The 72,089-nt window shown below is 41.9% G+C and overlaps 2 protein-coding genes across 5 annotated transcripts; both read left to right on the top strand.

The window, feature by feature from the left end:
* Window positions 1–14,553: 14,553 nt before the first annotated feature.
* Window positions 14,554–27,786, top strand: LOC119899186 (putative GPI-anchored protein pfl2). Its single transcript, XM_038713658.1, has 5 exons — window positions 14,554–14,699; window positions 23,619–23,670; window positions 23,761–23,796; window positions 25,306–27,629; window positions 27,742–27,786. Exons 2-5 carry the CDS (start codon window positions 23,637–23,639, stop codon window positions 27,784–27,786), a joined length of 2,439 nt encoding a protein of 812 aa, XP_038569586.1. The 5' UTR covers window positions 14,554–14,699; window positions 23,619–23,636.
* Window positions 27,720–48,673, top strand: LOC119899018 (mucin-2-like). Of its 4 annotated transcripts, none has more exons than XM_038713398.1 (12): window positions 27,720–28,653; window positions 28,761–29,068; window positions 34,360–34,424; window positions 34,517–34,656; window positions 34,776–35,195; window positions 35,634–37,075; window positions 45,705–45,769; window positions 45,862–46,001; window positions 46,197–46,471; window positions 47,159–47,223; window positions 47,321–47,466; window positions 47,625–48,673. In XM_038713398.1, exons 1-12 carry the CDS (start codon window positions 28,089–28,091, stop codon window positions 47,720–47,722), a joined length of 3,729 nt encoding a protein of 1,242 aa, XP_038569326.1. In that variant the 5' UTR covers window positions 27,720–28,088; the 3' UTR covers window positions 47,723–48,673. The 4 variants fall into 4 exon arrangements, with proteins under 4 accessions (XP_038569326.1, XP_038569325.1, XP_038569324.1 ...); XM_038713397.1 differs by having other exon boundaries at window positions 35,514–37,075; XM_038713396.1 differs by having other exon boundaries at window positions 34,776–36,329; window positions 36,450–37,075.
* The last annotated feature ends 23,416 nt before the right edge of the window (window positions 48,674–72,089 follow it).

The raw sequence follows: 72,089 nt of genomic DNA, 5'->3' as shown, positions 1-72,089 counted from the left end.
TAGAAGGCACAGCACAAATTTGAGGTCGGTCGGACTAAATCCCTAGGAGGAGTTCGTTAAAGTACGAAGTGTGTAAATCATCCAAAATTTGACGTAAAATTCAAAATGGCCGACTTCCTGTTGATTTAGGGCATCGCTCCAAGAGGCTTTTTTGTGCGTCTGGACAAGATACACGTACCACAGAAAATTCGTGCACGTAGGTGAAACGTGCGGCGGGGGCTGCTTCGTTAAAAGTCACTTCCTGTTGCCAGCAGGTGGCGCTATGACTGTCTGTGAATGTCAGCATGTACATGTGTTCAGGGCGGGACTCTCATCCTACATGTACAGTTTGGTCCAGATGTGAGCATGTACACTGAAGTTACGACAACTTCCGTGTCATGGCGAAGAGCTGATCTTTGACGCCACGCCACGGACACGCCCATTGACGAAAACTTGCAAATAGCACAACTTTTCATCTTCAATGCCTTTAGAAGGCACAGCACAAATTTGAGGTCGGTCGGACTAAATCCCTAGGAGGAGTTCGTTAAAGTACGAAGTGTGTAAATCATCCAAAATTTGACGTAAAATTCAAAATGGCCGACTTCCTGTTGTGGTTTAGGCTATGGCTCCAAGAGCTTTTTGTGCGTCTGGACAAGATACACGTACCACAGAAAATTCGTGCACGTAGGTGAAACGTGCGGCGGGGGCTGCTTCGTTAAAGGTCACTTTCTGTTGCCAGCAGGTGGCGCTATGACTGTGGGTGAATGTCGGCATGTACATGTGTTCAGGGCGGGACTCTCATCCTACATGTACAGTTTGGTCCAGATGTGAGCATGTACACTGAAGTTACAACACTTCTGTTTCATGCGAATCATCGACGCCACGGACACGCCCATTGACGAAAACTCGCAAATAGCACAACTTTTCATCGTCAATGCCTTTAGAAGGCACAGCAGAAATTTGACGTCGATCCGACTAAATCCCTAGGAGGAGTTCGTTAAAGTACGAAGTGTGTAAATCATCCAAAAATGGCCATAAAATTCAAAATGGCCGACTTCCTGTTGACTTTAGGCTATGGGTTCTTGAGGCTTTTTTGTGCGTCTTGATACGATACATGTCCCCAGAAAATTTCGTACATGTAGGTTGAACGTGAACGAGGGGCTAATCATTTCCAATTTTCTAGGTGGCGCTAGCGAGTCATTTTGCCACGCCCATGTGCGAAACTTGTAGAATACGAAATTTTTCACCGGTTCTGACATGTTTGCAAATTTTGGTGAGTTTTCGAGTATGTTTAGGCCATGTCATTTGGGCCTACTTTGCAGAAAAAAAAAAAAAAAAAAAAAAAAAAAAAATAATCCGAGCAATTCAATAGGGACCTCGCACGGTCGTGCTGGGCCCTATATAATCCGAGCAATTCAATAGGGACCTCGCACGGTCGTGCTCGGGCCTAATTAAAGCTGCAAGCAGCGTTGGGCGGGCCCTCGCACTTGTAGCGCGTCCGCGCGTGAGCCGGCCGAGTTGCATATTCTGGAGCTCTGCCGGTGCGGCTGTGAATTTCCTACGCGGTTCCGACGCCGCATGAAGGTGCTATATGTCACTTCCTGTGTCCCCTATGTGGAGCTACATAGCACTTGCCGCTATGAATATAAATCGGTATTGACGTGTAGATGTCTGCGGGGTGGGAGAGTTATCAAGCACGTAAAGTTTGTTTCAGATGTGAGCATGTACACTGAACAATAATGTACCCAAACAATAAAATAAATTCCTTTTATATTTCCCTGCCTTGTTGTTTATGTGTACATACAGAGGAAGAATGTGAGAACAGCACACATTTCATCGTTACTGTGTGTTAGAGCATGGGAGAACAGTGGATACTTTTAATACAGCCCACACCCTAATACTGTGTAACTATAACAAGTAGAGAACAGAAGAAAAAGATGTTCTTTCTTTACAACTGTCTGCATAGCTTATTCATATTGTGTAATGAATGAAAATAAATAGGCCTACTAGGCTCCTCTCTACTTTGACATTTAAGATTAGCTTGTTTGATCCACCTTCATACACATGTGACATTACTGTACAACTTGAGAAAGGTGAGTTGTTTTCTGCTCCAGCCTGCCTAAAAGAAAAGCGTTTTGGGGATTAAATGGACTTTATTAGCTGCTGCAGTGCAGGATGAACTCAGAATAGACCCATTTCTCACCTTATTATTCTAAATCATGCAACGAAGAAGAAGAAATGCATAAGAAATCCTGGGACAAAATCTGTCCACAAATACTGTACAGCATGTAGTCTGATGATCAAGACTTGTGTTATAGCTGACTTGGGCAGTGAAATGTTTTTTTAATTCATGTGGTCATAGTTGTCCACAACTCAAATCAGAATATAAGAAGAAATGTTTTATACCACCTCAAGAAGGCTTCCTATCAGAAAGGTAGGAAGGTATTTCAAATGTACAACTGCAGTACTTAAATCTAAGTAAAGTAATTTCCCTGACATTTTGTGTTACTTTACTTTTAATAGACCATGTAAGAGGTTTTATACTTCCTGTGAGTATAATCCAATCAATCTTATTTTCATACTGTATATCCGTTGTGTAATTTGATAAATTGTGTTGTATGTCGTGCTCGCATCTCAGAGAAGACTCTGACTGCAACATGCGTCTTTGTAAAGAGAGAAACGACAGAAAAAGTCTCTAACTCTGCCTGTCAGCTCGCTCTGCTCCGTTAAAACTGAATTTACCATACAGAATTGAATACGAGTGCACTCCAGATTTAGCTGCAGCCAGCTGACCGTGTGCTTCTCCTATACCGCAGTTCTGTGTCCATGCATGCAGCAAACTGAAAGCACTGTCTGTCGGAGCGTCTACGTGAAAAGAGAAGGAAGACATTGCTGGTAGTATTGTCTTCAGAGTTGTTAAACACCTCAGCGCACTGAAGGAAGCCATCTGACTGTGTGAGGGGCAAGATCGTTGATGTCTGCAGGCAGAGTAGGAGCTCTCCTGTCTGACTGGTCCACCAATAGCAGAGAAGATGACCCCTTGAGACACAGCCCCTCCTCATTTGCATAATGAGGCAGAAATGCATACAAAAATTTAAAAAAGACAGGCAGAAATAAATACCATGGGTGAAAATAAATAAGGTAAATAAATACAAAGGAAGAATAAAACAGACAAAAATATTAAAACACACACATAAATAAATACATTAAAAAATTAGTAATAAATAAAGTTGAATAAACAAATAAGGTAATTATAACAAAGGTGAATAAGTAAAGGCACTAATTAAATATATACATTTATGTCTCCTTGTATAATTTAATTACTACCTACATTTATTTATTTACTTATTTTTTGTGTATTTAATTGGATGCTTATTTATTTATTGAGCACTTATTTATTTCTGTATTTATTTCTGACTGTGTCAGGATCGGTCCTCCATAGCGGGGTGGGAGAGTTATCAAGCACGTAAAGTTTGGTTCAGATGTGAGCATGTACACTGAAGTTACAACAACTTCCTGTGTCATGGCGAAGACTTGATCTCTGACGCCACGCCACGGACACACCCATTGACGAAAACTCGCAAATAGCACAACTTTTCATCTTCAATGCCTTTAGAAGGCACAGCACAAATTTGAAGTCGGTCGGACTAAATCCCTAGGAGGAGTTCGTTAAAGTACGAAGTGTGTAAATCATCCAAAATTTGACGTAAAATTCAAAATGGCCGACTTCCTGTTGATTTTAGGGCATCGCTCCAAGAGGCTTTTTTGTGCGTCTGGACAAGATACACGTACCACAGAAAATTCGTGCACGTAGGTAAAACGTGCGGCGGGGGCTGCTTCGTTAAAAGTCACTTCCTGTTGCCAGCAGGTGGCGCTATGACTGTCTGTGAATGTCAGCATGTACATGTGTTCAGGGCGGGACTCTCATCCTACATGTACAGTTTGGTCCAGATGTGAGCATGTACACTGAAGTTACGACAACTTCCGTGTCATGGCGAAGAGCTGATCTTTGACGCCACGCCACGGACACGCCCATTGACGAAAACTTGCAAATAGCACAACTTTTCATCTTCAATGCCTTTAGAAGGCACAGCACAAATTTGAGGTCGGTCGGACTAAATCCCTAGGAGGAGTTCGTTAAAGTACGAAGTGTGTAAATCATCCAAAATTTGACGTAAAATTCAAAATGGCCGACTTCCTGTTGATTTTAGGCATCGCTCCAAGAGGCTTTTTTGTGCGTCTGGACAAGATACACGTACCACAGAAAATTCGTGCACGTAGGTAAAACGTGCGGCGGGGGCTGCTTCGTTAAAAGTCACTTCCTGTTGCCAGCAGGTGGCGCTATGACTGTCTGTGAATGTCAGCATGTACATGTGTTCAGGGCGGGACTCTCATCCTACATGTACAGTTTGGTCCAGATGTGAGCATGTACACTGAAGTTACGACAACTTCCGTGTCATGGCGAAGAGCTGATCTTTGACGCCACGCCACGGACACGCCCATTGACGAAAACTTGCAAATAGCACAACTTTTCATCTTCAATGCCTTTAGAAGGCACAGCACAAATTTGAGGTCGGTCGGACTAAATCCCTAGGAGGAGTTCGTTAAAGTACGAAGTGTGTAAATCATCCAAAATTTGACGTAAAATTCAAAATGGCCGACTTCCTGTTGATTTTAGGCTATGGCTCCAAGAGGCTTTTTTGTGCGTCTGGACAAGATACACGTACCACAGAAAATTCGTGCACGTAGGTGAAACGTGCGGCGGGGGCTGCTTCTTAAAGGTCACTTTCTGTTGCCAGCAGGTGGCGCTATGACTGTGGGTGAATGTCGGCATGTACATGTGTTCAGGGCGGGACTCTCATCCTACATGTACAGTTTGGTCCGGATGTGAGCATGTACACTGAAGTTACAACAACTTCCTGTTTCATTGTGAATCAACGACGCCACGGACACGCCCATTGACGAAAACTCGCAAATAGCACAACTTTTCATCGTCAATGACTTTAGAAGGCACAGCAGAAATTTGACGTCGATCCGACTAAATCCCTAGGAGGAGTTCGTTAAAGTATGAAGTGTGTAAATCATCCAAAAATGGCCATAAAATTCAAAATGGCCGACTTCCTGTTGACTTTAGGCTATGGGTTCTTGAGGCTTTTTTGTGCGTCTTGATACGATACATGTCCCCAGAAAATTTCGTACATGTAGGTTGAACGTGAACGAGGGGCTAATCATTTCCAATTTTCAAGGTGGCGCTAGCGAGTCATTTTGCCACGCCCATGTGCGAAACTTGTAGAATACGAAATTTTTCACCGGTTCTGACATGTTTGCAAATTTTGGTGAGTTTTCGAGTATGTTTAGGCCATGTCATTTGGGCCTACTTTGCAGAAAAAAAAAAAAAAAAAAAAAAAATATATATATAATCCGAGCAGATTCAATAGGGACCTCGCACGGTCGTGCTCGGGCCCTAATAAAGTTGAATAAACAAATAAGGTAATTATAACAAAGGTGAATAAGTAAAGGCACTAATTAAAATATAAACATTTATGTCTCCTTGTATAATTTAATTACTACCTACATTTATTTATTTACTTAATTTTTTTGTGTATTTAATTGGATGCTTATTTATTTATTGAGCATTTATTTATTTCTGTATTTATTTCTGACTGTGTCAGGATCGGTCCTCCATAGCGGGGTGGGAGAGTTATCAAGCACGTAAAGTTTGGTTCAGATGTGAGCATGTACACTGAAGTTACAACAACTTCCTGTGTCATGGCGAAGACTTGATCTCTGACGCCACGCCACGGACACACCCATTGACGAAAACTCGCAAATAGCACAACTTTTCATCTTCAATGCCTTTAGAAGGCACAGCACAAATTTGAAGTCGGTCGGACTAAATCCCTAGGAGGAGTTCGTTAAAGTACGAAGTGTGTAAATCATCCAAAATTTGATGTAAAATTCAAAATGGCCGACTTCCTGTTGATTTTAGGGCATCGCTCCAAGAGGCTTTTTTGTGCGTCTGGACAAGATACACGTACCACAGAAAATTCGTGCACGTAGGTAAAACGTGCGGCGGGGGCTGCTTCGTTAAAAGTCACTTCCTGTTGCCAGCAGGTGGCGCTATGACTGTCTGTGAATGTCAGCATGTACATGTGTTCAGGGCGGGACTCTCATCCTACATGTACAGTTTGGTCCAGATGTGAGCATGTACACTGAAGTTACGACAACTTCCGTGTCATGGCGAAGAGCTGATCTTTGACGCCACGCCACGGACACGCCCATTGACGAAAACTTGCAAATAGCACAACTTTTCATCTTCAATGCCTTTAGAAGGCACAGCACAAATTTGAGGTCGGTCGGACTAAATCCCTAGGAGGAGTTCGTTAAAGTACGAAGTGTGTAAATCATCCAAAATTTGACGTAAAATTCAAAATGGCCGACTTCCTGTTGGGTTTAGGCTATGGCTCCAAGAGGCTTTTTTGTGCGTCTGGACAAGATACACGTACCACAGAAAATTCGTGCACGTAGGTAAAACGTGCGGCGGGGGCTGCTTCGTTAAAAGTCACTTCCTGTTGCCAGCAGGTGGCGCTATGACTGTCTGTGAATGTTTGGTCCAGATGTGAGCATGTACACTGAAGTTACGACAACTTCCGGTTTCATTGCGAATCATCGACGCCACAGACACGCCCATTGACGAAAACTCTTCAACAACTTTTCATCTTCAATGCCTTTAGAAGGCACAGCACAAATTTGACGTCGATCCGACTAAATCCCTAGGAGGAGTTCGTTAAAGTACAAAGTGTGTAAATCATCCGAAAATGGCCGTAAAATTCAAAATGGCCGACTTCCTGTTGACTTTAGGCTATGGGTTCTTGAGGCTTTTTTGTGCGTCTTGATATGATACATGTCCCCAGAAAATTTCGTACATGTAGGTTGAACGTGAACGAGGGGCTAATTTTTTCCAATTTTCTAGGTGGCGCTAGCGAGTCATTTTGCCACGCCCATGTGCGAAACTTGTAGAATACGAAATTTTTCACCGGTTCTGACATGTTTGCAAATTTTGGTGAGTATGTTTAGGCCATGTCAGTTGAGCCTACTTTGCAGAAAAAAAAAAAAAAAAAAAAAAAAAAAAAAAAATATATATATATATATATATATATATATATATATATATATATATATATATATATATAATCTGAGCAAATTCAATAGGGACCTCGCACGGTCGTGCTCGGGCCCTAATAATCTTAGCAAATTCAATAGGGACCTCACATGGTCGTGCTCGGGCCCTAAAAAATATAATCTTAGCAAATTCAATAGGGACCTCACACGGTCGTGCTCGGGCCCTAAATATAATCTTAGCAAATTCAATAGGGACCTCACACGGTCGTGCTCGGGCCCTAACAAGGGATACTGGAAACTCAATGCCAGCTTGTTACAGTCCCAAATGTATTGCCAAGGGATTAAAGACATAATTTATGAAATTACTCAAGACCCCAAGCTTCTGTCTTACAGCTCTAAATGGGAATACTTAAAATTCAAAATAATAAACTTTTCAATCTCTTTCAGTAAACAATTGCAACAATCTGCCCTTTTAGAAGAGACCAATTTGACAAGAGAGATAAGTCTCTGCTGTAATAAACCCACACTTACGGATACTGACAAAAGGAAACTACTTACACTACAAACCAAATTAGATAATATTTATACAAGAAAAGCAAATAGAGCCTTCATCAGATCCAGAGCAAAGTGGATCGAAGAAGGAGAGAGTGTTATGGGTTGGCTTCGCCCTCTCCTCCCTTCCTTGTGTTCTCAGTTTTCCCTTCCTATTTAACAACCGCTCACTTCCACAGACGTTGAGGCAAGGTGTACTTGTAATTGTGTCTAATTCCAAAACCAAACAAAGATCCCAAATTCTTAGACAATTGGAGACCGATTACACTATTAAAAAATGATTATAAATTACTAACACACATATTTTCAAATAGTCTTAAAAAGGGTCTTCCTCAAATAATAAGTGACACTCAATCAGGATTTATGATAGGTAGATCAATACACAATAATGTTCGCCTTGTCCTTGATTTACTTGAATATAATGAGCATATAAAGGACGACAGCTTTATTCTCTTTTTGGATTTTTATAAGGCGTTTGACACGGTAGAACACCCCTTTATTTTTAAGGCTCTGGAACTCCGCAGTTTGGGGGAAAATTTTTTAAACACTATCAAATGTTTTTATAACGACACCAACAGCTCAATATCTCTCCCAGGTGGCACTACGCCTCGCTTCAATATCAACAGAGGTATAAACAAGGCTGCCCCATCTCACCCTCACTCTTCATAATTGCAGCTGAAATGTTGTCAATCCTCATCAAAAATTCAGATATTGAACAGTTAAATGTCTTTGATAGCCGAATAGTTATAAGTCACCTGGATGACGACACAACTATGTTTCTTAAAAATGTTGAACAGGTCCCAAAGGCTACTGAAACTATAGACTCATTCTCAAAGGCATCCAGGTTACAACTGAACCTGAAAAAGTGTGAGCTGTTGTCTATACATGACTGCCACCTTGAGACAGCATATGGTATCCCTATTAAAACTGCAGTGAAATACTTGTGCATACATATAACGAAAGATATTAAGTTAAGTGAATCATTAAATGTATGGAACAAATTGGATGAATGTAAAGCAAGATTAGACAGATGGTTAAACAGAGATCTTTCTCTCTTTGGTCGCATTTATATTACCAAAATGGAAAGCCTTTCAAGATGTATTTACCCAGCCTACTCTCTGTCCTTCCCCAGCAAAGCTGTCAAAACCATCAATACATTAAACTTTGACTACATCTGGAAAAGAAAACCCCATTATCTGAAAAAAGCGACTATAGTGAAAGACTATGAAGATGGTGGGCTACAAGCCATAGACTTTGATTGTATAAATGGAACCTTAAAGATTAAATGGTTAAGATGCCTTCTAGCAAACAGTGGAAGCTTCTGGTATTGTGTCCAGGGAATTGTTTAAATTCCCTGGACATTCCCTGGTCGATGATTCGCCATGAAACAGGAAGTTATTATAATTTCAGGGTACATGCTCACATCTACACCAAACTGTACATGTAGGATGAGTCCCACCCCGATCACATGTACATGCCGACATCCACCCACAGTCATAGCGCCACCTGCTGGCAACAGGAAGTGACCTTTAACGAAGCAGCCCCCGCCGCACGTTTCACCTACGTGCACAAATTTTCTGTGGCACATGTATCAAGTCCAGAAGTACCAAAAAGCCTCTTGGAGCTATGCTCCAAACAGGAAGTTGGCCATTTTTAATTTTATGGTCATTTTTGGATGATTTACACACTCCGTACTTTAACGAACTCCTCCTAGGGATTTAATCCGATCAACTTCAAATTTCTGCTGTGTCTTCGAAAGGCATTAAAAGTTGTGCTATCTGTGAGTTTTTGTCAATGGGCGTGTCCGTGGCGTCCAAAATCTGCGATTTGCCATGAATCAGGAAGTTGTTATAACTTCAGTGTGCATGCTCAGATCTGCTACAAATGTTAGGATGTAGGATGAGAGTCCCGCCCTGAACACATGTACATGCCAATAAACACACAATGTCATAGCGCCACTAACATAACACCTTCATGCAGCGTCCGCAGCGCGTAGAAAATTCACAGCCGCACCGTCAGAGCTCCAGAATATGCAACACGGCGGCCTCACAACCCGATGCGCTACACGTGCGAAGGCCCACCCAACGCTGCTTGCAGCTTTAATTTACTAAATTTTTTGTGCATTTAATCGGATGCTTAATTATTTACCGAGCATTTATTTATTTCTGTATTTATTTCCCTTTATGTCAGAATCTGTCCTCCATAATTCGCAACCCTCTCCACTAGATGTTACTAAAACTTACACTCTGAACCTTTAAATGGAAACACTAAATAAAACTGTCCAGATGTGCTGACTTAATTAGACATCATTACATAATCTTCACAATATGTACTTTTTAAATAGAGGCAAGACGTGTACATATAGGTGGATAAAGAAATGTGATGGTTCAGCTACAGTATTTATTTAGATATAGTACCAGCAACATCAAATATATCCACAATCAACACAACTTTAGAAACAGGAACAACACCTTCATCAACAGGCAGTACCACTTCAGGACCTATCAGTGAGACCTGGCCAACAATCAACAGAACTTTAGTGCCACAGAAGACATCACCACTAGTCAGTAAGACCTCACCTTCGAAATCACACCACAGCTTCACCACCTGTCAACAATCCGGTAACACAGCTCTACTTCACAATCAGTCAAGACAACTTCACCAGTGTATGAACATATACTTCACCATGTCACCTGTGGTCAAGATGACCATGAAAATGGATTCAGGAATGGATTCAATGGGATTGCTAAATCAAGAACAGGTGGCTGGATAGTTGACTCAGGAAAGGCGGGCTGCAGGCTCACAAACCCTAGCCAAATAAACTGGAATGCAGGTTGATTGCTAAACAGTGTTGGGGTAGTTACTCAAAAAAGGTAATTGATTACACATTACTATTTACTTTTTTTAATACCTTACTTAACTAGATTACTCAATGCTGAAAGTAACTAGTTACACTACTAGTTACATTGCTTTTGGATTACTGCGTAATATAACTTGTGATGCACAATAACAATAAGGTTACACCTCATGTATGCCCAGATCAAAAAAAATCCTTATTATAATGAGAACATACACATGATCTGTCTTTTATGCTCTTTAATACTACAAAGCTGAAGTTGTGAACATCAGCCCAACATTTGTCAAGAGAAGAACAAGGCCAGAGTACGGTAGCCTACTACTATGCTTAAAACTTTATTTGGACATTTCATTGGAAACATTTCTTTCTTTTCTCCGTGAGAGGGAAGAATTTAGAAAGTTGCGTGGCGCTGTGGAGACCCCCCAGCTGCCGTAGTGCATGGATATTGTAATATTAATTCAGCCAGAAGGAACGATCACGAACCATTCATAGCGTGTCCGTCGTACTAGCGACACAACCTGTACCGGAGATGGAGTGGGGTGGTGGAGCATACAGGGCCAGAAGATCGCGGAGAGACCGGCCCGCTGCGGACAATCAGTGATTGTTCCCTCTGGCTGGATGAAGTCTGACGCTCTGTGTGATCCATGATGATAAGAGAAATATAGAGATTAATGGCAATAAAGCATGCTGTCAATATTTTAGAGACCCCCCAAAATATCACAAGTCATGCTTTTAGACTGGAGCAAAGGTTGGTGGCTAGTAGGATGAGGCGCAAAGTCGTGTGCAGGCTGAGGTGCAGCCTGGCTGCAAACAGGCTGGTTGCTGGCTGGTGATAGAGGGCCACGATGAATGCTGGTGGCAGGCAGGTAACTAGCATGCTGCAGGTTAGCTGGCTGGGAAGCAGAGGAGGCTGGAGTGACAGACTCATGAGAAACAGGATGCAGAATGCTACCAACTGGTCAGAACTCAGGGTCCTACTTCCAGTGGGCTGCGATAATCTCCAAAAAATCCTGGCTTGTCCCCAAACAAAACATCTTGTGTCACTCCTGTTCTGCAGGGAAATGGGGATTTAATTTTTTCTGCTCAATTATGTTGCTGTAAAGCACTTTGGCACAAAACTGGGTTGTTTTAAACAGGTGCTATAAATAAATCCGAGTTTGACCTTGACTTATGAGCAAACTATGACAACAAGAAAACACTGCTCACAAAAGATCATGTAACCTGATTGTAGACACCTGTTTGACCACTTTTACCTTTGTTAACAGCATTGAACATGATTTCCACAGAAACAAGGTAAGGCAAAGCAAGTGTTATTTATATAACACCCTTCACATACAAGGAAATACAGAGTGCTTTTAAGGGACATAGATATACAGTAAAAACTACATTCAAATAACAACAACAATAATAAAAACAAAATGAAATACAAACAAAAACAACAGAAAAAGACATTTACTAAAATAGCCTGATTTAAATGAGATGACAATTAACATGACATTGACAATTAATATTTTTATACATTATGCTATTATGTATTTGCAACATTATTGTGCATGTGACACCTGTAGTTATCGGTGGTAACAGCAAATGCAGGTTAATAGACCTATCACAGAAGTCTGCGGCAGCTAAAGAAACCATTGTCAGGCAATAATTGGTCTTTTTCCATAATTATGTGAGCAGCCATGAACTGACTTTATTCTGCATAAGACGCAAGTCCGGGCACAGTGAAAATGTTAGTAAATGTTACCTGGCTGAAAAGGTGGAGGTGTGCAGCTCTTCACCTATCAGTTTGTAATACTGCAAATACTTTAATCAGTGGCCATTCTGTGGGCCTGATGGAAAGCTTTTGTGGGCCGGATGTGGCCCATGACCTTTTGAGCAGTATCTTATTGTCAGCCGTGTCAAATGCATCACTGAGGTCCAGTTATACCAAAACCATGAAATGAATAAAAGGAGATGCTGAAAAACAACCTTTTCAACCTTTCCAAAAAAAGGGAAGATTTCATATGGGCCTGTAGTTATTTATTACTGAGGCATCCAACTTTGTTTGGGTTCCTATAGTCTTGCATAGCAGACACCGGACAGATCATATTACATTTATAAAAATGTGTATCTTTTTACAGTAAAAAAAATAGGTAATTTAAATTCTTATAAAAGTTTTAACATAAGAAACAGTTCAGTCTGTAGTTCCATAACTGAGTAACGTAATCTTACTGGCAAACTATAGATGTGTAAAGTATGCTCTATGTTGTTTGGGCACGCTATTGTTTCAGCAATGTAAAAGAGTGTCCAAAATAGACACAGGCATTTGTTTGCCATTGGCTGTCAGCGATATGACAATGTAGTGGAACCTGCTCACTGTGAGTGAAATATAAATAACACCCTCACAAAAGAAACACTCCCACATTCTGCAATGATGCTCAGAAGTGCCCATGCTAACGTGACATTTCATTAATGCAGGAAAAATGTTGCCAACTTCCTCCTTCAAACAATAGAGGCTGTAGACTCCTACCCAACACTCCTTTTCCTGGAAACCGGTGATTTTTGTTTCCCAGATTCACGACTACTAATTGATTCAAAGAAGTCCCTGTCTTGTAAAAAGTAAAGTTGCAAAATTAAAGTAAAATCCTATTTAAAATAAACACAAAAACAATAAATATACAGACACTTTGATTTAATTTTACAGATTTTTCCGAAACTATTACGATCAAACACCTTCAATATAATGTTAACATATGCTGGTTGCAATCAGTTTTATTTTAGAAGACAAAATATCCAAAGAAGGTTAAAGTCAAGGGCAACTGGACTTGGTTTAAGATACTAGAAGACATTTCGTCCCTCATCAGAGAGACTTCTTCAGTTCTGACTGACTAGTAGGGAAACTCAGTTATTTAACTTCTGTGGGATCGTTTGCCAGGATCAGGAACGAACGGCTGGTTTGTTAGTGCTCCTGGCTGTTGTAACAACAGTCGTTATGGTCGTTAGAACCACCCAAGGCCAAGTCCGAATGACCATCATTGCCATCTTCACCTGAGGCCCAGAGGATACATTTGTTAAGTTTCCTGGGGAGTGATGAAAGGACAGCATTGTAAGTGAGGGACAAGTGGTGGCGTAGACCCCTTCCTCTGTTAAACGACGGGTTCTCAACCTGTGTTACTGGCTTCCTGGACACCCCTTTCAAACCGTCCATCCTCTCTGTCTACAATGTGTACCTGGTGATCCTCAAATGAGTGCCACTATTGATTCTCGTTTTTAATGTGTTCAGATGTAAATGTACAATATCAAAAAATAACTATTCAGTATATATTAACATATCTTATATCTTCAGAGCCCTAGGATAAATGGGACAATTTCAGTTTCCCTTCCTGACAATCGCAGGGGTGTTCCCGATCCGAGGTGTGTCAGACCAGATTATCAGCCCAAATAATCCTGTAGTGTGAAGGTTTTATAGACATAATCTTAAAGTTATCGACTCGATTGGAGGCACCCCAATATCATGTGTAAATACAATTCAAAATTGGGTTGTTCATATACAGATAAATTAATGTCTATAATTATAACTACTTTAAAACGTTTTCTGTAATATTACTACAGCGTAGGTCCTTTCTTGCAGTGGCTTCACTGCCTTCATACAATCTAATCTGTTATTCTTATGACGCCTGGGGAGGCTTTATCTCAAATATCTTGTGAGGCAGCAGCAGTCTGAATTCCATATCTGCAACTTTCCCACCAGTTGAACATAGTGTATTTCCATTATAACATATTTTTGTTTCTGTTGTCATGTTTTCTACAGGTTGATTTACCCTCATTTCCTAATTTCCCTTCATCAAATGTGTATGCTGTTGGTAATTTAAAAACAATTTAATGGACCCGAGGAAGAAAAAACAATGCTAATTGGATTAATATAGAAAGAAAGAAAGAATGTTTGAAATAACAAAGTTGATTCCCTCACTCAAACTGCATCATCCTACTCCACCTTGGAGGAAATGATGCACAGCAGAACAAGTCCTGCAAGTTATGTTAGACATCTGAAAAAACCCACACAAACCTCGCTCAATGACAAGCCTTTACTTCGACATGTTGATTCGAGAGGATAAAGTGTCTGAAGCCTTTTTAGTGTCAGCTTGAACCATTTATTGAACAATTGCTGTGAATTTAACAATATTGCTACACAGTTGGACAGTTGAAGGTAAGAAATCAAATATTTATATTGACATGGCTGTATACAACTTAACATTTTAATATTAACCACAAGGAATCACTTTGTATCACCAATATCTACTTTATGTCTACTAATTTACTTTTGAAAAGGCTGTTAATAAGCCACACATTTTGCAATTTTTTAAACAATGTTTAATATTCTTTTTGTGACTTTAAATTCAATACTGTGATTTTGAATGAAGGATTTCTATTTGGGTTTAAGGGAAATCTATCAAAGAAATTCTAATCCTAATTTATGCAATTTATGCTTTTCCATTGATTAGTGATGTGCGATACCACTTAATTCCTATACGATCCAATACCAATACCCAGGCTGGTATTGCCGATACTGATACAGAGATATTTCTAGTTTAATGTGACCTCCCTCCTCCCATTTCTGTATTTATGAGGGAAATACAGTGTAGGCTGTAGGCTTACCAATTGCAAATAATAGCTGCATAATGACAAGACATCAAACCACTTTCATATTCTTTAATTATAATAGACATATCCTGCTCAGAACCGCCACTTCGTAACATTGTCAAATTATTTTCACTTAATCTCAGCTTTTTAGCAAAGTGTGTGGTGTTGTCAAAGTATTTCACTGTCTTTGCACGCACATCATACACAGCATCATTATTAGCTTCACAATTAAAATACAGCCACATGTGACTGCTTTTAGAGTCATTCATAGTCAGTATTCAATCACGGGAAATATAAAGGGCTGCAGTGGCTCACTTCAAAGAAGCTGTCACAAAGCCATAGCGCTAGCATGACTTTGACAGTCAGAAGGAGAAGTAATTCGTATCAAGTATAACTAGACCATCCAGGTGACAGTAAGATACTTATGATAAAACAAACACTCACTCTAAATTACTGACTTTAGATATCAATCCTTTTATATTAGTATCGATCCTAGAGCAAGAAATGTTGGATTCAGAAATATTGATGTTTTATTATGGATCCACACATCACTACAATTGATATGTGTTCTGCTTTTAGGTCACATATTTTTATTGAGTCTTCCTTTTTTCATGTATTTGCTCAGACACACTTTTAACTTCCATCATGAAATTATACCACATCTTGTTAAATTACACTAAATATTAATAAAAGGCAATGCATATATTTCTGAAGGCTGTAATGGCTAAACAGATAGGGTATGAGCACCTTTGTGCTTTGTGTGTGTGTTCTGGATATAATGAATATAATGACCAAAAGTTATTCTGCTGTAGCAGCTAAGATTATCAAATAAGAACTGCCATGAATTTTACCATTGCAAAGGAAATTTCTTTGTTTGATAAATATATACCAATATTGATTCCATGAAAAAGGATAAAAACAAATAAAGCATGGAAATATATTTTGGTACAAATTACATAAAATATATATATTAAATTTATAACAAACATGTGAATCTCAAACTGAAAGTCTGATACATTCATGGCTTAGACAGAAACTGCGTCAGGAGTTTTAGAGAGGCTAAGAGAGTTTTAGAGAGTCTAGCTCTCACCTCTGCCAAGAGGTTGAGTGAGCTGCGCGCCCTGTCGGTTCATCCCAGCTCGATGCTGCTTTGTGATGACCACAGCGCAACGGTATTAAGACCGAACCCCTCCTTTGTCGTTCAGGTCGAGAACGATACATTTGGATGCCTTCCACCCCATCACACCCTGGGCCTAGGGAGGCAAGGCTGCATCTGTTGGGTCTGGCATGCACCCTTACCCATTATATAGAGCTCTCATTTGAGCTTCGAGGAGTGATCTCTGAGGAGCTATGAGCGAGCATACACCAGTATATCCTTCGCGGAAGTCTTTTAATGACTGACACGCCCCCTTAATGGGTGGCTATTGTATTGATTCGACGCTGTAGCTGATCGGACTGATCTGATGCATCATGACAGAACATTAAACTCTAGTGCAACACTGCAAAGTGGTTAAATTTGATTTCACTGTCTAGTTAAAATCTTCATTGTAGGTCTGAACAACAAAAGCCCCACACGCAACTTTATTTATTTTGGGCTATTAGAATGATTTTGTTTTTCTCTTATTTCTCCCATCAACTTTTGTTATGGAGACAATTAAAGTGAGAGAGTCTGTCAGCAAGAAACATTTTTTACATAATTTATCGTCATTTCTATTCAGTCACATGTGAGGCTGGTCATTCCTGTGTTTAGTCCAAATAGAAACAATAAAACATAGTAAACAAGTTAGGAGTCGGACAAGTCACTCAAGTCTCTACTGAAGCAAGCAAAGGAAAATAAATCCGCTCATTCAGCCGATCTCACCTACTGCATCTGATGAAAGTAGCCGGAGGTTCCTCAATTAAAATCAGCTGATGAAAGTGTGAATGAAAGCTGCTGTGCTAAAAAAACAAAAATGATCGATCCATTATGAGGGATGTTACTTGCATAAATTAAATATATTAGTGTTAAAGGATATCAGAAGAGGAAATAAATGGAAAGCCTAAAACTGAGCGTCAACTTTGATACATGTTACATCATTTCAATTTCCCTGAAAAATTTAGCCTAATAAATCCCAAGACACCATGATCATATTCTGGGTTTACAGTCAGAATCAATAAATATAAATACAGATAATATCAGCATTGTGCCAGTAGAAATTATCCTCTGAGCAGGACATACAGCAGGCCCCTAACCTATAATTTTTCATGTGCAGGTGTTTGTTAAACAGGTAACAGAGAATCATGCTGCTCTGAGCACTTTTCAAAAACAAGTTACAAAGTGCTTTAACAAGTGTAAAGAATAATACAAAATAACAAGATAAGAGCATGAAAAATTAATATAAAATTAGTAAAATACAATAAAATAAAAGGGATAAAATAAAGTCAAATAAGATCGGGAAAGGCTCTCCTATAAAAGTATGTTTTAAGAAGGGACTTAAAAGAGTTCACTGACTCAGCCGACCCGATTTCCTCGGGCAGGCTGTTCCAGAGCCTCGGGGCCCTGACAGCAAACGCTCTGTCCTCTTTAGTTTTCAGTCGAGACTCTGGAACAGACAACAGACCTCTTCCCGAGGATCTCAAGGTACGTGCTGGTGCGTATGGGACTAAAAGGTCAGAAATATAACAAGGCGAGAGGCCATGAAGAGCTTTAAAAGTGATCAATAGAATTTTAATGGGAGCCAGTGTAATGAAGCTAAAATAGGAGTAATGTGGTCATATTTCTTTGTTCTGGTTAAAAGCCTGGCAGCTGAGTTCTGGACAGTCTGGAGTCGATCAATAGATTTTTGGGTTAAACAGGTGAAAAGGCTGTTGCAATAATCCAGGCGTGATGAGATGAAGGCGTGTAAAATGGTCTCGGTGTCCTTAAAAGTTAACATAGATCGAATTTTTGCTATATTTCTAAGTTGATAAAAACATGATTGAACAAGCTTTGTGGTGTGCTGCTCGAAATCTAAATTACTATCAAACCAAACACCAAGGATAAATTATAACAAATATGATAGGTTGCAGCCCTCCAACTTTAAGAGTGAGAACTTCAAAGGAGTTAAATTCATCACAGCGTACTTGATGACATTTAAAATTTTTCCTATACACGCTCACTAGCCCACCACCACGACCACTGACCCTCGGTTGACTAAAACAATCATATTGAGGCGGACACAGTTCAGCTAGCTGGTTATAGTCATTCATCTGCAACCAGGATTCAGTTAAAAACATAAAATCTAGATTTGCAGACAAGATAAAATCATTTAAGATAAAGGTCTTACTTGAAAGTGATCTCACATTGAAGACAGCCATTTTAAATGAGTTTGTTCTGGGTGCTGGAGTTGGTGCAGTTGTCCTAATCCTTAAGAGATTACTATTATTTCTGTGTGGATGTGCACATTTCGGTTTACTGGTCTATGCGTGATGATGACAGCAATAGAAGTCTGTGGAACAGCGCTGGGAGCAGACGGCTTTACATGCCAGCAGGTGGAGACAGTTGTTTGTGGCAGTGAGGCAGAGATCTGTTCAGTGAGCGGTGGTGTGTCCAGGTGTGCTGCATGAATGATTAGTCATTCACGTAAATCATGTGTGGACTGCACCACATGCTGTATGTGCGCATCTAACATTTCTGAGCCCCATTTGTTTGGGTGAAGTCCGTCTGTCTTAAAAAGAGACATTCTTTGCCAGAAAATATTAAAATTATCCACATAACACGAACAATGAGCCCTGCAGGCGGACTGGAGCCAGTCGTGGAGGCCAAGGAGTCTACTGAAGCGGCCAGCACCGCGACCAACTGTGGGAATGGGACCAGAGATAAAAACGGACTTTCCACACTGCTTTAAAAAGTTAAAAAGACGGTTAAAATCTGATTTTGTCAGCTCAGACTGCCGAAGAGCTGTGTCATTTGTTCCGACATGGACTATCACTCTTGTGATGGAGGACGGGAGCGACGGCATCAGGTCCTGGAGTTTTTTTAAAATGTCCTTTGGTGGTGGCACCGGGGAAGCAGTGAGTGGTAGCGTTAAAGAAACGGAGGTTTCTGGTTATGGAGTCACCAATTATTAGTGTGGTTGGGGAGAAAAGAGGACAAGGAGATGCTGGTTGTTGGGATCCAGAGCAGGACTGAGCAGAATCTGCTTCAACACTGCGTGCGGACTGAGGATGTATGAGCTGCCGAGTGTTGTGTTGGAGTAGCAGTAACAGACCTGAGAGAAGGGCTACCCGACGGTGCAGGGTAGAGACGGCCTCCGGAGCGTCTGAGCACAGCCTCCTTCAGGATCCTACGTCGGGAAGCGGAGGTTTTTGACCGGGATGACGGCCGCCGATCAGGCCCGGCGGCAGACCGGCGGCCCAGTGCAGGAGATGTAGCCGGTGAAGGAGATGCAACAGTGTCGGCAGGCACTGTGCGCCGAAAGAGATCCGTATCAGGGAGACTCGAAGCCGCAGGTGCATCCGCTGGATGGACCGGAGTGTCGTTAGACAAGGCTGCATAGCGGTTGGAGAGGCCGATGTGCGGAGGAGAGGCAGCCCCATCCGAGCCTCTCTTGCAGCCACGGACCACCACTTCAGCCCCGGTTGACTGATGCTTTGGAGTCGAGCAGGATGAATGCCTGGGAAGGTTAGAGGGGTCCCAAAACACAGTGTCCTGGATGTTAGCGGTTGCGCTAAGAGAAACAATCTGTTTGGCTTGTACTGAAGCCACATCCATAAAGCCAGTCAGCAGGGAATCTTTCTCTTTGAGTTCCTCTGAAAGTCGTCGGATGTCTTCCATAAGGTCAGCAATCTTCTTGTTCGCTTTCTTAAGGAGTGAGCAGTCCTCATGGGGCAGAGTTATCTCGGCTAGCATAGTCACCGGAGCTTTGTTGCGATCAGTAGCGTTGATCGCGTTTTTACGGTCATCTAGCTTAAAATCCATGTCGGATGGCTAAAATCCTTAACCCACGTAAAACTTAAGTTAAAAACTTAAGTTAAATAAAAAGGATATAAAAAATATAACGAAAAAGATGGATTAAAACTGGATAAGAGTTTGGTTTAAGACGGAGCTTCCGACAGGTGGCTACAGACACCAACGCATGCGCAGAGTGCAGATTACGTCAGCAATTACGTCAGAGATCTTGTGACCTTGTTGTGACCTTGATCTAATAAGATCTTGTGATCTTATTAGTACCAACACAGAGCACATGTGTGCAGACACAAACTCCATCAAAAGTCTCTACAGCTGTTAGAGCGAAACGGACGTCACTTTATGTGACGCTTCGGAGGAAAGGACATCTCTTGTCTCTAAAAACATATTTTCTTGGTCCTTCTCTCCTCGCTTGGTGGACGGGACTAAGACATAAGGAAAAGACGCAAGTGAGGGAAACGTGGATGCAATTAAGAGACTTGAGAAGCACCCTATCTCTCACAAGCCAATGCGCGGGTGGTGAAAGACCCACCCTCAGTGTGTCTTGGCTGTGTGTCATTGGCCCTCTTCAGCGGGGTGAGTGATTTGCACAACGGAGTAGTGGTGTTCTGTCCTCACAGGTGAGACTCAGAATCTGTGAAAAGACAGACCGGTATCTACCATAGGCAACCGGTTGTTGGGGAGGACATTGCACACTGACTGGGCCGGACTTCCCTGTGAGGGGTCAGAATAGTCCAGGTGTTTGGATGAGGCTGGTGGCCTGTGGCCGATTGTGTTGGTGAGGTGAGCTGTGGCTTGTTGCGACTGTGCGGACAGTCAGCCTGTGTGAGATAGAACGAAGATTACGACACAGGCGGAGCCTTCTCCAATGGAGCCTTGCCGCTCTGCCGTTGTCTGCTGAAGGGGTGGGCAGATGCTGAGCAGTGAGGACACTGCTATTTATACGGTACGCATGTACTATATGCGATAGGAGGAGAAGTAGTACCCATAGAGTCTGGTAGAAGTCTCCGCATGTGCCACTAGAGCTAGGGTTACCATATCGTAACCTTTGATAAGACAATTATAAAATGTTGAAGTGGCAGAGTCAGAGACCAAATCACAAGCCAATTGAGCGATCATTTTCTTGGCTCTTCATAATTATCTTGATTGTTTTCATGGTCATAATTTTTATTGCCATTCTCTATTTAGCTGAAAATAAGCATGGCATCAGAAATCAGGTGTTTGACAGATACCTAACAGAATCTTCTTTCTGATTATAAATGTATATTAAAAGCAGTCAATATTTGTTAAGCATGGACTCACCTGGTAGTGGGGAGGACGATCGATTTTCATACATTTCAAATTTAGATGTCTGATCCTAGTATTTTGTCACCCCATGCATGCCACTCACCTCCATGAAACCAGGAGGCTCAACTGGAACGCCAAACCAACCATTTTTATCCATCCTAAACATACATCAAACACCAAGCATCTAAATGAGCTCATATCATAAATACATTTTTCTATAATCACTATACATGGCTGCTTTTATTGCCATCCAGATATCTCTCATCTCATCCTACACTGCAGTCCGACCACAAGAAAGCTCAGCTCCAGCTCTGATCAGCTGTGTAACTGATATCACAAAACTCACAGACTTATTATCTGGATAATAATAACAATAACAACAGACGCACCAATATACATATGCAGTCACAACCATTTTCAGTCCAGAATCAGCTTGTGTTTGTGTTTAAAAATAGTTGCGGGTAACATCTTGGTATTGCACAATGCTTGTGAGGGCTTAGGTTTCGTTTTGGCCAGGGACTGAAGCAGAAAAGAAGTGTTGTTTTGGAACAGACTGTCTTTATTGTCTGCTGGCTGACCTGTAGTAGCTACTCAGACATCCAGTAAATGAAACAATTCGCCTGCTCAATATGAGAGATAAGAGATCGAGACCACAGCCCTATAGGATGTTCTGTTCTCAAGTTGTGGGCCTGTAAAGCATGGGAGTTCTTTTGGTCATAGGAATATAAATTAATATTCTGAATCAGAATTAGAAGGAGCTTTATTGCCAAGTAGTGTTTTACATATACAAGGAATTTGCTTTGGTGTTAAGGTGCTAAATGCAGACAGACATACAGCTGACATATATAGATGTAGAAATATATAAATATGTAATAAACAAATGCAAGTCATATCACTGTTTTTATCAATTTTTCAATGTTTTGGAAGCTTTATGTTATTTGGAATGGTGGAATGTTGTCAGGAATGGTGTTTTGATGAAAACTCACAACTCACAAACTCACATTCCTGGTATATTTTTGAAAAATTGTGTTATAACTGTTTTATATAGTTTATTTTCATAAAACTTATTCAAGGTGTATTAGAATATATTAAGTTGCATTATAATCTACAGAATGGTTTTATTGCATCTCCATTTACTCTTTAATAGCAAAATATTAACATTTACAGTTCCTTAGCTCCTGACCTGTTAAAGGAGACCAGAATTAAGCATCTAGGCGTAATGGTTGAGGAGTTATTCCTGATTCATTAAGAGGTTACGTAATTATTAGTGTAATTTGATAACTTCCCCATAACCTATAACTAAAATATGAGGTTGGCACAAATTTGAATTGAACTGAATCCACAAAGAAACACTAGAAATATATGGCTTCTAAACTGGTCAGTAGTAACACAGGATTTTCTTTGAGATGAATCCACATTATGCTATTAAGCTGTGCATAAATTTTATTCTTGTAGCAGAGCATACCCATGCGGTTGGAATTTTGAACAGAGGTGCGGAGCTACTTTGTCAGATGTGACAAAGTTACCCAAACTTGTTTTTCTAGATTACTGGCATTACCCAAGCAACTGCTAAATAATGAGTATAAGTATCAGTGATTCCCTGCCACACACAGGTAGAGGATGGTTCGGGCAAGCATTAAGTCAAAATCACTCTTGTTCTTTTATTACATTTGAGTTGCTATATATAAACTTATTTGCCAATTTATTAGATATACCTTGCTATAAATAATGGAGATTAATGCGTCACTCCTGCAATATATCCTACTTTCACTTTCACAGTCTTTCAGGTGCTGTTGGTTTGTATCATGTTATACTTCATATCTGCTAAATAATAAGGATGAGTACTGAGTCCCTGACACACACAAGTAGAGGATGGGGCAAGCATTAAGTCAAAATCACTCTTGTTCTTAGACTTAGTTGCCAGTTTATTAGGTATACCTTGCTACAAATAATGAAGATTAATACAATCTTATAATATTAAGTACCCGTATTGATATCAATGGGATGAGGATTAGAAATGCCTCTCAGTATGATGCAATGCAGTTCAACAGCACAACAAACTATAACTTCAACACTGACCATGAAATTTAATTAATGTTAAAACATTCATGAAGGTAGGATTCATTGCGGTTTTATTGGACTGGATTTGTTTTAGCTAGGTATACCTAATAAACTGGCAAGTGAGCGTTGAATGACATCAGTCTTCATATTTGTTCTGCATACTAAAATGTATTCAAAATGTATTTATAAGTATTTCTCAATATTTTGCAGGAGTTTGACACAGGGAGGATGGAGCCTCTCAGATTCCTTCTCCTATTAGCAGGTATTTGTTGGAGTTCATCTATCTGTGAGATTGTGGAAAACATGAATTGGACTGAATTTAGTTTTGATCATTGTGACATTTTCCCTACAGGACTAGTGGGAACAGCTACAACCAATGTCACAACAGGTAACATAATGATACTACTATACATCTTTAACGATAACACATTGTTTTCACATGATGTCAAAGGCAACCTATTATTTACTTTATTGGATGTCATCAAGTGTAGCTGGTAGAGTTGTCAATTTTGTCCAAACCAAGCCGCTTTCATTTATTAAAATATTTATATTACTTTTCATAAAATTAATGTGGGGATGAAGAAATACTTTTATTTAGGTTGATCTAAATCAGCAGGGTCAGAACTATTGACAATAATTGCTGAGCTCATTTGTTAGTTTGGTATAATAACCTCTAGACCATAGACTGAGTCCGTTGTGCCTCTTTGTACCTGTGGGTTGGTGCTCCTGTCTATGTCAGAGCCTCCGTGTAAGATGCTTCCATTGGTAAACGTGTGTTTTTAAAACTTATTTCGAATGCAGCTCACTCTGTAACAGCAACATACTGGTCAGGTGAAAGGTGTACAGTGTTTGTGCTCTGAAAGGCATCACTTTGCGGATACAAAGTCACCCAGCTGACGGAAATTAGACCTATTTTATCTATTCTAATTCCACCCAGGTAACACAGTCTCATCACTAGTCAACACCTGTCAATGCAAACTCACCACCTGTAAAAAAATAACCTCACCGCCAGACCACATGACCTCACCACCAGTCAATGCAACAGCAACACTAGTGAATGTTGCTTGGCCTACCTGAGTCCCATTTAATCCAGACCGGACATTAACCAAAAGCAGCTCCTCACAGCACCCGTCATGGTGCCGGGTCCAGTGGATCTGGCTGGGTGGATAATGTCAGGGGCAACTGCTCTTTTATCCAAACCAAAGCTTCCTTATGTGATTTCTGTCATAAGTATTTCAGAATCTTTATCCAGTCGATCTGAACAATTATGACTTAGCCAATCAAATCAAAATCTAACAGACATCATTCAATGATGTTTCAGCAATGAAGCCAAAAGAAATAACAGATTTAAACAAAAGTGTTAAACAACCCTAACATTTAATGATTTATGTTAAGGGGACTTGCTTTTTGTCCCCATGCGGAAGGTGAGTCCCCACAATGTCAGCAATGTGTGTGCATCTACATCCACCACCATTGCTATGATGTTGTCTAAAAGAAAATGTAAATGTGGTTTTATATCTTTGTTTGAAGCTAATGACTGAGGCTTGATCATTGGCAAATGAGTTTTAGCGAAGCATTGCACACACCGCCTGTTAAGAAAAAGGCGCACTGTATGTATGTGGAAACTCTCATTTCCATTCAAATAAAACGTCCCTATGCCCAAAGCATGCACCTCTTCAGGAGAGGGGTAATCAATTGAAGCATCTCACAGAAAAGGTTATTTTACTCACTCTTCATCACTTACATTTGATTGTATGAATGATATGCTATATACTGTTCCACCTTAAAGTAACTTCTGGAATAATAAAAAAGATATAAAATAACTGTATGTTATTATTCAAAATTAGCTGGACTGACAAGCTAAACTTTTATGTGTAACTAATTATTCTCGTTGCAGTGCAAACAACCTCACTGCCAGTAAACACGACTTCAGAGCCTCTCGACCTGACCGCAGAGACACTCTACATGACAACAGAGCCATTTAATACGACAGCAGAGCTACTCGATACGGCAGAGCCACTCGACACGACCGCAGAGCCGCTCGACACGACCTCAGAGCCATTTAATACGACCACAGAGCCACTCGACACGACCTCAGAGCAATTTAATACGACCACAGAGCCACTCGACACGACCGCAGAGCCACTCGACACGACCACAGAGCCACTCGACACGACCTCAGAGCCACTCGACATGACCTCAGAGCAATTTAATACGACCACAGAGCTACTCGATACGACAGAGCCACTTGACACGACCGCAGAGCCGCTCGACACGACCGCAGAGCCATTTAATACAACAGCAGAGCCACTCGACACGACCTCAGAGCAATTTAATATGACTGCAGAGCCACTCGACACGACCTCAGAGCCACTCGACATGACCTCAGAGCAATTTAATACGACCACAGAGCCACTCGACACGACCTCAGAGCAATTTAATACGACCACAGAGCCACTCGACACGACCTCAGAGCCACTCGACACGACCTCAGAGCTGCTCAACACAACCGCAGAGCCATTTAATACAACGGCAGAGCCACTCGACACGACCTCAGAGCAATTTAATACGACCACAGAGCCACTCGACACGACCTCAGAGCAATTTAATACGACCACAGAGCCACTCGACACGACCTCAGAGCCACTCGACACGACAACAGAGCCACTCGACACGACCTCAGAGCTGCTCAACACAACTGCAGAGCCATTTAATACAACGGCAGAGCCACTCGACACGACCTCAGAGCAATTTAATACGACCGCAGAGCCGCTCGACACGACCGCAGAGCCATTTAATACAACAGCAGAGCCACTCGACACGACCGCAGAGCCACTCGACACGACCGCAGAGCCGCTCGACACGACCGCAGAGCCGCTCGACACGACCGCAGAGCCACTCAACATGACCGCAGAGCCACTCGACACGACCGCAGAGCTATTTAATACAACAGCAGAGCCACTCAACACGACCGCAGAGCCACTCAACACGACCGCAGAGCCACTTGACACGACCATAGAGCCACTCGACACAACCGCAGTGACACTCAACACGACCGCAGAGCCATTTAATACAACAGCAGAGCCACTCGACACAACCGCAGTGACACTCAACACCACCGCAGAGCCATTTAATACAACAGCAGAGCCACTTGACACAACCGCAGTGACAATCAACGCGACCGCAGAGCCATTTAATACAACAGCAGAGCCACTCGACACAACCGCAGTGACACTCAACACGACCGCAGAGCCATTTAATACAACAGCAGAGCCACTCAACACGACCGCAGAGCCGCTCAACACGACCACAGAGCCACTCAACACGACCGCAGAGCCACTCGACACGACCATAGAGCCACTCGACACAACCGCAGTGACACTCAACACGACCGCAGAGCCATTTAATACAACAGCAGAGCCACTCGACACGACCGCAGTGACACTCAACACGACCGCAGAGCCATTTAATACAACAGCAGAGCCACTCGACACAACCGCAGTGACAATCAACGCGACCGCAGAGCCATTTAATACAACAGCAGAGCCACTCGACACAACCGCAGTGACACTCAACACCACCGCAGAGCCATTTAATACAACAGCAGAGCCACTCGACACAACCGCAGTGACAATCAACACGACTGCAGAGCCATTTAATACAACAGCAGAGCCACTCGACACAACCGCAGTGACACTCAACACAACATCAGCGCCACTTAACACGACCTTAGCACCAGTGAACACGACCTTGCTCCCAGTGAACACAACCTCACAACCATTCAACACAATCTCTGTGCCAGAGCCATTTAATACAACAGCAGAGCCACACGACACAACCGCAGTGACAATCAACACGACCGCAGAGCCATTTAATACAACAGCAGAGCCATTCGACACAACCGCAGTGACACTCAACACGACCGCAGAGCCATTTAATACAACAGCAGAGACACTCGACACAACCGCAGTGACACTCAACACGACCACAGAGCCACTTAACACGACAACAGAGCCACTCGACACAACCGCAGTGACAATCAACACGACCGCAGAGCCATTTAATACAACAGCAGAGCCACTCGACACAACCGCAGTGACACTCAACACGACCGCAGAGCCACTTAATACAACAGCAGAGCCACTCGACACAACCGCAGTGACACTCAACACGACCGCAGAGCCATTCAACACAACCGCAGAGCCACTCGACACAACCGCAGTGACACTCAACACAACAACAGAGCCACTCAACACGACCTTAGCACCAGTGAACACGACCTTGCTCCCAGTGAACACAACCTCACAACCATTCAACACAATCTCTGTGCCAGAGCCATTTAATACAACAGCAGAGCCACTCGACACAACCGCAGTGACAATCAACACGACCGCAGAGCCATTTAATACAACAGCAGAGCCACTCGACACGACCGCAGTGACACTCAACACGACCGCAGAGCCATTTAATACAACAGCAGAGCCACTCGACACGACCGCAGTGACACTCAACACGACCACAGAGCCATTTAATACAACAGCAGAGCCACTCGACACAACCGCAGTGACACTCAACACAACATCAGCGCCACTTAACACGACCTTAGCACCAGTGAACACGACCTTGCTCCCAGTGAACACCACCTCACAACCATTCAACACAATCTCTGCGCCAGTGAACATGACCTTCTTGCCAGTCACCATGACCGCTCTACCAGTGAACACAACCTCACTGCCAGTGAACACAACCTCAGAGCCACTCAACGCAACCTCACCACCAGTCACATTGACCTCACTGCCACTCATCACAACCTCATTGCCACTCAACATGACCTCAGGGCCACTCAGCATCACCTCACCACCAGTCACCACCACCTTGCTACCAGTGAACACAACCTTACTGCCAGTGAACACAACCTCAGGGCCACTCAAAACAACCTCACCACTATTCATCACAACCTCGCTGCCACTCAACATAACCTCAGTGCCACTCAAGACGACCTCACTACCTGTGAACATGACCTCTGCACCAGTGGACACGACGTCACTACCAGTCACCCCAACCTCGCTACTAGTGAACACGACCTTGCTACTAGTGAACACAACCTCACTGCCACTCAGCAGTACCTCTGCACCACTCAGCACAACCTCGCTACCAGTCAATGTGACGTCACCACAACTCAATGTAACCTCAACACAAGTCGGTACAATCTCAGTCCAACCCATCTCCACCATGTCAAACCCAGGTAAACAAAGTCTCCCACACTTAATACCCCACTATGAGTTGATGCAGATGATGCAAAGAACATAATTGTAAACTTGTAATATTTGATACCTCTTAATATACTTCTAGGCAGTGCAACGTCTCCACCCATAAATGGAACATCAGCTCAACTAGATCTCACAAGTAGTGTTCTGGTGACAACAGCTCCTCTTAATGCTACAGCTGGCACTACTGCTGCCACAACTACAGTGCTCAGTGAAACAGCCACTTCCACTGCTGCACCAGTTACTTCAACCACCACTGCATCAACAAACCCACCTTCATCCAGTGAAGGAACCCTAGGTCTTCATTTTAGACTCAGACGAATGTTTACACCGGATCTCTCCAACTCATCCTCAGCAGCGTACCAGAAATTAGCCACATCAGTGGTCAACGTGGTAAAATGCCCATACAGTCTCACTGCATACTTTTTACTCCAAAATCATTCTATGATCATCATGCGCTGAGGGGCAAATTCACAAAAGGATTGCACAGCTTTTCAAATGCATAGCAGGACGAAAGAGAACAGACACTAGCACAATGCAAGTTCCACATAGAGATTTAACATAATAGTAATGTTAGATGTATTAATATTGAATTTAATTCAATTCAATTTTATTTATATAGCGCCAAATCACAACTGTAGACTAAATGACTAAATGAAAAATGGTAAAGATATGTATAGTAGTGTTAATGATTATAATAACAATAATAACAATAGGACTAGTAACAATAGTTGTTGTAGCAGAATGTGTCGAGCAGGAACACGGGGGCAGCAGGTTACTCGCAGCTCCAGAGCCAGAAACACCTGCAGGAAGTGATAGGAGGAGAGAGGAGAGGGACGAGAAAGCACAAGACTACCGGAAAGGGGAGACGTTGTGTTAGTAACATGCAATAATAGGTATCTGGAAGACTTCTTCCAGTATCTTCAACCAAGTCCAGTTGCCCTTGATTTTAACCTTCGTTGGATAACTATGACCTGGATGACTGAGAATCTTCATAGACATGCAATAATAGGATGAGGTTGCATACAGAGGGAGAGAAAGTAGAGGAGAGAGGGGCTCAGTGCATCATAGGAAATCCCCCGGCAGTCTAGGCCTATAGCAGCATAACTAAGGGATAGTTCAAGACTCACCTCGGCCAGGTAAGATCTATAAGCTTTATCAAAGAAGAAAGTCTTAAGCCTACTCTTAAATGTGGAGATGGTGTCTGCCTCCTGAACCCAAACTGGAACCTGGTTCCACAGGAGAGGAGCTTGATAGCTGAACACTCTGGCTCCTAGTCTACTTTTGGAGACTCTAGGAACCACAAGTAACCCTGTATTCTGGGAGCGCAGTGCTCTTTGAGATAAGATGGTGCCTGACCATTAAGAGCTTTGTAGGTAAGAATAATGATTTTAAATTATATTCTGGATTTTACTGGAAGCCAATGCAGAGAAGCTAAGACAGGAGAAATGTGATCTGTGTTCCCATGTTCCTGTCAGAACACGTGCTGCAGCATTCTGGATCAGCTGAAGAGTCTTAATGGACTTTTTCGAGCAGCCTGATAATAAAGAATTGCAGTAATCCAGCCTAGAAGTAACAAATGCATGGACTGCATCATTTTTAGACCGAATATTGCTGATTTTCGCAATATTACATAGATGAAAAAAGGCAGTCCTTGAAATTTGCCTAATGTGAGAATTAAACGACATGTCCTGATCAAAGACAACTCTAAGATTCCTCACAGTGGTGCTGGAGGCCAGGGCGCTGCCATCAAGGGAAACTATATCTTTAGATAATGCGTCATGGAGGTGCTTAGGCCCCAGAACAATAACTTCAGTTTGATCTGAGTTTAACATTAGAAAATTACAGGTCATCCAGGTTTTAATATCCTGAAGGCACATTTGAAGTTTAGGTAACTGATGAGTTTCATCTGGCTTGATCGATAGATATAACTGAGTATCATCTGCATAAAACTGAAAGTTTATGGACTATTTCCTGATAATATTGCCAAAGGGAAGCATATATAAAGTGAAGAGGATTTCTGAGGACAGATCCTTGAGGAACTCCATGACTAACTTTGACGTGCACGGAGGACTCATCGTTAACATGTACAAACTGAAATCGATCTGATAAATAGGACTTAAACCAGCTCAGAGCGGTTCCTTGAATGCCAATGAAATGTTCCAGTCTCTGCAATAGGATCTGATGGTCAATGATATCAAATGCAGCACAAAGATCTAATAAAACCAGTACAGAGTCCTTTGTCTGAAATATGGAGGTAGTTAGTAATTTTCACCAGTGCTGTCTCTGTGCTATGATGAACTCTAAATCCTGACTGAAAATCCTCAAATAAACTATTGCTCTGTAGAAAGTCACACAGCTGTTTAGCAACTGCTTTCTCCAGGATCTTAGAGAGAAATGTAAGGTTAGATATAGGTCTATAGTTGGCTAAAACATCCGGATCAAGTTTGGGCTTTTTCAGAAGAGGTTTAATTACAGCTTATTTTAAAGTACTATGGTACATAGCCTGTTGATAGAGATAGGTTGATCATATCTAGTATAGAAGTGCTAACTAAGGGTAAAACTTCTTTAAGCAGCCTAGTCAGGATGGGGTCTAAGAGGCAGGTTGATGGTTTAGATGAAGAAATTATTGAAGTTAGTTGGTAAAGGTTGAGGGAAGCAAAACAGTCTAAACATATATCTGGTTCTACAGCTGTTTCTAAGGTTCCTGAGTTTAGAGATAAGTTGGTGCCAGTTAAGGGCAGGTCTGGGTGAATTTTGTTTCTAATAGTTAGAATTTTATGAAGTCGTAACTACTGAGAGCTATGGGAATACTTGGCTCAATAGAGCTGTGACTCTCTGTCAGCCTGGCTACAGTGCTGAATAGAAACCTGGGTTTGTTCCTATTTTCCTCTATTAATGATGAGTAGTACGCTGCTCTGGCATTACGGAGGACCTTCCTATAAGTTTTAAGACTATCTTGCCAAATTAAACGAGAATTTTCCAGTTTGGTGGAACGCCAATTCCTCTCAAGTTTAGATATTTGCTTTAATTTGCGAGTTTCAGTATTATACCATGGAGCTAACCGTCTTTGTTTTATTATTTTCTTTTTTAGAGGGGCTACAGAGTCGAGTGTCATTCAACAAGATGATCAATTTGGGAGGGACTGAAATTAGCATAGTCCTCTGTTACTTTGTTACTTGATAATGAATTTAGAGCTGATGGAATCGCATCCTTAGATTTAGCTACAGCACTATCAGACAGACATCTTGTATAGAAATTTTTGCCCAATGGCGATACAAACTCAGAAGTTATCAAACAGTGGTCAGATAAAGAGGGATTCTGTGGGAACACTATTAAATGTTCAATTTCAATACCGTATACCAAAACAAGGTTGACGGTGTGGTTAAAACAGTGAGTCGGTTCATGAACACTCTGAACACTCTGAGAGAGGCCAATGGAATCTAACAGAGAGATAAACGCAGTACTGAAGCTGTTATTCTCTACATTCACATGAATATTAAAATCCCCTACAATAATAACGTTGTCCGTTTTAAGGACTAAAGTTGACAAAAACTCTGCAAATTCAGATAAGAATTCTGAGTACGGACCAGGTGCTTGGTACACTTTAACGAAAAGAATTGGTTGCAGTGATTTCCAACTTGGTGTGAAAGACCAAGAACAAGGCTTTCAAATGAGTTATAATTTAGTTTAGGTTTAGAGCTGATTAGTAGGCTGGAGTCGAAGATAGCTGGAACTCCACCTCCTCGGCCTGTGCCTCGAGGAATGTGAGTATTAATATGACTGAGAGGGGTTCTCCATCATCCAGCCAGGTTTCAGTAAGACAATCAATCAATATCATAATCTGATATTAGTTCATTTACTAGTACACCTTTAGAAGAGAGAGATCTGATGTTTAAGAGTCCACATTTAATTTTCCTATTGTTTTGCACTATTGCTCTTGTGGTTTTAATTTTTATGAGGTTTTTATGCACAGCTCCTCTTCTATTTACCTTTGATTTAAATAATTTCAATGGTCGGGGGGCAGACACCGTCACTATAGGATTTTCACTAAGTAACTCCTGAAATGGAGGAGCAGAGAAGTGTGTTAGACTGCGACTCTGCGTAGGGTTTTGGGTGGGTAACAGCTGAAATAGAAGGGCAGAGAAGTGTGTTAGACTGCGACTCTGCCTCCTGGTCTCAACTCTGGGTTGTCATGGATACAAATATATAAAATAAATGACAGTGATAATAATAATTGTGGCAGTGGGTGTTGAGTAGGAACATATTATATAGACTATTTGCATGAATTTAAATTATGTATGGCGAATATTCACACATTTGGTGCAAAATTGGCCCTTTTCTATGCAAATTCACGAACACCAGCACTAATAACCACACACAGAGTGAAATTATTAGCGTCTTTAGAGTTGGTGGTAACTGAAGTGCATTTATAAGGTGTGTCACGGCCAGACTTTACTGTGATCATGGCAGTGATGATTGTAACCAGGTGAAGCAATAGTACATAAAGGCACAGACAGTTCAATACCTAATATTGACCAAGATGGAATGAAACTGGAAAACAACATAAAACTTACTGCTGTGAGAAGCATAGATGATTGTTGCGCACAGTCCAGCACAGGGCAGAGTAAAGAAAATGGCTCTCCATGAGGTCGAGCGCACAGTTAAAGCATCCGAAATAACAATCACTCTGACAAAACTCTCAATACAGACAGCAAAAAGAAACAAATTAAAGAGCATGGGGAGTTAAGAGAAAATTAGAATAGTTATTGTAATTAGAATACATTCTCTTTCAAAACAAACATTTAAATATATGAGTTGATAGTTTTGTTATTACAGCTGCAATTATAACATTTCTTGACTCAAGCGTTGCTTAACCATGTCATGTGATACCTGTGTTACCCGAGTACACAAGAACAAACATTATTAGGACTACTACAGAAAACTGCAGATGAACATTTAACAGACACAGAACAAGGGCAAATTGCACTTAGCTGCAAAACCTTATGGGCGTATTTGCGCTGTAATATCACAAGTGCATTATCTTTTGTGAATCAGACCTTGAGACAGGGTTAGACAGATAGCTTTGCAAGTGATGCATAATTCCTGGTGCTATCAGTGGCCGCAGTCCATTCTTTGTGAATTGGCCCCTGAACATACTCATGTTGCTAATATTCTTGCATTGATGTAGATCATAATTTTGTCCACATAACTGTCATTGAAATGTTATTATTCTTGAAATAGACTACCTTTCATTCCTTTATTAATTAATTTGCCCAATATTTTGGTACTGTAGTAGATTCTGAAATTTTGTATCATTTATAATGTATGTATAACATTTTATATGTACAGAAGATGACAAACGTATGACGGCATATTAGGGCGATTGTAGGTTAAAAAAATGTTTTAATCAATTTAATTAATGACTGAAAAGCATTCTCGTGAATTTAAGACTTTAGTCTCAGAGAATGCTGAAAGTTTTTTTATTGTAAATTAACAACTTTGATCTCAGGAATTCTTCTCTAAATATTACTCACTTGCGCAACTCAGTAATTTAAAATAAATTATAATGGCCCTAATAAGCCATCGTGCATATGTATGAGATCTATCTGCCTCCAAAACAAACAGAACAAAATGTGTTGTAAGCCATTAAATTGAAAAGTAACAGTAATGTTTTCTTTCAGATAAACATGGAATGTGCAAAGCTATTTGGACCATCTTTCAGTCGCTCCCTCATCAACTCATTCAAGTAAGACAAAATGTCGATCACTGACAAACCTTTGCTAGACACGTGTTGTTGACTTGCTTTAAAAAAGTGTTGCTTTCTCTCTGTCATTGTAGGAATGGATCAGTAGTTGTTGACTCGACCCTTGTATTCGCAAATCAAAGCTCAGTTCCTCCACCAAGCAATGCAACTTCACAACTCAGGATTGCACTCAACTTTACATCTCTGGACATAATACTAGACAGCATTAATATAAGTAAGTAATTTAAGAAATACAAATTAAAATGAATCTATCAATCTATTTAAATGATTTTATTTAAATTAACTGCATGTTACAGTGTTATATTAATTGATAAACCATTGGTATTGGTACAGCTGCTTCTCCTGCTGCTTCCACCGCTGCACCTAATGTTACAGCTGCCCCTATGACAGCTGCCCCAACTGCAACTCCTAATGCTACGGAATCTCCTACTGCTGCCCCGACAGCAGCTCCCAGCATTACAGCAGCTCCAACTGCAGGTCCAAATGCTACAGCTACCCCTACCCCGACAGCAACTCCTAATACTACAGCTGCCCTGACAGTGGCTCCCAACATTACAGCGGCTCCAACTACAGCTCCTAATGCTACAGCTACCCCGACAGCAGCTCCTAATACTACAGCTGCCCTGACAGTGGCTCCCAACATTACAGCGGCTCCAACTACAGCTCCTAATGCTACAGCTACCCCGACAGCAGCTCCTAATACTACAGCTGCCCTGACAGTGGCTCCCAACATTACAGCGGCTCCAACTACAGGTCCTAATGCTACAGCTACCCCTACCCCTACCCCGACAGCAGCTCCTAATACTACAGCTGCCGTGACAGTGGCTCCCAACATTACAGCGGTTACAACTACAGGTCCTAATGCTACAGCTACCCCTATTGCAGCTCCTAATGCTACAGCTACCCCTACCCCTACAGCAGCTCCTAATACTACAACTGCCCTGACAGTGGCTCCCAACATTACAGCGGCTCCAACTACAGCTCCTAATGCTACAGCTACCCCAACAGAAGCTCCTAATACTACAGCTGCCCTGACAGTGGCTCCCAACATTACAGCGGCTCCAACTACAGCTCCTAATGTTACAGCTACCCCAACAGAAGCTCCTAATACTACAGCTGCCCTGACAGTGGCTCCCAACATTACAGTGGTTACAACTACAGGTCCTAATGCTACAGCTACCCCGACAGCAGCTCCTAATGCTACAGCTACCCCGACAGCAGCTCCTAATGCTACAGCTGCCCTGACAGTGGCTCCCAACATTACAGCGGCTCCAACTGCAGCTCCTAATGCTACAGCTACCCCGACAGCAGCTCCTAATACTACAGCTGCCGGGACAGTGGCTCCAAACATTACAGCGGTTACAACTACACCTCCTAATGCTACAGCTACCCCGACAGCAGCTCCTAATACTACAACTGCCCTGACAGTGGCTCCCAACATTACAGCGGCTCCAACTACAGCTCCTAATGCTACAGCTACCCCGACAGCAGCTCCTAATGCTACAACTACCCCGACAGCAGCTCCTAATACTACAGCTGCCCTGACAGTGGCTCCCAACATTACAGCGGCTCCAACTACAGCTCCTAATGCTACAGCTACCCCGACAGCAGCTCCTAATACTACAGCTGCCCTGACAGTGGCTCCCAACATTACAGAAGCTCCAAATACAGGTCCTAATGCTACAGCTACCCCTATTGCAGCTCCTAATACTACAGCTGCCGTGACAGTGGCTCCCAACATTACAGCGGTTACAACTACAGGTCCTAATGCTACAGCTACCCCTATTGCAGCTCCTAATGCTACAGCTACCCCTACCCCTACAGCAGCTCCTAATACTACAACTGCCCTGACAGTGGCTCCCAACATTACAGCGGCTCCAACTACAGGTCCTAATGCTACAGCTACCCCTACAGCAGCTCCTAATACTACAGCTGCCCTGACAGTGGCTCCCAACATTACAGCGGCTCCAACTACAGCTCCTAATGCTACAGCTACCCCTATTGCAGCTCCTAATGCTACAGCTACCCCTACAGCAGCTCCTAATACTACAGCTGCCCTGACAGTGGCTCCCAACATTACAGCGGCTCCAACTACAGCTCCTAATGCTACAGCTACCCCGACAGCAGCTCCTAATACTACAGCTGCCCTGACAGTGGCTCCCAACATTACAGTGGTTACAACTACAGGTCCTAATGCTACAGCTACCCCTATTGCAGCTCCTAATGCTACAGCTACCCCTACCCCTACAGCAGCTCCTAATACTACAACTGCCCTGACAGTGGCTCCCAACATTACAGCGGCTCCAACTACAGCTCCTAATGCTACAGCTACCCCAACAGCAGCTCCTAATACTACAGCTGCCCTGACAGTGGCTCCCAACATTACAGCGGCTCCAACAGCAGGTCATAATACAACAGCTGGCACTACTGCTGTCACGACTACAGTTACCAGTGAAACAACCATTTCCACTGCTGCACCAGCTATTTCAACCACCACTGCATCAACAAACCCACCTTCATCCAGTGAGGGAACCCTGGGACTTCATTTTAGACTCCAAAAAATATTTACACTGGATCTCTCCAACTCATCCTCAGAAAAATACAAGAATTTAGCCACATCAGTGGTCATCGTGGTAAAATGCCCATACAGTATCACAGCACACTTTTTACTCCAAAAACATTCTCTGATCATCATGCACACTGAGGGCTGAATTCACAAAAGGATTGCGCAGCTTTTCAAATGGGTAGCAGGAGGAAAGAGAACAGACAGTAGCACAATGCAAGTTCCACATAGAGAGTTAACATAGTAATGGTAGAGGTAATAATACAAATAAATAACAATAATGATAATAATAACTAGAACTGCAAGCAGTTGTAAGCAGGGTACAACCCCCTGGCGCTAGCCAAGTGGGGGGCTGCTCGAATCGACCTGGCGCCCCACCGGGGGCCCGCAGTGAATAAATGACCAGAGTTTGAAATTAAAGGCACTTGCGGTTACGGAGATATGAAATGAATGTATATGTCTACGGGAGTGTTATTTGATATCCAATTAATAGCGCCACCTACAGGCGGATTGACACCAAATTCCATACAGCCCCTCAGGAAGACATGCCAGATAAGGTCCCCAAGTTTGTTGTAGATCAGCCGAGATATGACATGATTTTCTGTTATTAGCGTTTTGCGTATCATGTATCAATCTGGGGAGCACAAGCTTGTGTCAACTTTGTCCAGAGATGGTCGGTGCCAAGTTTGGTGCCGATCAGACCTGTGGTTTCGGAGGAGTTAATTAAAATAGGTTTTTCAGTTGTGGCGATGTTGCAAAAAAAACATCTTTGCACAGAGGCGTATCCTATCCCATATGATTCGGCAGCATGACCCAAACACATAGACATAGGTTAATGAATGTGCGATGTACTGGCGTGTAGTTATGAGGCAAAATGTCCCTTGATTCAAAAATTCATTCAAATGAATAGGATTTTCCCATGGTATTTCTGCTTCGATAATAGCGCCACCATTTGGCCGAATTGCACCAAATTTATCAGGTGACATCAGGGGCCCATGGGGAATAAATGACACATAATTTGTATCAATCAGACGTTTGGTTATAGAGGAACTCTATTTAAATGAGCCTTATTGCAAAAAAAGTCTAATTCACAAACACCAGCACCAATAAACACACACAGAGGGAAATTCTTAGTGTCTTCAGAGTTGGTGGTAACTGAAGTACATTTATAAGGTGTGTCACGGCCAGACTTTCCTTTGATCATGGCAGAGGTGATTGTAGCCAGGCAAAGCAATAGTACATCATAAGGGCACAGACAGTACAGATAAAATGAAACTGGAAACAACATAAAACCTACTGCTGTGAGAATCATAGATGATGGTTGCACAGTCTAGCACAGAGCAGAGTAAAGAATATGACTCTACATCAGGGCCGGCCTGTGGCATAGGTGACATAGGCAGTTGCCTAGGACACAAAATGTCAGGGGATGCCTGAAGAGAATGTTTTCGACTGCACAGATCAACTCCGCCCAGCTGATGTGAAGCTGTGATAGTAATCAGGTGCACCTCACGCTGTGAGTCCAGTCCAGACAGTTGTGACAAGTGGTAACGTAACAATATAAACATCTAAAAACTGAGCAGCAACGTTGCTCTATTTGGGACTGTGAGCTGCACTTTACTGGAGCTGCTAAAGTAACATGTGTGAGGATTTCTAGTGATATTTCTGCCTGGTATCTGTTTTTGGTTGATTTTGGTTTCACATGCAGCATGCAGTCCCAAACTGTGTCGATCAAACGGTCTAAAGAGGATATCTTACTACCAGCGGAACAGTAACGTAATGCACATGAGAGTAGGCTGTAGTGCAGGTTGACTTAAAAATATTGTGAATTCTCATTAAATGACGACGTTAGTCTCAGTAGCATAAGGTAGTAATGACCCAGTGCAGACTGATATGACGGGCCCTTGGGCTACACAGTTACCAAGCACACACGCACACACTACGTTCGTGTCTAGAAGGGAACCCTATATTGGCAAATTTGTGTGCCTTGTTTCCTTGTTTTGAACAGTTTAACAACTGATAAGATTAGATGCTGTAAATACCTAACCTACTTAATTTAAAGCGCCTTAAATCGAATTCTTTCCATATTAAATTCAACAGTTGTCCTTGTGTGTGTCTCTCTCCAACACACACACTCTGCTGCTTCTGTGTTGCATGCGTCTGGAGACAACAGTCTAAAGTACCATCATGTAATGGATTTTAGAGTCAGACTGTGTCAACTAGACTTTTGTATTTGCAAAGTAGGCTAAAAGAGTCAAAGAGAAAGTTATAAGGGGCATGGCCAGTGCTGTCAATGTCAAAATCCTGAAACGTCACCACAAACAGAGTGCAGGAGGTATCCACTTTTACAGGCAATTTCAGTACAATAACCTCCCTATCACGGCAACCACATTCCTCTTCGACCATATCCTACACCATGTCCTGAAAACAGGCCAGCTATGGCGCACACAGTTTAATACCCCCCCCAAAAAAGCACATGTAAAGTTAATACCAAAGAAAATAAGACTAAATTTATTCTGTAGAATGTATTTTTTATACTTCACTATATACCTTATAGCCTACTGCTTGCTACAGACTTTTGTGGGTAAATCTACTGTGAGTAGTTTTTTGTAACTGACAAAGTCCAGCTGAGTCCAGCAGGGATTTTATTAAATTTGAAAGTTGATCTACAGGAGAAAACATATTTAAAAGCAATTTCAAATCTTGCCTAGGGCTCTTTCACTGTCAAGGCCAGCCCTGCTCTCCATAAGGTGGAGCGCACAGTTAAAGCATCCCAAATAACAATCACTCTGACAAAACACTCAGTAAGAGAAGTTTATAATTAGGGGTTCAAGCCTGAGAAGGGCATGAGAATCCACGAATACAAGGCCCAGAACCAGCAGGACCGGGAACCCTATTGTAATCATATTTGTTTTTATTATTATTCTTCTGTAAATAAACTCACGCAAACAACGAGGGCGCGTAAAAACCTATTTTCATTAACTCCTCCGAACCAACAAGTCCGATCGGGACCACACTTGGCAAGGACCATCTCTGGATGAAGCTGGTAACAGCTTGTTAGGGAAGTTTTGATCAAATTATAAGCTAATAAATGTTTGCGTGAAACACAAAAAACAGGAAGTGATGTCATATCTTACGTTTGTATGGAATGGAAACTTGGTGACCTTATGTGGCATGTACTCCTGAGGGGCTGTGTAATTGGTGCAACTACCTCCTAGCTGGCGCTGTGTAACAGCAATTACCTCTTCCTCTATAACCACAAGTCGCATTGACATAAAACTTCAGCCGAATTGTTCAGGATGTTCTACTGACTCCAATGATAATAATAATAATAATACATTTTATTTGTTATGCACTTTACATTTAAGACAAACCTCAAAGTGCTACAGGTAAGATCATAAAAGCAAGGTAAAAACATCAGTGTAAAATATAGATAAATAGTGCAACGACATTATTGTGCAAGGTTACAAGTCATAAGTTCTTCTAAAAAGAAATGCTTTTAGTCCTTTTTTAAAAGTCTCAATTGTCTGTGGTGCCCTCAGATGGTCAGGGAGGGCATTCCAAGTCCGAGGAGCGGTAGAGCAGAAAGCACGATAACCAATGGTGCTGAGCTTCGTTCTGGGGAGTAGGATGCAGTTTGAGTTTTTGTACGTATCGTGTTGTAGTGAGAGGGGTGAGTAGCTCTTTCAGGTGTGTGTGTGTGTGTGTGTGTGTGTGTGTGTTGGGGGGGGGGCATTTCCATATATGCACTGGTGGGTGAGAAGTGAGACCTTGTATTCAATCCTAGCAGATACGGGAAGCCAGTGAAGTGAATGGAGAATGGGTGTGATGTGGTCGTACTTTCGCACTCTCATCAGGATCCTTGCAGCACTGTTCTGAACATTCTGCAGACTCTTGTTAGGGATCCCAATGAGAAGTGTGTTACAGTAATCCAATCTAGAGGAGACAAAGGCGTGGACCAGTTTTTCAGCATCAGCTAAGGTGAGTGTAGAATGGAGTTTTGCAATATTTCTGAGATGATAGGAGATCTTGCAGAGGTTTTTGATATGGGCTTCAAAGGTGAATTTTGGATCAAATCTTACACCAAGATTGGTGACTGTTGTGGAGAGGGGAATGTATTCACCAGAGATAGTTATACCAGTTATGGAAGATGAAATGTAAATGCTCCATATTTGTATAGCGCCTTTCTAGTCTTTTTGACCACTCAAAGCGCTTTTACACTACATCTGCATTCACCATTCACACACATTCATACATTGGCGGAACCAGAGGCAATTCGGGGTTCAGTATCTTGCCCAAGGACACTTCAACATGCAGCCTGGGGGAGCCGAGGATTGAACCGCCGACTTTCCGATTAACGGCCAACTACCTCGAACGCTCCTGAGCCACAGCCGCCCCTGAACTTGATGTGAGGTGCCAACAACAATTGCCAACAACAATTGCCTCAGTTTTGGAGCTATTCAATTGGAGGAAGTTGTGTTTTATCCACACCTTTATCTCCTCCAGACAGGTGGTGAGTGTTGAAGACGATGTTAATGTTGGTGAAGCTGCAGTGGGGTGTGGGTCAGATTTCATGTACAGTTGTGTGTCATCAGCATAACAGTGAAATGAGACTCCATGGCGACTGATGACGTGGTTGAGGGGGAGGATGTAAATGATGAAGAGGATGGGGCCAGGAATTGACCCCTGGGGGACTCCGCAGGTGACTGTGTGTTGCCGGGACCTTGCGCTTCTAAGTGAAAGGTAGTGAAACTGTTCTGTCAGTGAGGTACGATGTAAACCAGTTCAGAGCAGTGTCAGAATCCAGTGGTTTGGTGTAGCTGGTTGAGAAGTATGCCATGATCCACAGTGTCAAAAGCAGCAGACCGATCAAGGAGTATGAGGGAAGGTGAGCCAGCATCAGCTGCCATTCGTAGGTCGTTTGTGACTCTAACCAGGGCTGTTTCAGTGCTGTGAGCGGAAACCAGATTGGAATTTTTCAAAAAGGTTGTTATGTTTGAGATGGTCCTGGAGATGGGCGGCAACAACTTTTTCCAGTACTTTGGAGAGGAATGGGAGATTGGAAATGGGCCTATAATTTGTAAGTGCGGAGGAATTCTGCTGCAAAACGGCAGGTGGAGGAGTTAACATGAATATTTATATCTCCAAGGACTATGATATTGGCAGATATTGTACAGAATGTTGAGAGAAGGTTGGACATCTCTGGGATGAAAGATGAGTTTGGTTTGGGTGGCCGGTAGATGAGAAGTATCGATGTAGAGAGAGGAGGCTTACATTTAAATGCAAGGCATTTGAAAGAAGACAGTTCAGGCAGGGGAACAAGCCCAGATCACTTCGGTGGATGACAGCCAGACCACCTGTGCTGCGGGCTTTCTGTCAGTAGCAGTAGCCAGTATCTGGTTGGTGCCAGGTTTCTGCAAAACACATCAAATCCAAACACTTATCCAGAATATGGTCATGTATGAGGCAAGATTTGTTTGTGATGGATTGTGCATTAAACAGTTCAATCTTGATGGTAGATGGAGCAGTGTGTCTCTGTATTGGCCGGAGTAGACTGAAATCCACTCCAAGTGTTGCCGTGGAACCTCCAGCGTTACTAGTCCTAGCAGTGGCAGCGCCCTGATGACGTGTTGGAGATGCGACGGGGCGTGCGCCAGACCAGAGGGTTGGGATGTTGCGATCAGACCGGGAGAAAAAAAACTTTCGGCCGCAACTTCTGTGAATGTAACACGGCCGGCGAAGAAGTCCAAGTTGTTTAATGACCGATATGCACGATGGAGTGACGTAGTTTTTGAATTTCTTCAGTTGGGTGACGGAATACACTTCCACATCATGCCAGTCGGGGAGAGTGGTCTGTTAGGCGTTAGCAATGCCCGTGATGCACAGAAGAAAGCCATCAGACACCGTAAGCAAACAGCAGTGACTTTGGGTCGAGACCTCATGAATATCAGCAGTGACTTCGGGTGAAAGTTTCTCTATAGCAGGCAGTGATGAATAGATACGGGAAACTCAGAGCAATGGTAAACTGGTAGGTAGACATCCGCTGGAGTCGGCGGAATCCGTACAGAACACATACAATCCACAATGTTTGGGAACAAGTGAGCAACATTGCAACGACACTAATATAACTTACTGGTCGATAAACGTACTGTATAGCGTACTGCCTAACTAGCCTAGTTGTATAGCAACGATTGTTGCACAAAGGATTTCGGTCAGACAACGCCAGCGTCCTCTCCAACCAACTGTCAAAGGTATCTCCTCAGTAGTAGACAACCATCGGAGGAGGAGGGTGACACTCTGGAGGTCTGCTATGTAACTGTAGTCCTCCTGCACCTTCAATCACTCCAGGGACCTAAGTTGACCCTAATATGGTCATAGGTGGTGCTGTTATTGTACATTAAAGGCATTTTTTTTTATCCCATTAACTTACATTAATTTCATATGTCCATAACCACAAGTCCGATTGACACCAAGTTGGGTAATTTATTCCCCATCGGCCACAGATGACACTTGAAAAATTTCGTGCACTTCGGCCTATAGTTGGGGCTATAGTCCAATGGACACCAAACTTGCCACAGACCATCTCTGGACAAAGTTGATAAAAGTTTGTTTCTGATTCGCAAAAAAATGTGTGATTTATAAACTAACATTTTTTACGCCAAATGCAAAAAACAGGAAGTGATGTTATTTCTTAGGTTAGGGAAGTCTGATCTACACCAAACTTGGGAACCTTATGTGTCATGCCTTCCCGAGGGGCTGTATGAAATTTATTGTCAATCGGCCTCTAGTTGGCGCTGTTAATCGATATGAAATGACCATCCCATAGACATACATTAATTTTATATCTCTGTAACCACAAGTGCCTTTAATATGAAATTTATATTTATAATTTAATATGAAACTATGTTATTCCAATACATAGGATTTTCTCATTACACTGGTAATCTCGTTCATCGCTCCAAAGGCTCCCCTTGTCATCCCCGGGGCAGCCAGGTCGACTTGCGCGGTCTCCGCAGGGCAAGGCGCACGGCTGGCGTCTGGAGGCTTGGACCCCATTTACAACTGCTTGCAGTTCTAGTAGTTATTGTAATAAGAGTATATTCTCTTTCAAAACAAACATTTAAATATGAGCTGATAGTTTTGTTCTTGACTCAAGCATTGCTTAACCATGTCATATGATATGGTACTTCAGTACACAGAACAAATATTATTAGAACTACTACAGAAAACTGCAGATGAACATTTAACATACACAGAACAAGGGCAAATTGCACTCAGCTGCAAAACTTTATGGGAATGTTTGCGCTGTAATATCATTAGTGCAATATCTTTTGTGAATCAGACCTCGAGACAGGGCAAATAGCACTGCAAGTGATGCACAATTCATGGTGCTTTCAGAGGCTGCAGTCCATTTTTTGTGAATTGGTCGCTGAACATACTCATGTTGCTAACATTCTTGCATCGATGTTTATCAAAATTTGGTAATTCTATTTGTCCACATAGAGTATCTCACAAAAGTGAATACACACCTCACATTTTTTTTAAATATTGGATTATATCTTTTCATGTGACAAATCTGTTGTCCCCTCAAACTAACATCCCTGTGCCGTTAATGTCTAAACCCCTGGCAACAAAAGTGAGTACACCCATAAGTGAAAATGTCCAAATTGTGCCCAAAGTGTCACCATTATTTTCCAGCACTGCCTTAACCCTCTTGGGCATTGAGTTCACCAGAGGTTCACAGGTTGCCACTGGAGTCCTCTTCCACTCCTCCATGACGACATCACGGAGCTAGTGGATGTTAGAGACCTTGCGCTCCTCCGTTTTTAGCAAGGCAGTGGTCGTCTTAGAGTGTGTTTGGGGTTGTTATTATGTTGGAATACTGCCCTGCGGCCTAGGGATCATGCTCTGCTTCAGTATGTCACAGTATATGTATGAACTGTAGCTCTTCAGTGCCGGCAGTACTCATGCAGCCACAGACCATGACACACTTGTTTGTACTCCTCCTGAGCACTGACAGGCTGACCCCCCACCCCTTCAACCTCTGCTGCAATCTCTGGATATCACGCTGCTCTGAGTGGAACCTGTCCTGTTGAACGTTGAACGTATGGTCTTGGCCACCGTCCTGCAGCTCAGTTTCAGGGTCTTGGCAATCTTCTTATAGCCCATACCATCTTTATGTAGAGCAACAATTCTTTTTGTCACATCCTCAGAGAGTTCTTTTCCATAAGGTGCCATGTTGAATTTCCAGTGACTAGTATGAGGGAGTGTGAGAGTGATAACACAAAATTTAACACACCCGCTACCCATACACACCTGAGACCTTGTATCACTAACGAGCCACATGACACGGGGGAGGAAAAATGGCTAATTGGGCCCAATTTGGACATTTTCACTTAGGGGTGTACTGAGGGGACATTGTCTCATTTACAACGTATGTATAACATATTATGTGTACAGATGATAACATATGTACCACGGCATATTAGGGCTATTGTAGGTTCAAAAAATGTACACAGGTGTACAAAGTGTTCACGTAAATTTAAGACTTTTGTATCGGAAATTGTTATTTTTTTCTCTGAATATTACCCCCCTACGCAATTAAGTAATTTAAAAAACATTATAATGGCCCTAATAAGCCATCAAGCATAAATGTGTTGTAAGCCATTAAATTGCAAAATCACAGAAATGTTTTCTTTCAGATTAACAATGAGTGTTTAAAGCTGTTTGGACCATCTTTCCTTCGCTCCCTCATCAACTCATTCAGGTAAGACAAAATTTCAATCCCTGACAAACCTTTGCTAGACATGTTGTTGACTTGCTTTTAAAAAGTGTTGCTTTGTCTCTTTGTTATTGTAGGAATGGATCAGTAGTTGTTGACTCGACCCTTGTGTTTGCAAATCTGAGCTCAGTTCCTTCACCAAGCATTGCAGCTTCACAACTCAGGATTGCACTCATCTCTACGTCCCTGGAGATAATACCAGACAGCATTAATATAAGTAAGTAATTTAAGAAATACAAAACAAACTTAATCAGTTTGTCAATTATTTAAATAAATTATTAATTAATAATTCATTAAAATTAATTAAGTTAAAATTAAATGCATGTTACAGTGTTATATAAATTGATAAACCATTGGTATTGGTACAGCTGCTCTTCTTCTGCTGCTAATACTGCTGCACCTCATCTTACAGCTGCCCCGACAGAAACTCCTAATGCTACAGCTTCTCCTACCACTGCCCTGACAGCAACTTCAACTGCAGTTCCCACTGTTACTTCAACTGCTGCTACTACATCTACTTCCACCACTACAGCAACTACCACCACCACCATTGCATCAACAAATCCTCCTACCTTCAGCGAGGGAACCCTTGGCCTTACGTTTCGTCTTAACCAAGAGTTTACATCAGATCTCTCCAACCCATCATCATCAGCGTTCCAGACGTTAGCTGCATCAGTTGTCAGAGGGGTAAGATGTCTATGCACTATAACAGTGTGCTTCTAACAACAAAACGTTTTGCTGCAAATAAATACTTTGTAACAATTATTTTATTTTTTTTATTTTTGCCAATTTATCATTCAGTCTGTCCCTGTAATTTTCATTTGGAAACAATGAAAGCTAATATTATTCTTTTTTTCTTAAGTTGGCCAAAATTTTGGTAAATTAGCAACCCTTCCTTGATCTTGGACGCAAATGCAATGCAGATAATGATGGCTTGGCTAAATGTGCAAGGTTTTGTGACCTTCAATCATAGCAAAACCCATTAACATATGGCTCTCACTGCAACACAGAAACACAGAATATCATCTTAGAGAATTCATCAGATTTGTTCTACTATTTGAAATGAGTTGTTTTACATGAAAGAATGGGCTAAACAAATTAAATATTGTCATAAGGCAAAACAGATGTGTGATGTTGTCACTTAAGTTACATTCTGCATAGCTATGTAACTTATAAAGCTGTTGCTCTATTTGAAGTATATTGGAAGGTGGATTTTTATGTTCTTACTTGCTGCAATTTAGCAACATCTACTAATGTGAGGCTGAGCAGAGATCCCAGTGGGGCAATGCCTCTGCTTTGTGCTAAACTGTTCATTGGTGCTTGTGGCAATTTGTTGTATTTTTATTTGCAAATCACAGTAATGTTACCTTTCAGGTAAACAGAGTGTGTGGAGAGCTGTTTGGATCATTTTTCCGTCGCTCCATCGTCAACTCATTCAGGTAAGACTAAATGTCGATCACTGACAAACCTTTGCTAGACACACAAATGTGGCAACTTGCTGTTAAAAAGTGTTGCTCTCTCTCTTTGTCATTGTAGGAGTGGATCAGTGGTTGTCAACATGACCCTTGTGTTCATTGATAAAAACTCTGTTCCTTCAGCAAGCACTGCAACTTCACAACTCAGTAGTGCACTTACGAGCACCTCTACGTCCCTGAACATTATACCGGGCAGCGTGTCTGCGGGTAAGAGACTTAAATGTCAAACAATATGATTTTATGGTTTACATTTATTAAATTATTAAATGCATGTTGGGATGAAACTACCTTTAAAACATGCATTTTGAACTTCTGAAGCTATTTTTAGTCACTGACTAATACCTCCGCCTTTTCTTATATTTCAGAGTCAACATCAACATCAAGCAGTTCCTCTCGTCCCACAGTGGGCTCATTGGTAGTCTTTTCCCTAACACTGCTGGCTGTGGCACTGATAGACTTATAGCCTGCAGGCCAAAAGCTTTTATCAGCTTTATCAGTAGAAAAAAGATGTGTACCAACAAACCAAAACAAAAGACATAACAAGTATGCAATATGAAATTTACCAATACTATGCCATGTGGTAAGAAGATGTGCATTGTGTGCCAAAATTGAGAGTTTCTCAGTATTCTCAACATTTGATTTTGGTATTTCGCTTCCATGTTATTTAAAGAACTTATCATTCAGATTACAAGATCAGAAACACTCTATTTTATGTATTGAGCTTTTGTGTTGCAGTTGCCATTCAATGTATTTGTTTTGTAAATTCCTATTTACATGCCATGTTTCATGTGGCATTGTTAACGGTTAAAAATGCAAATACATGCTGTAAAGTATAATGGACTATATTTATTTCCAATAAAAAGCATTTTACAATTCAGCAGGACACAGTTACACCCAGTGACATTGTTCAGTGCAAATGAAAGAAGTGTGCAGTTAACTTTGTGTGGTGGAGTTTTAAACATATTTATCCATGAAGATGAACTTTCCTTAACCATAACCATGTAGTTTATTCTCTCTTACTATGTTTATTATTATGTGCCAAAACACCAAGCAAATTCCTTGTATGCGATGACCTACTTAACAATAAACTCAATTCTGATTGTGATTTTAGGTAGCTTACCTTAACTACTGAACTGTAGTAAAACATTGTGTAATTGAACATCAAAATAAGTGGCCATTGAATGTGCACGTTTGTTTTTACAGAATAATTTAGTTTCAAGTGAACAGTGTGGCAAGTGGATGGCTGAATACTAGTCTAAAAATGTCCAGGTACTATCATAACATTTAGCAAGTAGAAAGAATATTTGATTTTAATTGATTAGCAGTTTGAATATAATACTGGTTCCTGTATGTTTTGGGGAAGGGGAATAATATTAATACTTTGCAAAGTATTAAAATGTTATCTTGAAAATTACCCTGTTAGTTTTTTCTAATTCTTTTTGTCTCTTTTTAAATTAGGTGAAATTAAACATATATATCCTTTTTGTAAAAATAGGCAGATTTGAACATTTAGAAGTAGTGGTGTGATGGATATACTACATTTGCTGTTTATGATTACTGCCATCAAGGATGTACTGGGACTGACATTCAGTCTGGGACTTTGAGACAGAGAGGCCTTTTATGCAAACGCCGTGTGAGGGCGTGGACAGATTTTTGCAATTATTTTAATAAATAGTGTGGTACTGTATATGCAGTAAATTTCATTATGATGAAGACCTTCAAGAAACTTTTGTGACACCCGCCTCTCAAGTTTGTATAAGCAAGGCACCACTGCACTGAACAAGACCAGGTCAGGCAAGCCTGAGTCAGTCAGAATGCTAAAATAGTTAAATATAACAAAAACTACAATGCAGTCCCATAAGATAGAGCAGTGTGTAGCTGCTGTGTGCATAAAAATCAAATCCCTCAGCGCCCCTGTGCTGAAACCTGACTCTGCTTGTACTGATTGTGCAGCTACATATGACTGTTAAGAACATCAGTAATAAATATAATTAACAATAATCCATTTTCTTATTCTACCTATGGATAATTGCCAACACAGCCCTGCACACTGCCCCTGTACCAGTCACTGTTTCCATTGCCTCCTGCTGCTTCTTTTCCTCGTCCTTTTCCTACAGCTCCTGTACCTCCTCCTCTTCCTTCAACTGTTGATATATATATAAAAAAATATAGCCTATATCCCTATAAATGCATATATAAATAATCTCAGGTTCCTGCCTCATCTGTGCCTGCCACAGCACCTTTCCACCAAGGAAGAGGTCTGTTAATTTAGCTCATTTAGCTGTCTCTTGTGCCAACATTTCCATCTTCTAAATTCTTATTTTTTTGGCACCACGCATTTCTTTTTGACATATTTACCTTCTCTGTTGTGCTTGTCACACAATCCTGGGCTGGGCGATAAAACGTATTGAGATTAAACTCACCCTAGATGGTAAGTAAACTCTTTTGATCAGCGCCATTCAGCCAATCAGATTTCAGCCAAAACGAGGATTGGCCCAAGTTGGGAGGGACCGCTCGTATACCTCCTCAACATTGAAAGTATTATTAAGGCCCAGTCTGATAGACCCAGACAGCAGTCGCTGCAGCTAACCGGCCGGCTGGCACAGTCACAGATCTTTTAAAGTTGATCATAAGAAACTGAAAAATAAAAACTGCAATGGACCGGCCGTTTGGGATTGTTCCCAAAATTCCCGATGACCAATCCACCCCTGACTGACAATTCTCACAGTAGATTTCAGGGGAATGTTGGGGAATATTTGAAGGCAGTAAGGTTTGATTAAGTGACATTTGTATATAATCTAAGCATCTCCTGCAAAGGGCTGGAATGGTAATCTGGCATACTGGGCAAATGCCCGGTTGGCCAACACACCTATGGGACCGATAACATTAATTATGTATTTATATAACTGTTAAAAAAAAAAAAATAGTCCAACGACTGACCCATAGAGCATGGACAGTGTCTCACTAGTTCATTTTTTCTACTGACATGGGGCTAGCCCAATCATATCTCTTACCAGCCTCTTACTCCCTCCACCTTCTGTTTCTGGTGTTGTGGGCCAAAAAAAATTAAATAATAATCTCGAGACCGCTGCCACGAAATGTGCCACAAAAAAAAGATTGGTTTGTTACTGACTGCAGTAGCTTCACCATCAGCTGGAGTACCTTACATTGTGCAGGCACTTGAAGGAGTAAAGAATTGCTGTTACGGTTAGTGGTGGTGAGGCAGGTTGGAGGACCCAAACGCAGGACACAAGGCAGAGGAGGTACAGTTCAAAGGGGGTTTATTGAGGCAAAACAAACAAAAGGCCAGCACACTTACCAAAATCCAAAGGAACAAAGTGACAACATGAGCAAGGCAGACAACAGGGGATAGAGCATATCCACACGACAGACAGGGGTAACCCAAACAATGACCGGACGAAGACTGAAGAGAAACACCAAACATATATACACCAGGGACTAACGGGAAGGGCGGGAGTAACACAGGTGACAGACATGAGACTAACGAGACACAGGCAGGCAGAGAGAGAGAGCAGGGGAAAACAGAGAGACTGTCATGCAGAGGGATTACTGGGGTAACAGACACAACATAGATTACTGAACACTAAACACAGGCCATATCACAAGATGTAACAGATCAGAAATAAACAAACTAACTCAGACATGAGCAGACTAAACTAAAATAATGCAGACAAGGAACCTGAAGTAAATACTAAAACATGAACCAAGCCACAGGACTGGGAACAAAGACAAAGAACTAAAACACAGGACCAAGAGCTAAGATAAAAGACAAGACATACAGTGGGGGAAATAAGTATTTGACCCCTTGCTGATTTTGCAGGTTTGCCCACTTACAAAGAATGCAACGATCTATAATTTTAATCATATGTACATTCTAACAGTGAAAGACAGAATCCCAAAGAAAATTCCAGAAAATCACATCATATGAATTTATAAAAATTGATAACCATCTGATGAGGAAAAACAAGTATTTGACCCCCTACCAAACAGCAAGTATTCTGGCTCCTACAAGCCAGTTAGTCTTTCTTTAAGACACAGCCCCAATCCCAACCAATTATCTACATCAAATACACCTGCCTCACCTCGTTACCTGTATAAAAGACACCTGTCAACACCCAAACAACCAGCATCCAACATCAGCACCATGGGCAAGACCAAAGAGCTTTCTACGGACAATCAGGGACAAGATTGTTGATCTGCACAAGGCTGGGATGGGCTACAAGAGAATCGGAAAGCAACTTGGAGAGAAAAGATCAACTGTCGGTGCAGTTATCAGGAAATGGAAGAAGCACCACACCACCGCCAACCTCCCTCGGTCTGGGCCTCCACACAAGATCTCGCCTCGTGGGGTGTCCCTGATCATGCGAACGGTGAGCAATCATCCCAAAACCACAAGGGGGGAACTGATGAATCAACTGAAGGCAGCTGGGACCACAGTTACAAAAGAAACGGTTGGTAACACACTACGCCGTCATGGATTGAAATCCTGCATCGCACGCAAGGTCCCCCTGCTCAAGAAGAAACATGTACAGGCCCGCATGAAGTTCGCCATTCACCACCTGGACGACTCAGAAGAGGCCTGGAAGAAGGTGATGTGGTCAGATGAGACCAAAATAGAACTTTTTGGCCTCAACGCAACTCGTCGTGTTTGGAGGGCAAAGAACACCGAGTACAACCCAAAGAACACCATCCCCACCGTCAAGCATGGTGGTGGCAACATCATGCTTTGGGGGTGCTTTTCAGCCAAGGGGACGGGACAACTCCATCGTATTGAGGGGAGGATGGACGCGGCCATGTATCGTGGAATTTTGGACCAACATCTCCTTCCCTCAGTGAGAGAGCTGAAGATGGGTCGAGGATGGGTGTTTCAGCACGACAACGACCCTAAGCACACCGCCAAAGCAACAAAAGAGTGGCTGAAGAAGAAGCACATCAAGGTTCTGGAGTGGCCTAGCCAGTCTCCAGACCTGAATCCAATTGAAAATCTTTGGAGGGAGCTTAAAATTCGAGTTGCCAGGCGACAACCTCGGAACCTGAATGATTTGGAGGCTGTCTGCAGGGAGGAGTGGGCCAACATCCCTGCCGAAATGTGCACAAACCTTGTCACCAACTATAAAAACCGTTTGACATCTGTGCTGGCCAATAATGGCTTTTCTACAAAATATTAACATGCTGTTTGTCCAGGGGGTCAAATACTTGTTTTTCCTCATCAGATGGTTATCAATTTTTATAAATTCATATGATGTGATTTTCTGGAATTTTCTTTGGGATTCTGTCTTTCACTGTTAGAATGTACATATGATTAAAATTATAGATCGTTGCATTCTTTGTAAGTGGGCAAACCTGCAAAATCAGCAAGGGGTCAAATACTTATTTCCCCCACTGTAACTACTGAGGACAAGGAACGAGAGAAACAGGCAAATAGAAAGACACATGAACCAATGGCAAAAACTCAGAAACTCACAGGGAAAAACTACAACTCATAACAATTGCTGTGGCCACTTCCAGGCAGAGGAGGCATGCGAGTCGACAGCAAAGCAGAGGGACAGAGCAGCCATGTTTCCATCTAATTGTCATGCAAATTTTAAACCGACTTGTTGCAAAAAAGAAAAGTAAATGTGAAATAGGTGTGTTTCCATCAGCTGATTTGGAGCAAATAAACCAGGCTACGGTAATCGTAGTTACGTTTGTAGTTGACGTTATACATGACTGTAATAAACAAGACATATAGTTTCCAAACCAGAAACAAAACCAGAACTGATGGCCACTGAAATGGAGAGAGGTCCTCAGGAATGTCTTTCAAGCAGGCAAACTGCTACCAGCCATGTCTCCGCACGTTATGGGAATATCCGGCACGACGGACAGTGGATCAGACACAAGTTACAAAGCACGGCTAGTGACCGTAATGGGCCTTGGGACAGAGGGAGCAGGAGGAGAGTGGAGATGAAGCGTAAGCATGGAGTACCAGGGACCTGTATGGGAGGGAGGAGGGAGGGAGGGTCCTGGGTATCATTTACGTTGGTGATGCTGGGGACATGTCCCCACCACATTTTGAAAGCATTTGTTAAAAATGTTGTGAAAAATAGCTTGCAACAAGAAATGTTAATAACAAATGAAAATGCTATGTGAAAGGTTTATTTGCACAATAACAAAACATGCAATGCAATGTAAATATAGAAGACACAGATCAGCATTGTCAAAAAAAAGTAACTTAAGCTAAAAAAACAAGCTACTGATTACTGCATTGTATTCAATTATATCGTTATCATTTGAAGTGTCACCTGCCACCTGAATTTTGTGCTTCCCTTTATATCAATAAAGTTAAATTATATATAATTTACAAGTATATATACATAATATAAATAAAAAATATAAAAACATTTCCACTATAAAGTGGTGCAGAATGCAGGAAATTTAGTGTTTAATGCTCAAAAACTTCTGGGGAAGGACCCCCGACCCCCTTATAAAATAATTCTTCTTCAAAATAGTATTAAAATATCTTCTTGTCTTGTCCTTGTGACCCTAATATTGTGCATCGTCAGTTCTCGTTGGCTATGTGTTTTGTCACACCCATAATCTGAGCTCTTATATTTCCCCATTACTTTTTAACAAAAAATTATGCCCTTGGGTAGGGTGTGTGCCATGCCATAATGACAACGATGATGAATACTTCAATTAAGGTAAATGATATTAAATAATTAAAACGCTGTCATAAAGTGAGACCTAGTCTACTGCTGGTGATTACTTAGTCACTCACCGTCAAACAGCACTGCATAAATGTATTTGATATTTTTTTGTACCTAGCATAGTTCCCTAATGCAGTCTCGACTTCGGCAAACTGTCCTAATGGCTGACTAGGTGACATTGTCAGCATCACGTTGGCTAAACATACACTGCTGTGAAATTACTGAATTACTGTGATTAATTTGTGCTTGAGTATGAGTTGTGTACTCCATGACCAATTTTGATCACTAGAGAGTCAGTAAATTTGTGCGAATGAGTCCATTGAGTACCACTTACACTGGTAACTTATCCACCTCACTTCTACTCAGCTTTAGTGGTTGGGGCAAATGTTACGGTAGGTACAGATCATTCAGAGGACTGTATTGGTGAGTGTCCAACCGATTGTGGTGGGCTGCCTGGGCCGATTTTTTGTCCAAGTCCAGTCCTGCTCCTACACTATAATTGTCACGCTTTGGGGCGCTGAGTGCAGACTGGGGTGACGACCCAAATGCAGACAATGGCAAGGCGAGAGGAGGATGCAGTTCAAACAAAAAGACTTTATTAACTCAAACTCAACTGAAACAGGCTTACGTGGAGCTCAGGGCAAAGGTCCAAACAAAGGTAATCCAAAAACACAAGGAGTAATCCAGAACACGGGGAAATCCAGAACAGGGAAAACAGAGCACAAGGCAGAACACTCAAGAAGACACACACACAAACGCACACACGAGGACGTGACAAAGACTGGAGACACAAGCAGGCATATATATACACAGGGACTAATGAGCGGTGCAGGAGCAACACAGGTGAGATACATCAGGTAATCAAACAAAGCTAGACAAGGACACCAGGTACAGAGGGTTACCAAAATAAAACAGGAAGTAAGGTTCACAGGAACACACAATGCTAAACAGAACACAAGACCAGGTGTAAACACTAAAGACATGAACTAATGTACAGGACTAAGAACTAAGACACAAGACAAGACAAATACTAAGTAACTTAAGGACGCAGATGAATAATAATGAACAAGGCTACACAGAACCAAAAACAGACTTAAACAGGAAACATGAATACAAAAACCACATTTCTAACAATAATGACATTATTGGGCTACTTACAATAGACTAATTACATACCAAGACTCTATGATGTGTGTAGTTTGTGCATACACAATATTGCATATATTATAGTAATTAATGTAATAATCCAGTGATTGCTATTGTCAGTGACTTGCCATGTTTTCTTATTGACCATGCAATTGCAATGAAGGAGGGCTGCATTGCCCCGTGGATCATCCAAACCTGTGTGTCTGCACAGCTTTCATCCATAAATATTTTATTTAAAGCCATTTACACCCGGGTTGAGAAGCGATCACTGGATAGAGGAGGGGGTCTACGCCACCACTTATCCCCCACTTACAATGCGGTCCTTTCATCACTTCCCAGGAAACTCAACAAATGTAACCTTTTGGCCTCAAGTGAGGATGCCAACGATGGTCGTTGGCCTTGGGTAGTCCTAACTACCATAACGACTGTAGTTACAACGGCCAGGAACACTAACGAACCAGCGGTATCAACGGTCCTGGCAAACGACCCCACCAGTCGGTCAGAACTGAAGAAGTCCTTTGGATGAGGGACGAAACATCTTCTAGTATCTTCAACCAAGTCCATATGCTCTTGATTTTAACCTTCTTTGGATAACTATGACCTGGATGACTGAGAATCTTCACAGACACGTTTCCGAATACAGTCTCAAATTCGCTGGTCGAGTGCTGCTCTTCTCTTTTTTTTCCTTCTCTTTCTGTGTGTGAAAACACACGTTCACCTGTTGGATCTTGAGGTTTCTTGTTGTTTAACAAAGGATGCAGAAGAACACGGATAACTAAAACTCTGTGCTTAATAGGGAAGAAGATAACCATGCGTCCTACCTTCCCAAATTTTAGTTGACTGGACTGTTTCCACCCGCTGCTGCCGCTGGACTAGTCGCCATGCACCTGGCCTCGCCAGGATTTGGTCCGAGAAATACCTCCGACGGACACATTCCTATTGAGAACTGCCGTTATCATCGTTGCTACCAAGAGTGATCTGAGAAAGAGACTTAAATAAAGTGTCTGGGCAGAGATATAGACATAGTTGTATTGGTTATGTGCTGAGCTTTATGTTGACTGTGGATTTACAGACCGCCGCGTCCGCTGCTAGATATTGCTGTGTTTATGTGTTCAAGCATGCTGTGTTAACATCATCCTGGCCACTTAGCTCCCCGGGGTTTTACAGATTTCAGCCGTCTGTGAAAGTGATTGCTAAATATCCTTTATCAGAGTACAAGGCTGAGCATACGCAAGTGAACGCTCCGTACACTGGCGGATCTTGTCGATATTCAGTAGTTCCGACACTATTACACAGCCTGAATTTCTGCTTGTGATACTCCTGTGCTTTATTTTCACGTGTGCATACAATCCCTAGGCTCTGCCCAAAGCAAAGCCAACATCTGCCCATTGAGGACAACTCATTGTGCATGCTGTGTGGCAGGGTGTAGTTACGTTGTAATTCACCATAATAATTAAACTCACAGACGTTATCTTGTATGATATCACTGTTACTAAGGCTGTCCCAGACTAAGGATTTACATAGTCGAATCAGAATCTTCAAGTCCTGCCTATTGTCGAATGATTGGCAATTGCGAGCGGGGTGGGGCGCACAAAGTGGCTCCACTTTAATCTTGAGAAGCTGCAGAGCTGCAGTCTCTTTTCATTCAAATTACAATGCAAATTTCCAACTAAACTGATGCTTATTGTTGACTTTTCTCTCTTTCTCTCTGTCGCCTGCCATTCACTGGTCTTGTGCAGAGTGTACCGTAGATGCCGTGCTCCCAACAACTGCACGCACGTCGTGGCTCCTCGCGGATCTATTTCAAGTAGCCAGCTATGAAATATTCTTTGTGTGGTTCATCAACGGTGATAAATTATCCAAAAGTCGAGGCGAGGTGCGGACAACTCTTCAGCAAGTGTTCCTCTTCTACCACCACACACATACACACTACACCAAACATGCGCACTGACAACCCAGGGTTAGGGTTACAATTTTGGATTTATTCACGCACTTTAAAAAGATCAATTGAAAGTTTAATTCTTGAAAGTTTATTTACAGCATTAAACTTTGAAATGTATATTAAGTTATTGGGAGAAAACTGGTAGTTCTATGTAAAATCAGACGTTGAGCACCCCCATATCGGCAAAATGACATGATCCTTGTTTCGCTGCGAAGCTTCGACTGTGAGATTGACAGTTTTGCATAGCCTACAGAGAGAATAGCCACCATTTTGGGCCTGGTGTTGGGCAACCCCCCCACACACGTGGGTACACATTCCACGCCCCTCTCTCTCTTCCCCTTTCCGGTCATGCACACACACCCACACACACACACACACACACACACACACATAGACACTCACACTCATCTCAACACACTCCCTTCTCATTTGTTGATTGTCGTATGTTTGATTGTTTGACTTAGATTAGATGATAGTGTTTCTTTGCTATAGTGAATAAATCCTGTTGTACTTTCAAGAAGTCGTTGTTTGTGGTTATTGTATTGAATATTGTGACATCAGTTGGTTGTGACGGCCAGTGTACAGACTCATTCTTCAAACTCACCTATCACTGAATAATAAGACTTGATTATTGACAATTTATAGGTGAAACAAACCCTTTTAGACTGATCTCATATTTGGTTATTGGTCCCTGATTCCAGGACGGTGGCCTGCATTTGTTAATGCAGTGAACTACTGAACGGCTACGGCTGACTGCTGACGTATTGCTGACGTATTGCGGTAAGCGTGTCGACTCATTTCCGTTTCCGGTGCTTGTGTTTTGGTACCGTGTTGTGCTGCTCTCGCTAAATAACAGTTACATTTGTTAGATTACAGCGGCCAACTGTTCGCTAAACACTTATTCTTTACAGTAATTTTGCCTAAGCACTCACAGTTCTTTCCATCTTTTAGTGAATGCTGTTCAATCTCATACTTGTTCTAAAGTTTTGGTAGCTGACGCTATAGTACTTTAGCTTAGCCGTTAGCGACTTTAGCTTAGCAGCTAGCGATGGCTTCTCCTTCTCCTTCTCTCTCCTACTTTCTCCTGCTCGGTGTGTCAGATGTTTAGTTACTCCTCTGCCTCCTTTAGCGGTAATGGTACATGTAATAAGTGTAGTTTATTTATAGACATGGAGGCGAGGCTCAGTGATTTAGAAGTCCGGCTCCGCACCTTGGTAGATCAGTCTTTAGCTACTGTAGCTAGCCAGTCCCCGGTAGTCGGTGCGGAACGGCCTGAGTTAGCCTCTGGTAGCCGTCCTCCGGCATCCCCTGTGCAGCCAGGAAAGGGGGGCTGGGTGACTGTCCGAAGGAGGAATAGTCGTAAGCTTTCAGTCCGCGGGGCATCATCAACCTGTTCACGTTTCTAACAGATTTTCCCCACTCAGCGACACACCCGCTGAGAAACCAACTCTGATCATTGGCAGCTCCATTTTGAGAAACGTGAATTTAGCGAAGCCAGCAGCCATAGTTAAGTGCATCCCTGGGGCCAGAGCGGGCGACATTGAGTCTTATTTGAAACTGCTGGCTAAGGATAAACGTAAATACAGTAAGATTGTTATTCACGTCGGCGGTAATGACTCCCGGCTACGCCAATCGGAGGTCACTAAGATTAATGTTGAGTCGGTGTGTACATATGCAAAAACAATGTCGGACACCGTAGTTTTCTCTGGACCCCTGCCAAATCTGACCAGTGATGACATGTATAGCCGCATGTCGTCATTCCGCCGCTGGTTGTCGAGGTGGTGTCCAGCAAACGATGTGGGCTTTGTTGATCATTGGCAGACTTTCTGGGGAAGACCTGGTCTGATCCGGAGAGACGGCATCCATCCCACTTGGGAAGGAGCAGCTCTCATTTCTAGAAATCTGGCCAAGTTTATTAGTGGACCAAATCCATGACAACCCAGAGTTGAGACCAGGAGGCAGAGTCGCAGTTTAACACACTTCTCTGCCCTTCTTTTTCAGCAGTTACCCACCCAAAACCCTACGCAGAGTCGCAGTCTAACACACTTCTCTGCTCCTCCATTTCAGGAGTTACTTAGTGAAAATCCTATAGTGACGGTGTCTGCCCCCCGACCATCGAAATTATTTAAAAAGGTAAACAGAAGAGGAGCTGTGCATAAAAACCTCATAAAAATTAAAACCACAAGAGCAATAGTGCAAACGAATAGGAGAGTTAAATGTGGACTCTTAAACATCAGATCTCTCTCTTCTAAAGGTGTACTAGTAAATGAACTAATATCAGATTATGATATTGATTTTTTGGTCTTACTGAAACCTGGCTGGGTGATGGAGAATATGTTAGCCTAAATGAATCCACCCCTCCCAGTCATATTAATACTCACATTCCTCGAGGCACAGGCCGAGGAGGTGGAGTTGCAGCTATCTTCGACTCTAGCCTATTAATCAGCTCTAAACCTAAACCAAACTATAACTCATTTGAAAGTCTTGTTCTTAGTCTTTCGCACCCAAGTTGGAAATCACTGCAACCAATTCTTTTTGTTATAGTGTACCGAGCACCTGGCCCGTATTCTGAATTCTTATCTGAATTTGCAGAGTTTTTGTCAACTTTAGTCCTTAAAACGGACAAAGTTATTATTGTAGGGGATTTTAATATTCATGTGGATGTTGAGAATGACAGCTTCAGTACTGCGTTTATCTCTTTGTTAGATTCCATCGGCTTCTCTCAGAGTGTTCATGAACCGACTCACTGTTTTAACCACACCCTTGACCTTGTTTTGGTGTATGGTATTGAAATTGAACATTTAGTGGTGTTCCCACAGAATCCCTCTTTATCCGACCACTGTTTGATAACTTTTGAGTTTGTATTGCTGAACTACTCGCCATTGGGCAAAAATTTCTATACAAGATGTCTGTCTGATAGCGCTATAGCTAAATTTAAGGATGCGATTCCATCAGCTCTAAATACATTATCTAGTCACAAAGTAACGGAGGACTCCTATGCTAATTTCAGTCCCTCCCAAATCGATCATCTTGTTGATAGTGCTGCTGGCTCGCTGCGAATGACACTCGACTCTGTAGCCCCTCTAAAAAAGAAAATACTAAAACAAAGACGGTTAGCTCCATGGTATAATACTGAAACTCGCAAATTAAAGCAAATATCACGGAAACTTGAGAGGAATTGGCGTTCCACCAAAGTGGAAAATTCTCGTTTAATTTGGCAAGATAGTCTTAAAACTTATAGGAAGGCCCTCCGTAATGCCAGAGCAGCGTACTACTCGTCATTAATAGAGGAAAATAGGAACAACCAGGTTTCTTTTCAGCACTGTAGCCAGGCTGACAGAGAGTCACAGCTCTATTGAGCCAAGTATTCCCATAGCTCTCAGTAGTTACGATTTCATGAGCTTCTTTAATGATAAAATTCTAGCTATTAGAGACAAAATTCACCAAGACCTGCCCTCAATTGGCACCAACTTATCTCTTAACTCAGGAACCTTAGAAACAGCTGTAGAACCAGATACATGTTTAGACTGTTTTGCTTCCCTCAATCTTTACCAACTAACTTCAATAATTTCTTCATCTAAACCATCAACCTGCCTCTTAGACCCCATCCCGACTAGGCTGCTTAAAGATGTTTACCCTTAGTCAGCACCTCTATACTAGATATGATCAATCTATCTTTATCAACAGGCTATGTACCACAGTACTTTAAAGTAGCTGTAATTAAACCTCTTCTGAAAAAGCCCAAACTTGATCCGGATGTTTTATCAAACTATAGACCTATATCTAACCTTCCATTTCTCTCTAAGGTTCTGGAGAAAGCAGTTGCTAAACAGCTGTGTGACTTTCTACAGAGCAATAGTTTATTTGAGGATTTTCAGTCAGGATTTAGAGCTCATCATAGCACAGAGACAGCACTGGTGAAAATTACTAATGACCTCCTTATTGCATCAGACAAAGGACTTGTCTCTGTACTGGTTTTATTAGATCTTAGTGCTGCATTTGATACCATTGACCATCAGATCCTATTGCAGAGACTGGAATATTTCATTGGCATTAAAGGAACCGCTCTAAGCTGGTTTAAGTCCTATTTATCAGATCGATTTCAGTTTGTACATGTTAACGATGAGTCCTCCATGCACGCCAAAGTTACTCATGGAGTTCCTCAAGGATCTGTCAATATTATCAGGAAACATTCCATAAGCTTTCATTGTTATGCAGATGATACTCAGTTATATCTATCGATCAAGCCAGATGAAACTCATCAGTTAGCTAAACTTCAAATGTGCCTTCAGGATGTTAAAACCTGGATGAGCTGTAATTTTCTTATGTTAAACTCAGATAAAACTGAAGTTATTGCTCTGGGGCCTAAGCACCTCCGTGACGCATTATCTAAAGATATAGTTTCCCTGGATGGCATCGCCTTGGCCTCCAGCACCACTGTGAGGAATCTTGGAGTTATCTTTGATCAGGACATGTCGTTTAAGTCCCACATTAAGCAAATTTCAAGGACCGCCTTTTTTCACCTACGTAATATTGCGAAAATCAGGAACATCCTGTCTAAAAATGACGCAGAAAAACTAGTCCATGCATTTGTTACTTCTAGGCTGGATTACTGCAATTCCTTATTATCAGGCTGCTCGAAAAAGTCCATTAAGACTCTTCAGCTGATCCAGAATGCTGCAGCACGTGTTCTGACAGGAACCAGGAAAAGAGATCACATTTCTCCTGTTTTAGCTTCTTTGCATTGGCTTCCAGTAAAATCCAGAATAGAATTTAAAATCATTCTTCTTACCTACAAAGCTCTTAATGGTCAGGCACCATCTTATCTTAAAGAGCTCATAGTACCTTACTACCCCACCAGAGCACTGCGCTCCCAGAATGCAGGGTTACTTGTGGTTCCTAGAGTCTCCAAAAGTAGACTAGGAGCCAGAGCGTTCAGCTATCAAGCTCCTCTCCTGTGGAACCAGGTTCCAGTTTGGGTTCAGGAGGCAGACACCATCTCCACATTTAAGAGTAGGCTTAAGACTTTCCTCTTTGATAAAGCTTATAGTTAGGGCTGGCTCAGGTAGTCCTGAACCATCCCTTAGTTATGCTGCTATAGGCCTAGACTGCCGGGGGATTTCCCATGATGCACTGAGCTCCTCTCTCCTCTACTTTCTCTCCCTCTGTATGCAACCTCATCCCATTATTGCATGTTACTAACACAACTTCTCCCCTTTCTGGTAGTCTTGTGCTTTCTCGTCCCTCTCCTCTCTCCTCCTATCACTTCCTGCAGGTTTTCTGGCTCTGGAGCTGTGGAGTCTGGATCTGTGGCTGCGGGTCGCCTGCTGCCCCCGTGTTCCTGCTCGACACCCTCTACTGCAACAACTATTGTTGCTGGTCTTATTGTTGTTATTGTTATTGTGATCGTTGGCATTACGATGGTTGCCATTGACGCTATTATAATATCTGTGCCATTTTTCATTTGGTTTGTGGCAACATTACCTTCGCTGTCTGTACCTCTGTGTGTATATTGTGTAGGCTGCCTCCCTCCCCTCTCTCTCTCCTTACATCCCTCTCTCTCTCTCTCTCTCTCTCTCTCTCTCTCTTTCACTCTCTTTCTCTCTCTCTTTCTCTCTCTCTCTCTCTCTCACCCCAACCGGTCGAGGCAGATGGCCGCCCACCCTGAGCCATGGTTCTGCTCGAGGTTTCTGCCTCTTAAAAGGAAGTTTTTCCTTGCCTCTGTCGCCTAGTGCTTGCTCTTGGTGGGAACTGTTGGGCTTCTGTAAATATCATCACAGAGTACGGTCTAGACCTGCTCTTTTATGAAAAGCGCTGTGAGATAACTGTTGTTGTGATTTGGCGCTATATAAATAAAATTGAATTGAAATTGAATTGAATTAATACATTTTAATATTAATAATTGTATTAATATTTCTAGAATATCCCCTGATATTCTAGAAATATGTTGTACAGTTTAATCGGGAATCATATTAATTAACACTTGCAGTGCAATTTATTCTCATAAATAAGGTAAACACTAGGACACATTACATTTAAATTGATGCCGTTATCATTGCATCTGCCGTGCAAATACGAGTGCATAGTTTCATGTAGCCTATTGTTATCACATGTTCGTTGCCTTTTCAAGCCAAACACTGTGTGCCAGCGTGTGGATGTGATATGCTGCTTGCAAAAAGAAGTTAAGTAAGTTTTATTAAGTAAATCTTTCAGTGTGCCACTTATGTCATACACAAGTCATATTTCTTGTAACTCATCAGCAAACTTGTTAAGCAAGTGGACTGTTTGTGTAGTGTAGCATAAGTACTTTGTAATAAGACAAATTATGAATATTAATCTTGAGGAATATTATTCATAAACTCGTTTCACGGGGCACCACCCGAATTCCATTCGCCCAGTGATCAGTTAGTTAATAATCGCTCAATTATCTTAAATCAGTCAATCTCATATCGAAGGACGTAAATCCTAAAACACACAAGGTTCCTGTAATTTAGGTGAAATTTATTAACGAACTAAAAATGCATATAAATGCAGTTAAATATACATCAAAGAAATAAACAATGGCTAACAAACATGAGGCAAACAATGAGAAAACAATGTTGAGTTCTATTGTGGGAAGAATTTGACTAATAGGGAGAAAGAGAACTAATGAACGCAGGTTAGATGATACTTGGTTAAATTTGTCTAGGAGTTTAGGCTGGAATGATTAAGGATTAAAGCTAATGGATTAACAGACTATTTGACATCAACTCAACCACAGAATGCCTTGGTTTTGCCTTACTGCTTGTTATCTATGAAGATTCTCAGTCATCCAAGTCATAGTTATCCAACGAAGGTTAAAGTCAAGGGCAACTGGACTTGGTTGAAGATACTGGAAGACATTTCATCCCTCATCCAAAGGACTTCTTCAGTTCTGACTGACTGGCAGGGAAACTCAGCTATTTAACCTCAGTGGGGTCATTTGCCAGGGTCATCGATACTGCTGGTTCGTTAGTGTTCCTGGTTGCTGTAACGACAGTCGTTACAGTCGTTAGGACTACTGGTGGCCAAGACTGAACGACCATCGTTGGTATCTTCCCCTGATAGATAGGGAATATTTTACGTTTGTTGAGTTTCCTGGGAAGTGATGAAAGGACAGCATTGTAAGTGGGGGATAAGTGGTGGCGTAGACCCCCTCCTCTGTTCAATGACGACTTCTCGACCCGGGTGTAGATGGCTTCCTTGACACCTCTTTCAAACCATCCATCTTTTCTGTCTAAAATGTGCATCTGGTGGTCCTCAAACGAGTGTCCTCACTGCATTGGACCGCATACACTAGATTGCTTTTCTTGTGTTTGGGTGTGCAGTCTTTGGGGTGTACCATCATCTATCTTAGTGTGTTCTTGGGTTTAAAAAAAAAATCCTCCTGAGTTTCTCTGATACTCCAGACACGTATGGAATCACAATGTTGTTGCGTTTTACCTTCTTTTCCTCATCCCCTCTAGTTTTGTTCTTCGTTGGACTTACTGCTTGTTGTTTCTCCAGTCGGTTGGTGTTCGGCGGCCCCACGACTAGTTAACGGTCTTGGCATCCATTGTCCTGCGGTTTGGCATGCCAGGACCGGCTTTTTACTAGCAGGTTTTCCTGGAGGTCCGGCTTGGTCGGCTTATTAAAGAAAACTTGCAGGGATAGGCTGCTAACCTTGGCTCGGGTTGTCGGTTTGATTGTCCTTTGATACTGCTCGCGTAACGGACGCCTGTGGCTGGGTCCGAACTTCGCTGGGAGCAGTATAAGTTCACTCGACTACAATAAAGCTTAAAAGAACTTGGTCGTTCTTGAATTAAAATTGCGCGACTTAACGGTCTGATAACTTTTAATAAACAAAAGAAAAGAAAAGAAAAAGCAAGTAAATTGCTGGAAACGAGGGCAAGCTGAGATCGCGGCACTTTGCCTGTGTAGCTTGAAGCAAACAATCCCAGATAGCAAACACAGTAGGCCCGATTCCGGCTGAAATTTGGCACTGTCGGCTGAGGTCCGTGTTGGCTGAGGCACTGTGTTTCTTGAATGGGCCGACTCCGACATGATGTACACAGTATGAGTACATTGCATTTTACTTGGCCCAATTACGGTCAAATATGTCACCGCGCAAAAGAGTTGTAATGTGGCAGACGGATGTAATATAGTGTGTGGCCCGATACTAATGCAACTGACACAAATCTCGTCATAATTCGGCGGGGTCAAAATAGACAAATGGTACATGACAGTAGCCTACACGGCCCGACTCTGTAATGCGACTGTCGGCACGAGCCAGAAAGTAGTGGCTCATCCAATGTATCATATTTTCTCGAGGCAAAACGGCGCGATTCTGCAAAGTGATCTATCAGCTCGCCCCAGAGAGCACTGTCCTCGGCCAACTGTCATCAGAAGAATATAAACAGAGCGGCGCGAAAAACGGTCTCTTTCCTTTTGGACACTGTGGTAAGTAACTATTTTATTTGTTCTGTGTAAATCATAGTGTAAATATGTCTGAATTGACAGACGTGTGCTTGTTTACCAGTATTTATTATTTTCAGCCTCTTCTGTACTTTATGGGCGTCGGGAAAATAAGTGTGGGTGGGTCAACTGTTGACTGATGCTAAATAGCTAACTGTTGCTGGCTAGCTAGCTTAGCTGTTATCAAAAAACATAGTGTAACTTTACACTGTGACTGTACAGACTACATGATGCCTTTAAAGCAACAGGCAAACAAATGATTAACATCCACTTAAATACAAGCTTGTTTAGTGAAAGTATGTGAACACACGGTCAGCCAGACCCACTTGCAGCTACTTCGTTTACCTCACTATGTCGATAGCATCCATAGAGAGGGAAAGTGTAGGAGAGCAGCAGGCGCAAATAGTAAAACTACAGAATGAAGTTTAATGAGTGGAGTGGATTTGAGGACCCATCAGCCTCTAAATCAAGGCTGTAGCTAAAACGTGGAATCAATTTAGATGATTAAGTTGAATGGATTTGACTGACGGCGCTTTGAAAAGTGAACAAACCAGTGTTCTAACGAGAGATGCTGCCCTATCGATATGCTACTTTACTGTGTGCCAATTTCAAATTGAGCAGGAAATGTCATATAAAAGATATTTGCCTTATTTTCTAAATGTTTGCATCTGCCCAGCTCTGTGACTGTGACAAGCACACGACCAGCGGTGCAATTTATACTTGTGCGTCAAATCAACGGTGCAGGCGTAGGTTACGGGCTACGCAGAGGCTACGCCATCGCCTGACGTGCACCTCCTCCAAAATGTAACTGCACATTGAGTCGACGCGGACCGTAAGCTCTGTGATTGGTCGCTTTGAAAAGTGAACAAACCAGTGTTCTAACGAGAGATGCTGCCCTATCGATATGCTACTTTACTGTGTGCCAATTTCAAATTGAGCAGGAAATGTCATATAAAAGATATTTGCCTTATTTTCTAAATGTTTGCATCTGCCCAGCTCTGTGACTGTGACAAGCACACGACCAGCGGTGCAATTTATACTTGTGCGTCAAATCAACGGTGCAGGCGTAGGTTACGGGCTACGCAGAGGCTACGCCATCGCCTGACGTGCACCTCCTCCAAAATGTAACTGCACGTTGAGTCGACGCGGACCGTAAGCTCTGTGATTGGTCGGCTGGGTAGCCTTGCATCGCCTCCGAGCCGACCGGAAGTACCCAGTGCTTTGAAGTAACATTTACTAGCGGGCAAAACGTCGGCTGTAACACAGTGAATCAATATATTTGACCGTTGCAACCCGAGCGAAATGACTCGTTTCGCTATCAGAATGTGATCCGTTTGGTCAGTAAGATTTGAAAAGGCTACACGAGCCACACGTTTATAATTTTACCCCCATTTACGTTAGCGGAGCGCTAAACCAGAAGTTAGCCTTCTCGGCCAGATAAGTCAACACAGTGGACGCTGTAGCGCTACTGCCGACTAGCGTTTGGGAGTGTAATTGCAGAATGACGGACACACCTACGCACAAGTATAAATGCATGTCTACGTGTGTAGCCCACGTCGTAGGTACGCACGTAGACCCTACGCAGGAGTATAAATGGGCCTGTGTACCTGCGCTCGCACAGCCTGGATAAGCTTATTTCTGTTAATGAAGCAAAATGCAGATTACAGACTGGTTAACTTATAAAAGGTATGAATGGAAAATGTAGCAAAATTAAAATACATTAGATGTACCCACCCCTGCTGCAGACATCATCACTGCTGCCTTCAGCTAGAAGTAACAGAAGCACAAAAGAAAAGTCTGTAATATTGAGGCACTTTGCTGCTCCGGCCCCCAGCAACTCTTTTTCTTCTCCCTCAAAATTTCTACAGGCTACATTCTGTCCGTGACTGATGTGGAGTGTGTGAGTGATTGACTGATCTCTTAGTAAACCGCCTCCTATACGAGCCAGCTCCGAAATAGCCAGAGCCAGGAAGGCAATGCGAAATAAAACTTTAAATTAGGAAAGAGGGGGGGACAAAACATTGATTTTGAAATGAAATATGTATAATGCCTCCTCTGCCTCACCACAGATCCACACACGTTAATTTCAGTGCCTCTGATAAAGTGCAGTACACAGCTTCAGGTGGAGCAGAGAGGAATAGAAACAGAGCTACAGTTGGATCATCTTATTCTCCGCTAATTTGCAGGAGAATAAATAACAATAATCTCTATCTCGCTTGCTCCCACGCACGTAACGTTAGTTAAACAAGTAAAGTTCAATTTTCGGCCTTTTCTTGTTTTTTAAAAATCCTTCTATATAATAATATCATATAAATGTAAAACTATCACAGTAGCTTATTATGACATCTTTTTGACAAGGTTTTAGGGGTAGCATGTTTCAATAGACACGTATCCCACTATCAAACAATGCTCCCACTACAGAATCATTTTTTACTCCATGTGCACTGGAAGAATATGGGGATCATATTTTAATACTCTATTATAACGTTTTGTTCAATCAGCCACATTCTTGACGGCATGGGCATAACCGACAGCAAGGTTGCACAGATTTATGGGCGTGGAAAGAGAGCAATTAGGCTATGTGAGTCATGCGCACCGCAAAGTGGCACATCTCGATACATAGCGGAAATCGACAGCACACCTGTACAAACCAAACAGATGTGCTAATTAAAGATGGTAAAAGTGAGTGGGTCCAAAATCATTGGTCTTAAAAAGTATCTTCCCACCCACATATAATGGTTCTGACGCACATGACAACTGCAATGTTGTTGTTTTTGTTGGAATGAACCAGATGTTTTCACTAAGTACAATAATATGTATTGTATTATTCATTATTTATTTATTTTTTGTTTAGGGAGTGGGAGGTGATGTAATTTACTGACATTTTTATGCTGACTTGCTAATATAAATTGTGTTATAATTGTTGTGTGTTAGTGATGTATTTGTATGATCAATGTTAATTTCTCATTTGACTGTTTCCTTAGGCTGAAGAAAGAGACTCAGGTGAGATGCACACATCATGGATAGGCGTAGTCTTAGAAAGAGAGCATTGAAAAAGGTAAGTTCTATACTTGCTTCCTATCACAATGAAGATGACTTGCATAGTGGTCCTGATATTTCTGCAGCAAATCACTCTAAGCCAGTTGGAAACTGTGATCCATGGGATCAGGGACAAATATCTGACAGGGATGATGAGTCCCAGAATGATGATGACATAGGAAATGTCAGCACATCTCTTACTGAGTCTTTGTGTGATTGGGCACTTCATTTCAGGGTGTCTTTGGTAGCTTTGACTGCCCTTCTTGCCATCTTGAGGCTGCATCATCCTTTTCTACCAAAAGATGCCAGGACCCTCCTGAAAACCACAACCTCATACAGCATCCACATTCTTGGTACTTACCACTACTTTGGCATTTTGAAAGCTTTTGCAAAAAGCATGGAACAAATTTGGTCTCACATTCCAAACAGGCACGTGTTCAAGTTGCAGCTGAATATAGATGGATTGCCTTTGTTCAAGAGTTCCTTGGTACAGTTTTGGCCAGTCCTTGGCTTGCTAAAGGGTGTTTTGAAGAAGCCTGTTGTCATTGCTCTGTTTTGTGGGAACTCAAAGCCAAATTGTCTTGATGAGTATTTAAGAGATTTGGTCAGTGAATTAAAAGTGCTGAGCAGAGGATTTATTATCAATGGGAAGCAGTGCTTCATGCAGGTGGCCTCTGTAATCCAGCCAGAGCTTTTATTAAAGGAACGAAAGGTCACACTGGTTACTCTAGTTGTGATAAGTGTGTCCAAACTGGTGTTTATCTTAAACACAGGATGACCTTTCCAGAGGTCAACAGCCTACGTCGCACTGATCTGGCTTTTGAAATGATGTCTGATGATGACCATCATGTCAGAAATTCACCATTAAAGGATGCAGGTATTGGCAGGGTGTCACGCTTCCCCCATGACTATCTGGACTTAATATCTGGATTTCCATTCGAAGATTACTTGGGTAAGATGAAAAAGATGGTAAGAACTCCGCACCATCTATTGGCTCAGGTTATTCGGCGAATCTCTGAAATGGATAATTTAACAGATAATGAGGCTATACAAGAAAAGAGAGAGTTGCAAAAGGAGCATAGCCGTGGACCAGTTCCATCCTCTGTTGTGGACATGCCGGTTGTTCAGTTTCAAGAGATTGTCATTGCTGGTACCAAATTTAATGTATCAAGTGAGGGAGACAGATGTCTAAAGATTGATGACCGCATTGCTTTGATCGAAAACATCCTGCAGTCACAACACAAGATTTACATTGTCATCAGAGAATATGACTTGATGGAACCTTTTTTTCAGTATCCTCTGAACTCATGCAAGTTGGGTATCTACCAGGTCGGAAAAATATCATCACAGCTTAAAGTTGTTGAGCTACATGGACATGTTCAGAAATATGTGAGGTTACCAAATCATGACACCTTTGTTACAGTGCCACTACTGCACTTGAGTCAATGATGCCATTTAGAACATTGTCTTCAGAGGGATTAATCACTGTTTAGACACATATGACTAAAACAAAAAATCAATGATGATCTCTATTGAAAAGTTTTTAGTCTAGGACTAGGTTTAAACCTTGTCTGTGAAATTGGCCCTTAGAGTATGAATTAAATCATAGTCCAACTGGCCCTGGTAAGTGATTTCTTAACATTCTTACAAAAAACTTTGTAATAGTGGAAAGTTAAACTCTTTCAGTATGTTTATATAAGTTTAAAATTAGAATGTAGTATGAAAAATATTATGTTTATAGAACATGAGCAGTGCCGCTTTTAAGTAAATCTTATGTAAATATGTCAATGCATTTGTTTTGTTTGGATGTTCATAACCATGGTTTTGTTCAGCAATGTTTCATGTAGTGGAGTTCTTGGAAACCCATGAGGTGGAGTTGGTCCCATCCCTGTGGGTAACTGATGGCCAGTGCTGTTGGCCTAGTGCACTCAGAGGCATGACCCTCCACCAGGCCATTAAAACTGGAATAGCTCCCGACATCACCTGGGACCGCTGGGAGGTCCGCATTATGTATTCAACTGGTATGTCTGACGTTTTTGTGCTTTCTTAACCCCCTGGAGTCTGCAATCACACCAGTGTGATCAGGTCAAAGTGTGATATCTTAATTTTACCTTTTTGTATTCATATTTGCAAGTTTACATTTGAACCCTTCAATATGCTAGATTGAGCAAACATGTTTTAATGTGGTAGGCTATATAAAGGCAACATCAAAAGTATTTAAAAGCTAGGCTAAAATAGCACAAGACTCCTAAGGGTTAATTCTAATCCAATACAGTTTTTGCCAAATTCAGCTAATTGCGTCTCATGGTTCATAGTTAACTTATTAAAAATGGATTTTTGTATACATGACCATTGGCTAAGATACAGTATAATATTCTTTTAATGTAGCAGAGGCTGACGAATACCACAAAGTACTCAATTATATTCAAATTATTGTATTGCAGAGTGATCCTAAGGAGACTGAATAATGTGCATTGCATCTGTGTTTTACAGTCTGTTATGAAGAGGGAAGAAAGAAGGCAAAGGAGGCAGAAACTCTGTCTGACTTACAGTCAGACACAGAAGTGTCATGTAAAAGGCCACTAAGGCGTAAAACGTATGTCAATTTGCTCATTATTAGAGAATAATTTGCCTTTCCCCTTTCAAGTTATCTTTAAAGACCAGTTTCTTATTAAATATTATTTCCATTTAATTTTGATTGATTGTGTGTTTATTCATTCAAATAGGAAGAGTGTTCGGCTTGGCCCACCTGGTCTGGAACTGTCTTCAGCAGAGGAGGACTGTTCCCCTCCACATAAGAAATCCCTTCCTCCTGCCCCCCCCCTAAATTCTCTCCCTGCATTTACTGCAGTCACCCCAAACCCCAGTTTAGCCCCAGCCCCTACCACTCCAGCGTCTCACGGGCTCTTCACAGAGTTGCTGCATGGCTGGGAGCCGGGTGACAATTTTTCATGTGAGTATATTCTTTAGCATTCTGACTGACATGTGTATTTGTGTACTGTGATGAATTTCATAGAACAAGTTAACACTGTGTTCTCATATAGCACCTCAGACCTTCAGGTGGACTCCCCAGCAATCATCAGAACCAGGTTAGTGATTTCCATTAAACCATTTTACTGGTATTTTTCCATGGACTAAGATTATGGGAAGATCTTGTGACAGTAGCATTGTCCAACTTTACATTAAACAATATTAAACGTAGTGTGTGTGTGTGTGTGTGTGTGTGTGTGTGTGTGTGTGGATGTACAGTATGTACAGTATGTTTTTTGTAGCATTGCTCAGGGAGGTCCTTACAAAATTAGAGATGGTGCTCGACCAGCAGAACACCATTCTGCAACTGCTGCAACATCATAAAACAGCGCTGCCAGCAGTTGACATTGAGGAAGGTCTGCTGCCCCTGCAAGACCTTCCTCATCTCCTCAACATCGAGCAGAGGTTGCAGCAGACAGCGGATTTTAAAATTCAAATGGTGAGAATTTTTCTGGGTTTTTTTAAGAAATTGATTGCACTCAATTACTGATCAT

Source organism: Micropterus salmoides, unplaced genomic scaffold (genome assembly GCF_014851395.1).
Source record: "Micropterus salmoides isolate LMB-PRFRI ecotype aquatic unplaced genomic scaffold, ASM1485139v1 Ms_hic_scaffold_12, whole genome shotgun sequence".
In the NCBI taxonomy this organism is placed as follows: domain Eukaryota; kingdom Metazoa; phylum Chordata; class Actinopteri; order Centrarchiformes; family Centrarchidae; genus Micropterus; species Micropterus salmoides.
This window is presented reverse-complemented; position numbering and strand designations above follow the sequence as displayed.

What these genes read in the sequence shown, in the direction of transcription:
- LOC119899018 (XM_038713395.1), top strand. Translation starts at nt 28,089, where the DNA reads ATGACCTTCTTGCCAGTCACCATGACCGCTCTACCAGTGAACACAACC. An exon ending in CCACATCAGTGGTCATCGTG is followed by an intron (nt 37,076 to 45,704) that starts GTAAAATGCCCA and finishes GTTTTCTTTCAG; the next exon opens with ATTAACAATGAGTGTTTAAA. An exon ending in CTGCATCAGTTGTCAGAGGG is followed by an intron (nt 46,472 to 47,158) that starts GTAAGATGTCTA and finishes GTTACCTTTCAG; the next exon opens with GTAAACAGAGTGTGTGGAGA.
- LOC119899186 (XM_038713658.1), top strand. Translation starts at nt 23,637, where the DNA reads ATGGAGCCTCTCAGATTCCTTCTCCTATTAGCAG. An exon ending in TACAACCAATGTCACAACAG is followed by an intron (nt 23,797 to 25,305) that starts GTAACATAATGA and finishes TTCTCGTTGCAG; the next exon opens with TGCAAACAACCTCACTGCCA. An exon ending in AGCCACTCGACACAACCGCA is followed by an intron (nt 27,630 to 27,741) that starts GTGACACTCAAC and finishes TCTCTGTGCCAG; the next exon opens with AGCCATTTAATACAACAGCA.